The sequence below is a fragment of the Arctopsyche grandis genome, chromosome 2 (assembly GCF_051622035.1).
Source record: "Arctopsyche grandis isolate Sample6627 chromosome 2, ASM5162203v2, whole genome shotgun sequence".
NCBI classification, from domain to species: domain Eukaryota; kingdom Metazoa; phylum Arthropoda; class Insecta; order Trichoptera; family Hydropsychidae; genus Arctopsyche; species Arctopsyche grandis.
Window position 1 is genome coordinate 14,911,686 of NC_135356.1, and position 72,089 is coordinate 14,983,774.

General features: G+C 34.3%; 1 protein-coding gene across 1 annotated transcript; it reads right to left on the bottom strand.

Annotated features, from left to right (window-relative positions):
- Positions 1-15,723: 15,723 nt before the first annotated feature.
- On the bottom strand, positions 15,724-36,208 carry LOC143921553 (uncharacterized). The gene is made up of 60 exons (XM_077444901.1): positions 36,131-36,208; positions 29,937-30,067; positions 29,770-29,859; positions 29,575-29,688; positions 29,332-29,508; positions 29,183-29,251; positions 28,957-29,073; positions 28,764-28,883; positions 28,570-28,689; positions 28,354-28,473; positions 28,183-28,278; positions 27,984-28,109; positions 27,798-27,908; positions 27,451-27,555; positions 27,184-27,372; positions 26,991-27,110; positions 26,797-26,916; positions 26,581-26,700; positions 26,409-26,504; positions 26,210-26,335; positions 26,024-26,134; positions 25,677-25,781; positions 25,410-25,598; positions 25,211-25,336; positions 25,025-25,135; positions 24,791-24,871; positions 24,616-24,699; positions 24,441-24,524; positions 24,266-24,349; positions 24,091-24,174; positions 23,916-23,999; positions 23,720-23,824; positions 23,576-23,641; positions 23,367-23,498; positions 23,161-23,289; positions 22,977-23,072; positions 22,775-22,903; positions 22,591-22,686; positions 22,389-22,517; positions 22,205-22,300; positions 22,003-22,131; positions 21,819-21,914; positions 21,617-21,745; positions 21,433-21,528; positions 21,240-21,359; positions 21,058-21,165; positions 20,858-20,980; positions 20,678-20,791; positions 20,479-20,604; positions 20,293-20,403; positions 20,131-20,190; positions 19,974-20,048; positions 19,683-19,854; positions 19,426-19,602; positions 18,414-18,627; positions 18,113-18,332; positions 17,482-17,605; positions 17,206-17,393; positions 17,053-17,136; positions 15,724-16,363 (listed from the first exon to the last, which is right to left on the bottom strand). Exons 2-59 carry the CDS (start codon positions 30,041-30,043, stop codon positions 17,058-17,060), a joined length of 6,825 nt encoding a protein of 2,274 aa, XP_077301027.1. The 5' UTR covers positions 30,044-30,067; positions 36,131-36,208; the 3' UTR covers positions 15,724-16,363; positions 17,053-17,057.
- Between the last annotated feature and the right edge of the window lie 35,881 nt (positions 36,209-72,089).

Genomic DNA, 72,089 nt, shown 5'->3' on the forward strand with positions numbered 1-72,089 from the left:
AAAGATCGAAAATCGAATGATCTTAAGTCGAAAGATCAAAAAAAAAATGGTGCATGGTAAACGGTACATACTCACTTAATTTGCGCGAGCAGGATACAACAGGAACAAGAGGAACGTGCTTTTCCTCCCGTATTCTGCGCGCGCACATTAATACGGGAGGAAAAGCCTGTTCCTCTTGTTCCTGTAGTATCCTGCTCGCGCAAATTAAGTGAGTATGCACCCTTTTTTGATCTTTCGGCTTAAGATCTTTCGATTTTCGATCTTTGCCTTCCGATATTTGCGTTTTCGGTCATTTCACATTCCGGCCCGTCACGGAAACCGACATAGATACATATATATAAAAGAATACTATATATAAAAACCGACTATCGATAAATATATTTGTATATCTATTGTATATACTAGCTGAACCCGGCATGCGTTGCAATGCCACAATAAGGCATGCAATTCCCGTTCCCGTTCCCGTTCCCGTTCCCATTCCTGTTCCAAAACGCAGACAGCGAACATTTTTGAAATTATTCAATTATTTATTTATTTTACCCTAAAAACATTTGAAATCATTGCGTTGCAATGCCACTCATTCCCGTTTTTCCTGTTTCCGTTTTTTTTCAAAGTAAGCTTCCCGGACATGCATACAATAAATCCTGAAAGTTCCATCGTCCAATAACGCATGCAATTCCCGTCCCCGTTTCCGTTTCTCGATGCGTTTCGATAAGTGAATGTTTCAGTTTCAAACTTTATGCTACTACGCCTCCCTAAAAAAAATTTTTTTTTCCGCGCCTCCCTACCTTTTATTTTCTAATAGATATAATAATATAGACACGTTTTAAATAATAAACCTTTATTTAAAAAAAAATACTGACCACTACAATAGACAGAATAATAAAAAGATTTTGCTATAACATATATTTATTTTTATATTAAATTACTAATTAAACTACATCTAGCACATCAAAATTTAATGCGAAGGATGCTGTTGTTTATCAAATCTTGGGTGGCAATATGGAGAGTGCCACTCGTAACTCCTTTTCGACTATTAACCTGGCTCGATATTTGGTTTTCATTGCAGCTAGTGCCGAAAAGCCCGTTTCGCATAAATAAGACGTTACAAACGGTATAAGCACTTACATTGCTTTGCAATATAAATATTCATACTCTCCACTAAGATTCATCCAAAATTTAATTATGGTTTCATTTTGAAACTTTTGTTTTAGTGAGCTATCGCATGAAAATTCTATAAATTTTTCTTTTTCGATGGTTGTCAGCTCGAATTCGTCTTGTTCATTGTAGTTAAATGGATCCTGTATCCACAAAAACTTTGAGAAATCAAGGTCTGAAATAATTGGAAAGATGCAGCACTAAACCATCCAAGTGGTCGATAAAAAGATTTTTACTTGCTTCAATATTGGCTGTGGCTCAGAAATCTTTGGAAAGTGAAAACATATCCAACTCATTCTTTTGTAAATTTGATTTCCATAACTTCAACTTTTTAATGAAAGCTTTAAATTTGTCTTTTTGAACAAGTGGATGTATTTGTGATCCCTGCATTGATTTATTTAAACCGCTCAATTTTCCAAAAATTTCAACCAAATAAGCAAGTTATCGTTACAATAAAATTATCGTTCGTCCACAAATGTGCCTCTTCATGTTGGTTTTCTTCGAGAAAGGCTGCTATTTCTTCTTTGAGTTCAAACACCCTTTGAATCATTTTTGCACGAGATAGCCAGCGAACTTCACAATAATACAAAAGTGAGGTATAATTAGCTTCCATATCAGCACACAGCTTTGCAAACAGCCTTGCTTTCAAAGGACTGTTCTTAATGTAGTTTATAATTTTTATAACTTTTGTAATTTTTTGTTCAATTGCATTTATGGGAGTATTTTTGCGTGAAACTCTCCCGATGTTTCACGCAAAAATACTCCCATATTGGCGTACTAATTTTGAGAGATTGGCTACATTCTTTAAATTTTCGGTTCGCATCCATAAATTCCTAAGATTAAATAAAACACATCCGAAAATGTAATTAAATAAAGTAAAAAAAATCGCGTTGATTCATTGCTTCGTTTTTTACAAATAGTTTGTACCGTCTAGTAATTATTCATCGAAACTCCAATTACATTTCTTCTTCTTGTTTAATGCCTTGTCCGCATCCGGACGTTGGCGACCACCTCGTCAATTATTTGAAGATATCCGCATCGGTCTTCAGCGGCTCGGAACAGTTCTTCGGCGCTCATATCGATCCACATGCGCATGTTTCGAAGCCAAGATAACTTTTTCCTGCCAATCCATTTTTTTCCTTCTATTTTCCCCATGGTTATCAAACGGAGAAATTCGTATTTTGGACCCCGTATCATGTGTCCGAGGTACTCCATCTTTCTCCGCTTGATGACAGAAACAAGTTCCCTGCCTCTCCCCATCATGCCGAGGACAGCTTCGTTTGCTATCTTTTTGGTCCACGGAATCTTCAGCATACGCCTATAGACCCACATCTCAAAAGCTTCGATGCGGCTGATCATCTTGGTTTTCAGAGTCCACGTCTCACATCCGTGTAGTAATACTGTCCAGACGTAGCTTGTACAGACTCCAGGGGTCCTCAACTCGAGGGACACCGGAAGTCGGTTTGTGAGAAGCTCGTGGTAAGCGTGGGCGGGGCTGGTTTCCTCAAGGTGCCTTCCTTCGTCGTCGGTGGTCTGGTCTCTGCTGATGTCGGCTGCTCGTGATGATTGCACTTGATATTAAGAATGCATTCAACTCAGCAAAATGGAACCTGATCCTTGAAGCGCTCCAAAGAATTGAGACACCAGCATACTTGGAGCGGATAATCAAAAGTTATCTTTCGGACAGACAGCTGGGATACAACTGTAATGGCATTCAACGACAGCGAACGATCACGGCAGGCGTTCCACAGGGCTCGGTACTTGGACCTGCACTGTGGAATGTCATGTATGATGGTCTTATACGTGTTCCATTTCACCCAGAGGCGAAGATAGTCGCCTTCACCGATGATGTAGCATTGCTAGTTGCGGCGAAATCCGTAGAACTCTTGCGAGCTATTTGTGAAGACTCGATTGGAAAGATAAGGAGATGGCTGTCGGACGCTGGATTGGAATTAGCAGTTCAAAAGACTGAGGCCGTGTTCTTCACCAGACGAAGGAAGTTAATACCGCCGCAACTCTTCATCGACGGGCACGAGGTGAAATATAATAGATCGATCCGATACCTGGGAGTATGGATCGATGACAAACTTCGCTTCACTGTACATACAGAAAAGGCGGCGGCAAAAGCAGCAGGAGTTGCCGAAGACTTGGCCAGGTTGATGCCCAACATAGGAGGACCCAAAAAAAAACAGAAGAAAACTTTATAATGAAGTAGTCCACTCGGTTCTGTTGTACGGCGCTCCGATATGGGCGGATGCAATGATAACGGAAAAGGCGAGACTCAACATAGCAAGAGTTCAGCGAAGAAGTGTGCTAGGAGTTGCTGCTGCATATCACACGGTATCCGAAGCAGCCATCCTTGCAATAACAGCCATACCACCCATCGATCTGCTCGCAGAAGAGCGGAAAGCGGTCTACAGAGGGGAGCAAAGAAATAACTCAAAAGAAAGAACTATGTCTTTGTGGCAGACTCGATGGGATGCGTCAACTAAGGGTCGGTAGACGCATCGACTCATCAGAGACCTGAGGGTTTGGAGCCGGAGAAAACATGGTGAACTGTGCTTTCACCTAACTCAAATTTTAACAGGACATGGCTGCTTCGGAAGCTATCTGCACAAGATAGGAAAAAGAGCAACACCAGGATGTCATCACTGCAGTGCAGAAAACGACGATGCTGAACACACTGCATTCGATTGTCCAGCATGGAACGCACATAGAACCAATCTCAAAAATGAACTCGGTGTTAACTCATTAACGACGACTAACATGATTCCTGCTATGCTTGAGAGTGCAGAGGCGTGGACAGCGTGCACTACGTTTGCAGTATGCATCATGCAGGAGAAAGAAGAGGCAGAACGTGATCGAGAGAAAAAAAGTCGGACTTTGTAAAATGACGAGAGCCGAGATGGCTATCCTGGCTGCCACCCTTGAGCAATACTTAATTAGTAGCCGGGTGGTAGCTGAAGAGGAGGGGGGTTTTAGTGGGTAAAAATCCCACTCTACCACCGGAATTAAACACGTCGGTGGTGTCTTCTAGAAGATTTCCCACCGCCGGAAAAAAAAAGGTTAGGTTAGGTTAGGTTAGGTTAGGTTAGGTTAGGTTAGTAGTGTATGAGCAGCCGTGGTGAGCGGACGGGATAGCGGCGGTCTTTGCTGCTATCGCTGAAGCTGACTGCAACTGCTCTCCAACGTCGCATTGCGGTGTCCAGAGGACTTCATTGACTCCAAAGTAATGTATTAGCATTGCAATAGCATCTGCATCAGCTCCAGACGAGGTAAGGAACCGAGGTAAGTTTTCATTAAAAATCCGTTACGTTGCATAGATACGCTAACCTTGTTTACAGCTGGCTACGCTTGCGGTGGATCGTAATACCACTAACTACGAACAAGTGGAGCATTGCACATGCGCGTGTTAAAAAAAAATAAAAACCAACGGCTACGAAGAACTTTGCGTCGAAAAAATTGCAATCTGCGATCACATTGAATACATAGAAGACGTTGCATGGAAGCAATCAAGTTTATTTCATCATCGTCGCGGTGAATTGTGGGACTGTCAACTGGTGCTAAAAGGCATAGTTGGCGTTCACATCTCAATCACAACACAAACGTCCAACGAAAAGGCATCGATAACAATTGTGTTGCTAACAGCTTTTTTTTAACAGTGCAATCGAGTGCCGATTGAAAAATCAACGACCACGGTGAACGTTGTATCGGAAAGATTGGATTCGTTTTACATATTGCACAGAAGCACTTCAACTGTTGTAATTTATAACTGGAATTGGAGGCAAGAGACAGATTTGGGTTTCATGTCCTCAGCACAATACAGGTGGCTAAGGAAAACTCATCGATACCAACAACAACTACGTTGCTAACGGCTTTATGCGCTTGCAGCAAAACGAAATAACATTAAATATGACCAATGCGCATGTGCGTGCTGAATAAATAATAAAAAAAAATAAAAAAAATGGATTCGGCAAACTAATTAGACACATTGCATTGAAAAACTCGAATTACTATCATTTACACACACCCACGGTGAATCGTAACACTGTTGACTGGAGACAAGAGACAAAGTTAGTGCTAAAGTGTCCATCACAACATAAACGTCTAACAACAGCTCATCAATAACAATAACAACTACGTTGCTAACGACTTGTTGCGATTACGGCAGATCAAAATACCACTAACAACGACCAAAATAAATAGTGTGCGAGCGCGTACCGATTGAAAAATTAACGATCACGGTGAACTTTTTAGTCGGAGAAATTGGAATAATGACAACAATGGCTAGCATATCTTTGGAAATGTGTGAGATTACTGCTAAAGAAGCTCTCGAGCAGAAGGTATTCTACAAATTAGAATTAATTCTAATTGATCTCAATAGCAAAATACGTAAAAATACCTACGTTCCAATCAAGGATGGAATTGAAGAGGCAATGATAGCCTTTAATACATATAAAGACATAAAACTAGACCTGTTAAAGCATAGATTACAAACTAAAACACTAATAGAACTCAATCCCACCTCGAGCGATGTTTTAAAGAATCCTCCAAATGCTTTAATACCGGAAAATCCCGCAATCATGGACTCGGCATCCTCACTAGATCAACCATAAGAGGATTCCTGGAAAGAAGTAAGGTCAAAAAGAAGGCGGAATAAAAAGAATAAAAGAACAAATAATACAAAGAACACCAACAACAAAAACGATCGGCGTCAGCCAAACATTGAAAATAACTTTCAAGATCGATATGCGCGATTTCCACCAGGCCCCAGAAATGAGGCTATAACAATAAAGTCAGACGGCACGGTGACATATGCAGACACCTTAAAGAAAATCAGAAAAGAAATTCCAATGGAGAATGTAGATGTTGCCGCTATTCGTCAAACAAAGGGTGGAGAAGTTCTTATAAAAATGCAAAAAGGAACAACAAAAACGGAAGAGCTGATGGGTGCGATCTCAAGATCTGCAATCTACACACCAACTGCCCACCTGCGAATCACGAATGCTGTTTCAATTGGCGTCCAAGGCTGGACGTGGGTGGAGATGAGGGGAGTGAGGTTCTATAGCTGCTATTTTTCTCCTAATGCAACAATAGAGGAGTTCAAGAGAGATCTCGTCTGCCTTGAAGATTACGTGAGAACATCGACCTTACCTGTTGTCGTTGCCGGAGATTTTAACTCAAAAGCTCCAGAGTGGGGCTCTCAAACAACGGATCGCAGAGGTATTTTACTCTCTGAAATGGCATCGCATTTACATCTGCATGCGGCCAACGTAGGAAGTGCTTACACGTTCGTTCGGGGCAGCACCGGATCGGTCATCGATGTCACATTTGCAGGTGAAACAATAATTGGCAGGATCCGAAAATGGCAAGTGCTTGACAGCTACTCTCACAGCGACCATCGCTACATTGGCTTCGAGTTGGAAGATCGCCTCGCTGGGCCACAAATGTTACCTTCTAGTTCTGGCTGGGGAGCTCGTAAGCTGGACATCGTAGCTTTGGACGAAGCCGTTGCAGAACTAAGAACAAAAGTGACTGACGTCGCAAACAGCGGGGTTGGAGCCGAAGACATTGCCAACTCATTAAATGACCTATTGAGTGAGAGCTGCGACGCATCGATGCCGAGACGCGGAGGTAAAAAGAGGCGCCCGGTCTTCTGGTGGACCGAAAACATCGCCATACTTCGCCGCGAGTGCTTAACCTGCAGACGCCGAGCACAACGACGGTCAAGCAATGAACAGCACAGATTGAAATATCAAGAAGCCAGGATAGCTTTACGAAAAGCTATAAAGGAAAGTAAAGAGAGATGCTGGAAAGAGCTCTGCAAATCGATTGATGTGGATCCGTGGGGGAGCCCATATAAGATTATGGAGGATGAACGAATGAGACGACTGGCATGTTAATGCACGTGTTTATTATATGACAGCTGAAGACAGAGTGAGTAGCAGCTGTCCGAACCCAGCCGGGTTGGTCCCCACTCGCAGGAAGGCAACCAAACTCGACCATGTCGTATAAGCGAGCCGCCACATCACTCCCCCCCCAGCATCAGCGATACCAAAATTACAAAGAAACAAATTTTACAACAGAAAAAAAGTTATTGTTACACAAAAAGAAAAAATTATTACGTGGGGAGAAAAAAAAATGTTGACGTGGGTCATCCGCTGTGTACATAGGTGTACCGCCCTGAATGGTCGGTAGATTCGAGGGCGGTGACGTCGCGAGCAGGACGGTGGGTGGTCCGATGGTCGCGCCGATCAATGCGATGCTGCGGCGGCGGCGCTCTTCCGAGGCTGATGTCGGTTGGTGGGGCGGCGGGGGCGGCAGGGGCATCGATGTGGTTGATGATACTCCGAGCTGGACTGTGAGTCGTTGTGGCTCGTGGAGGTGTTGTAGCGCTACCGCCCGTCTCGGCGTGACGACGCTCGTGGGGACGGACGGGGCCTTGATGATGATGATGATGATGATGGTGCTGAGGTGGTGTATGTCTTGTGGTGCTGGATGACCGTTCTATGTGTAGTGGATCGCGCATGACTCCACATCCAGCTGTCACGATCGTCGTCTCATTCGCTCCCCCATTTTTTAAAAGCACCTGTCGTCGACGTTGTGGCTGGACGTCGGTAGGTAGGTAGGTAGGTAGGTAGCCGTGTCTGCTCGTTTATTGTCACCCGCGGGCCGCGACGCGTGTTGATGGCGATGTAGGCGCGGCGGGTAGCTTCTCCCGCCTGACTCGGCGAGGCAGGGATGAGCGGCATGGGATGAGCGGCATGTTGAAATTGATCGAGGCTGCGTGGCTCGATGTCGGGGGTCACCAGTATGGAGGATGAACGAATGAGACGACTGGCATGTTAATGCACGTGTTTATTATATGACAGCTGAAGACAGAGTGAGTAGCAGCTGTCCGAACCCAGCCGGGTTGGTCCCCACTCGCAGGAAGGCAACCAAACTCGACCATGTCGTATAAGCGAGCCGCCACAAGATCATAAGGAAAAAGCTCCGAATTGGAACTGTCGATCCATATCTTGAAAACAAGGCAAGTCTTGAATTGGTCATAGATGGCCTCTTTCCGCAACACCCAGTGATGGAAAGACGATCGGTGAGCAGTACTGGTGATGAGATGCCGATTTTCACGGAGGAAGAAGTCGTAGCAGCCGCCAAACGAATAAATATCGAAAAGGCACCGGGACCGGACTGCATTCCAAACGCAGTTATTAAAAGAATTGCCTTGAGCGATCCTGCGTTGCTGTTGACGACTTTCAACACTTGTCTGTCGGAAGGAACCTTTCCAAAACCATGGAAAAGACAAAAACTCGTGCTGATTTCAAAAGGAAAGGGAGGCCCACCAGGACCCTCATCATACAGACCACTCTGCCTACTAGACGGGGTAGGAAAGCTACTAGAGAGACTTATCCTACAGCGACTACAACAACAGCTGGAAAACAGCGACACAGGACTGTCATCGCAGCAATTTGGATTTCGATCCGGTCGCTCAACTATTGACGCGATCAGTGAAGTCGTAAACACCGTAAGACTTGCATGGCGTGGGAGCGTCAAGGCGAGCAAACATGTTGTGATGATCGCACTCGACATAAAAAATGCATTCAACACTGCCAAATGGGGAAGGACTCTCGATGCATTAGTCACTATCAATGCTCCGGAAAAACTTATCAAGATGATCGAGAGCTATTTTTCGGACAGAATCCTTCTGTATGAATGCATGGGCAAACAATACGAGCGATCAGTCACTGCGGGCGTACCACAGGGATCGGTCCTGGGCCCGGCGCTTTGGAATGTAATGTACGACGGCTTGTTGAAGATCCCAATGCCAGATGAAACGAGCCTGGTCGCCTTTGCTGACGATGTCGCGTTGCTTGTCACCGCAAAGAACACAACATATTTACGCCTAGCCAGCGAAGAAGCCATAAGAAGGGTTAAAAAATGGCTTGTGGATGCGGGCTTGGAGCTCGCCGTCCAGAAAACTGAAGCTGTATTCTTCACAAGACGTAGAAAGCTGCTGCCTCCTCAAATAAACGGTTTTAAGGTGACGGTTTTGAGGTGACGTTTAGCAGATCACTGCGGTATTTGGGAGTGCAGATGGATGACAAACTACGCTTTGCAAAACATGCGGAAAAAGCGGGAGCTAGGGCGCCCCAAATAGCAGAAGACCTCGCCAGACTGATGCCCAACATCGGTGGACCGAAACAGAGGAGAAGAAAACTACTACTAGTGTAAAAAAAAAAAGTAAAATAAAATTTACTAGTGTAATTTACTAGTGTAAAATAAAATTTAATTTAAAATAAAATTTAATTTAATTTACTAGTGTAAAATAAAACTACTACTCGCTAGAGTTCAAAGAAGAGCTGCACTAAGAGTCGCAGCGGCATACCGAACAGTATCAGAAGATGCCATCCTGGTGTTGTGCGCCATTCCACCGATCGACTTACTCGCTCTAGAACGACAAGCGATCTACAGAGGTGAAAAGAAGAGTACAGCCAGAGAGACAACAATGATCAAATGGCAAGACAGATGGAACAGCTCTGAAAAAGGTCGATGGACACACCATCCCATCGGAGACCTAAAAGCGTGGTGCCAAAGAAAGCACGGTGAACTGAATCACCACACGACCCAAATACTCACAGGTCACGGGTGCTTCGGGACCTACCTACACAAAATAGGGAAGGAAACAACTCCGAAGTGCCACCACTGTGAAAACGAGAAGGACGACGCGGCCCACACAACCTTTGATTGTCCAGCATGGGAAGACGACAGAAGAACATTCAGAACTGTAATCGGCGTAGAACACCTGACGCCGAGAAACATGATCTTCGACATACTGGATAGCGCAACTGCCTGGTCAGCGTGGGAAGCATTTGCTTCCACGATAATGAAAAGTAAAGAAGAAGCAGAAAGAACCCGAGAACTCGAAGGAAGAGCCATAAATGGCTAAGACAAAACTGCTTTCCCGAAGCAAAACATGAAAATGTGTCCGGGGAGCGGAGGTGTCAAGGGGGTGGGGTTTAGTCGGTAAAAATCCGACACTATCCTCCAGTTCGGGCTGGAGGATGTCTTTGGAAGATTCCCCACCTCCGACGATAAAAAAAAAGGTGAGGTTAGGTTAGGTTAGATTTACAAATTTGCCAATAAAATGTTTATGTGGAGTTAATTGATATGTATTTGTTGAATTGTTTAAAATTATGCAAATATGACCATATATTTATTTATTTCATTTTATTCTAAACAGACCATTGCGGCATAACAGGAATTCCTAAAGCGCCACAATGATCAAAAAATATAACACAAAAAAAAAACAAAATAACAATTAAACATAAATTAATACATAACGAAAATAATATACTCATCAATTATACACAAAAAAAATACATTTGAACATAAACATAAATACATCCATACGTAAACATAAAAAATAGCATTTAATAATAACAGATAAAGTAAAAATATCAAATAAAAAATATAGCATTAGGAATGCCTTGCACCTACAGTCAGTTTCAATAAATATGTAAGAAACAACTACAAATACAAAACATCCCTGTAAGGCCCAAATGGAAGAGAGTTAATCAAAATTTCACTCATAAATCACAATCAATCATGAAAACAATGATGAGCGCAGACTACCAGATAAATGGGTTAGATTAATTTCCGATAATTTACGCTCACTAAGGTGGAAAATATCACATTCAGTCTCGGCAGCAACGATTTCATTAAGAAGTCGAATAGCTCTTGGAATAGGAGCCATTCGAAAAAGAACTGTGCGGGCAGAAGGTACAGCCAGCAAATGATGATGTCTACCACGCACATAGTGATTAGGGACATAAAGTCCCAACTGCTCCAGCAACAACGGGCATGACGTATTACCACGTAAGAGCAGGAGAACGAAACGAATTAATGAGAAGTTTCTCCGAAGTTCAAGGGAAGTATACCCAAGCATGCCCAAAAGGAAAGGAGTGGGGTAGAGATATGGGTAATACCCATATTCTTTCCTATATAAGAAACGAAGAAATGCTTTTTGCACTTTCTCAATCATTAGAGAGTAATTTGCTTCATGCGGATTCCACACAATCGCATTATACTCTAGCTTACTTCTCACAAGCGAATTGAAAAGCAAGCGAGAAGACAAAGGATTGTAGAATAATCTTGCATATCTCAAAACAAATCCAAGTCGACGAAAGGAAACGTCAGCGACTTTCTTGATATGCTTGTGAAAGGTGAGTTGAGGATCAAAAGTGATACCCAAATCGACCATATATTCCACACGCTTCAACAAGACGGATCTAATGGAATATCCGTGACAATAGAGCGAATGTGCACGTCCATAGCTCATAATTGCACATTTATTAAAATTAAGTTCAAGGCCTAAACTAGAACTGAACTCCAAGACAGCGTTAATATCAGCTTGAAGTAGAGAGGCTTGCCTCTCATCCTTGACAGCAAAAAATAATTTAACGTCGTCAGCAAACAAGAGACATGATGCATTACATAAAACTCTAGGGAGGTTATTAATAAGAATTGTAAATAGTAGTGGACCCCTGAGTAACACCAGATCGAGTAAAAAATGAAGGAGATTCATAAAGACCATATCTAACAAATTGCTTCCTATCACTAAGATAAGAAACAAAGAGTTTAAGAAGACGCGTTGAAAAACCCACTTCAGCTAACCTGATCAAAAGAGCGCCATTATTGACTTGATCAAAGGCTTTACGAAAGTCAAAGTAGGCTACATCAACTTGCTGACCAACGTCAACTTTAGACATGATCAAATGTGTGAAGCAGGCGAGATTAGTGGTAGTGGAACGACATGGTGTAAAACCATGCTGCTCATCACACAATAATCTTTTAAACTGCGTAAGAATCAAACGGTGAAGTATGATGTCAAAAATTTTGGGAATATATGTCTCTTTGGGAATATATGTCTCTGTGGATATTAATTGATATGTATCGATGTACTTAGTATAATATTAATAATATTTGTATCAAATTTACAATGTTTCTGGCCAGGAAGACGCATTGGGGTTATCAGTTAGGCCTTCCTGGTATAAATTAAAGATAAAAAGTTTTTTTTTTTCAAAAAATGTACTAGTTAGATTATTTACAATTACGAAAGGATATTTATAAAACAACTTGAAAATATGTTTAAAATTTATATTACATATAATTATTTACATCATAATTATCAATACTGATAAATATTTTGGGGGGGGGGGGGATATCATAAATTGGCATTTGAAAATATTTTATATAAGATTGCGCTGCAAACAAAACAAAAAATATTTTGAAACTTGCAGAGCCTTTAGAATATTTGATGCATTTGTAGTTTTCAGATTCTGATATCCATTTTATCCAATGTATTGGGAATACCTTAATTTGTACTCATTAGAAATAGTTTTGTTTTATCATATATGCAGTTCATGAATAGTGTAGGTCCTCTTTTTTTACGAGATTGGTCTGAAATTCAAGACAATTGTGCTTTTAAGAAAACGCTCTTTATTCCTGGGGGAATTTGTAGTTTTTCTTTGATTTGAGAATATAATGGTAATTATAGTAAAAATGAAATATTGTTTTTGAATACATTTACCTTTAACTATTATCCTCATGTAGCTGGCGAATGTATGCTCTTATAATGTATTTATTGACAAACTTTGTTAATGTTTTCACAACACTTGAAGTTCCAGAAGAGAATTGACGAAAGTAGCATCAATTTTGTATAATTTCTTTGAAATTTATTAATTCTCAATAACTAAACAAAATGTTGGGTGTAATATTATTGCTCTGTACAAAAGGAAATAGACACTCTCGGCCCGCCGACTCATATAAAATATCGAATATATATATATATATATATATATATATATATATATATATATATATATATATATATATATATATATATATATATATATATATATATATATATATATATATATATATATATATATTCATATATTTCTATATATATAGAATATATAGATTTCTATACATATATTTATATATATTTATATATATATATATATATATATATATATATATATATATATTTATATATATATATTCATATATTCATATATATATATATATATATATATATATATATATATATATATATATTCATTCATAATTCATTAAAATTAGTTGTAAAGGGACTTTTGCCACAACTTGAACATGCTAGAGCAGGCCTGGGCAAACTGCGGCCCGCCGCGCAATTCCCGCGGTTGATTAAAAAATTATCTTCACAACAAAATGTGTTCACCGTACACACCAGGGAACAAGAAGCAAGCTTTGATGTGTCTAATATAATCGCGAAAATTAGCAAACCGTTCTCAGATGGAGAATACATTAAAAACTGTATGAGTGAAGTAAGTGCAATTATATGTCCGGATATTAAACACAAATTTGAGAACTTGAGTTTATCTCGGCGAACTGTACTTAGAAGGATTGAATGTATCGCTACCAATTTAAAAGAGCAATAATTATCAGTATCAAAATCATTCAACTGGTACTCGATAGCAATCGACGAAAGCAACGATCAAAAGGATACTGCACAGTTATTAATTTTTATACGTGGATGTACTTCTGAATTTGAAACTATTGAAGAGGTTCTTTCAATGGAATCGTTAAAAGATCAAACATCGCGAGATGATATATTTAAAAAAATTGAAGATTGCATAGCTGCATATAATTTGCAATGGAACAAATTGGTCAGCGTTACGACTGATGGTGCACGAAATTTGACTGGAAAAAATGTTGGTGCAGTAAAGAAAATCCAGGATAGAATTCGTGAAATCGATCCTGATTATAATTTAATTGCACTTCATTGTATTATACATCAGCAAGTCTTGTGCAAAAACGAATTAAAAGTTGAGCTCGTAACATCACGTGTTATTAAGCTTGTCAATTTAATCCGGTCAAGTGGACTGAAACACAGACAATTTATCAACTTTCTTGAAGATCTTGATGCAGAGATGCAAATTTTCGCGATTATATTAGACACATCAAAGCTTGCTTCTTGTTCCCTGGTGTGTCCGGTGAACACATTTTGTTGTGAAGATAATTTTTTAATCAACCGCGGGAATTGCGCGGCGGGCCACAGTTTGCCCAGGCCTGCTCTAGCATGTTCAAGTTGTGGCAAAAGTCCCTTTACAAGTAATTTTAATGAATTATGAATGAAATGTTATAAATAAATAAAAACGAATTGACTAAAATTAAATATGTACATAAGATCATGTGCGAAAAATTATCTCAGTAAAATATAAGTCATTATGTTGTATGTGTGTATATGTAGGTACATATGTATGTATGCAAAGGTGCATTATTTTTATTGGGTTTTCCAATACCTTAGTGCAGCATTCGAGATCTTCCTGTACAGTTCTTATCTAACTAATCCTTATTATTCAAACTTGTTCACCAGTGTATGGATTGTTGGTGATGATGATCACAAAATCTCCAATATCTTACAGTTTGGTGATAGATCAGTTATTTTGTAGAAATAAGGTTGAGAGTTTGATGCGTTCTGCAATCGTGTACGGCCATGATTACACTAAACCCCAAGTCGATAAAATAAAAATAAAACTTGGAAATAATTCAAAAGCAAAAATAATTATAATTTATTAGGCAATGAAGTGTGGTTCGCCGCGCTTTATATAAAAATATATACAGGGCTTTTTTTTTTTTAAAAAAAAGGTGCCAGAACTTGATTCTTGTCAATTATTTTCAAATTGTATTATATGAATATTCGTTTGAGGCATACAAAGCCGAGAAAAAAGGTGCCGGAACGCTGTTCTACCGCGTTACATGAGAAAAAAAAGCCCTGCATATATACATATATGTATACATATATACATATATGTATATATATATATATATATATATATATATATATATATATATATATATATATATATATATAAATATATATAATAAACATACAGGTATACACACATTTGTTTATAATTGCATAAATTATCACATATATAATATCGCTATTCTATCTGTCTGTGTAAGATAGCGCTCGCCGTACTATAATAATCATTTCGATTCGACATACATATGTATATACATCACAGCTAAACCACTGCCAACAAAACGTATTCGAATATAATAAAAAAACAAAAAAAAACTTCTATATATAGTGTTTGCTACCAATGTTTCCTCTAGGGAAATAGACGGCACTATGTCTCTGAGCGTTTACCGCCATCTATTGAAAATTTATTTAATTAATTAATTTTTTTATTGGTGTTTTATATTGTTTATATATTGGTAGGTAGGTAGTTTTTTCCATTTTTTTTTCATATTAAATAATTAAATATATTTAAAAGGTGTTTGAAAAAAATTCCACCGTGTGCAGATCGAACACAGGACCGACACATTAATTTTATTTTTTTTATTTAATAACTTAATATGCCAACACCCATGTGATGATATTTTATTGGGTACAACACTAGTTATATGTATATTTGTAAATGAATACACGTATTATATGTATTAAAAGCTGTGTAATATATTATATATTACAGAAGTGTTAGTATTACTTTACTGTTAATTACTTAAAAAGCTTTTAAAACATAGCTGTCCACATTCAAAAAGCAAGTAAATTTATTTCAAATACAGAGACATGTTATGTACAAAAACACAATAATAATAATGCAAACAATACAGCAGAATAATGAATACAATTACAATATCGCAATTAAAAATAGTGCAATATTTCACAGTATAATAAGGTTTGGGTTCATAATATTTAACAAGCATATTATGACTAAATTGTAGGATATGAACCACTTATTGATTGTTATTTCAAATAATACGCACACAAATAATTACAAGACATTTATTTATTAAACAAAGCAGATTGTTAATACAAATAAATCTTGTAAAAATATAAATAAAGTTAAAATATATAGTATATTACGCAGTGCAATATGAAATCATAATTTTCGATCTTACTAATATGAAACAAATAATTGAGCAGTCATAATTTATAAACATGACTAGAAATAAATAAATTATATACATTGTATTTTTTTAAATGAACATACCATAGTATCGCTCATTAAAAACATTTTTACTGATTTCAACAAGTAACACAATTTTTATTATGTAGATAACGAAAAACAAATCTTGCATTTTTAAGTCATCTTTGTAATAGAGCGAATAATCTCGGCGAAAAAGTTAATAGATTTAAAAACGTCAAGCATGTCTGAAATATGAAAAATATGAAATTAAACTATATTTATATATATAATTATACAATTGTTGTAATTGCAATTACAGTACATTGTCGATTATCCGGGCGCGGATTATCCAATTTGCGGATTATCCGTGCTTGAAAAATATCTGCTTAACTATGAGCGTATTTCTTAATAAATAATGAGTATTAAAATTATGAAACAAAAATTTGTGATACTATATTCAAAACCAAGTCAAAATTTGATGAATCGGATTATCCATGTTTTTCAATTATCCGTTCCCCTCCTACCCAGCATTAGCCCGGATAATCGAGAGTGTGCTGTATAATATAGTAAAACGTACCAATAATTTCACATATATTTTTTTAATCAAACGATAACAATGTTATTTTGTTACAAATATATTGAAGATAAATTGTATAATATGAATGTAAATGTAAAATTTAAATTGGTTTTCATATATGTAACTGAAAAATATATATGTAATCACGTTCCAATAAGTTATTTTCTTTAGAAGTCGTAAAATAAATATAAATACATTTATAATTATATTTCTACCAAAAATTGTTACAATTATTTGTATTTTTATAAAACATAATTAAAATAATGATTGGATTACGTTTCCCGCATAGTCAGCAATGTATGTATGTATCAAGATATAAATTTATAGATAGTGATGGAATTCTCAGACACTACATACCATGTTTATGTGGAACCTGTGGAATGTTCTTGTATGAATGGCAGTTGTTTCAAAACATCTTCAGAAAACATATCTGGGATTTTTCTAAAAATATAAAATAGAAATGTTAATTTAAAAAAAATATTTTAAAGAGGAGGCTAAAAAAAACCATACTTATGAATTAAAATGATTAGTGAAATCGATTTCGAGGATACATCCGAGTCATCACTTTTCGTCAAAGATATGATGCGATCTTTGGTTCGCTTAGAATATGTGATTACAATCTTTTTTATGTCAATGCTTAGGTTTGCTAATAGCAGTGATTGCAGAATATTGAGGGATTTTAATTTAAATATTTTAAGCTGAAAATAATTTTCATATATTAATTATATATACATATGTATAAGTATATGTCGTTCAACATATTTTATAAAGTTTTGTTTTTTAAACCTCATGTTCAAATCCCATATCAACGATTTTAAGGCTAAAGAGGTTAACGTAAAGTGTTGGTAACTTTTCGAAATTTATGGCCATTGCATCAAGTATCAATAATTTGATATCCATAGACGAATCCCTTAAAAAAATACACATGCAGTTTTAATTTCATTAATTTACACTATCAAATAACGTTTTTTTCTTTTGAGAATAAGAATAAATTTTGAACTAAAAGAAATTCCTTTAGTTTCATATTGGAAAAAATCAATATATGAGCCGATATATTTTAAAGTGGCGAAAGTTCAATTTTCGGGTTTAAAAACACTATTTCTATATGATTTAATTCACAAATTGTTATCACTTATTTTAATTCGATATGTGCAGAATCTTGGAAAAGCAGAATAAACGTATTACAGGCCACCAGTACTTTTAAATATTGTTAAATGCAAAACATTATATTAAATGTTTTGCGAAATATTTCTCGAAATGCAAAAAGTGGACTTTGCCACTTTCAAATGTAACGGCTTATATGTTAATTGTAATAATAAAGTAGAACTGTTTTAGTTTTGATTTCGTGTGTTTAAAAATGCCTTTCTGTGCTAAAAGTATTTACAGCATAAGTAAGTATTTATATAACATAGCTAACTCTTTTCTGGGAAATGTTACATCCTTAAATATAAAACAGATCAATTCTTCCAGATAGTCCATGTGTTTTTTGCATGAATTTTCTTCTTCTGCTATGATATCCAAGGCACTAACATCAACTATGTCTTTTTGTAATTCACTTTCTTTTCTTTCCTTTAGAATATTTAAATCTTTAATTATATTTACACAAGCATCAGCCAACGCATTTTCAAATTTTACCGCTGAAAAGATATTACAAATTTAGAGTAGGTGATAAATTATCAGTAGCAATGGTGTTGATAGATATCAAAATCCCAAGATACCTATTAAAGAAGCCGTGTGTCGTAAAGTCAACACTGGAGAAGTAGAAATCTTGAATAACACTTTGAATATATTCTTCGTGAAAAAATCATCCAAAATAATGGAATTATGATGTTGGACGACAAAGTCACCAATAAGACGTAACGTATTACTAAAGAAACGTTTCCAATTTTCCCTGCTACTTATGAGTGGATATTTGGAATCATCATTATATTCCTGGAATAATAAAAAATCGTTTTATGTAAGTGTGAGCAAGTATGTACATACATATGTATGTATATCGTTTTATTTAAACTCGACCTAAGCCATGCCAACTTAATCATCAACTTCAGTAACTTTATTGAAGATTATTGTTGAAATGTAAAAATTGATTTGTAGTGAAATGTGTAACGATTAATTTGATATAATTGTAATTGTTATGTAAATTGTAAAATGATTGATGTATAAGTGTATTGAAATGAAGTTGTGATGATGATTGTAATAGTGATGATGATTGTAATTGTGATGTAAATTGTAATTGTGACAATTGAAAGCATGTTTAGAAGAATATAAGATGATTTTATGGAATGGAAGATTAAACATTGTTGAGGATGAAAGAGAAAATGTTTTAAAATAATGTAAGATGATACATTGTATAGAGTGGAAGATGAAATTTAAAAGAATATGAGATGAAATTCTGTAAAAAAAAAAAAAAAAAATATATATATATATATATATATATATATATATATATATATATATGTGTGTGTGTGTATATATTATTGGGGATCCTGTTCCATGACCCAAAGGGTTTTAAATGAATCAATAAAAAATAAAAAATTGCTCACTATAAGTTTTCAGATCAGTTTTCGTGTTTAGATTTTTGAATAATAATTTATACATGTTTTATGCATCGAAAATGTCTTTCAAATGTACTGGTGTTGCAAATCACTTGATTTTCATAAAAAGGGGTCGCCATTCAAAAAGCTTTTGCTCTACTGTCTATGTATGTAAAAATTACAAGTAAGCACTAACCTTAAAATGCATAGTCACTTGTTTAACGATGTCTCCAACATTGAATGTAGTCGGGTCAAAGATCAAAGAGTATCGTTGACCGCAACAGATAAAGAAGAATTGCACTAATTTCTGCAGTGCAACAATTTTATTTAAATTATAATTATTTGACCATGTCCTTATATAATCTGATATATCCTGGAAAGTGAAAATTTATTGAATAAAAACGCGCGAATGATAAGGATGAGAAATGAAACTTGTTTAATATTGAAACTAACTTCCTCAGAAATTTTGCAATTTAGCATAGCATTAAAAATGTCTAATGTTCCATCAAAGATTATTTTAGGATCTGGCAAGGCTGTCAAGTCAGTGTTATTGACAGTATCTTTGGGGACACTTTCAGTGTAGTGCATAGCTTCATTAGGGAATGGAAGATCGTATGAAGTAGTACTAAAAAATATCAAAAATATTTACATGGTTAATATATTGAAAACAAATATTCATAATATAAATCTTATGCAGCATGTGAATCAGCTCTTTGATTCACAAACTCATCGTTGGAAACTAACTGTCGGTAAGTATCAATAATGTGTTCTTCAACGTTTATGGATTGTATATGCATCCGGTGTCTGTATGAAGACATGCTAAAATATACATAATTGAACATTTAGATATCGTCAAAATATCGTAAAAAAATTTCTAGTTAAAACATACTGATCGTCAAACCTGATATTTCTTGGAGTATTGTTGCTGTGTTCTTCCAAAGCCATGGATTGCACATTTTGCCTTCGTGTGTATGAGGGGGGCATGCAAAAATATTTATCAATAAACAATTTGACATTGTAAATATATTGTGAACAAAAATCCATGCTAAAAATATAATATTACTTTTCACGAGATCTGCTTCTAGCAAACTCATTGTTGGGATTATTCTGTCGCTGGGAAGGAACAAAGTCATCTTCCAAATTCGTTTGTTGCGACTGATGGGTATATGAAGGACTGAAAACATTTATTTTTAATTAATTTCCAAAAATCACTATATTTACACCAAAAATTTTATAATAACAATCTTACGGGTCGCGAGATGAGCCTGCTCGATTTACATGCTCATTGTCATCCAAATTCCTTGGAGTATTGAATATGGGTTCTTCTGAACCCATGGAATGCATATTTTGCCTTTGTGTGTATGGGGGGGGCATGCTAAAACATTAATCAATAAACATTTTGAAATTGTTTATATATTGTGAACATAAATCCATTATAAAAATATTACTTTTCACGAGATCTGCTTCTCTCATAACCTATATGTTCGTCAGGGTCATTCTGTTGCTGAGAAGGTACAAAGTCTTCTTCCAAATGCGTTTGATACGATTGCGTAAATGAAGGCCTAAAAACAATTTATTTTAAAACGATTGACAATTCAAATATATTGAGGATATAATAAAACTTTTACACGTAGCGAGATCTGCCCTCATTAACGTAGTCATCACCGTACCCAAAATTGATTGGATTATTGATGACGTGTTCATCTGAGCGCATGGATTGCATATGCCTTCGTGTGTATGAAGAGGGCATGCTAAAAAAGTCATCATTGAACATTTTAACACTGTTTATATACATATGAAGGGTAAAAATTCATAATAAAAATATTACTTCACACGATCTCCACTTTCATTAAGAAAATCATCGAAGGGGTCATTCTCTTGCTGAGATGGAATAAATTCTTCTTGTAATTGATTCGTTTGATGGGTATATGAAGAGCTAAAAACATTTTTTTTTAATAAATTGACAATACCAATATATTTAAAACAAAAGCCTAATAAAAAAAATCTTACGAGATGCGAGATCGGCCTATTTCTCTAATGTATTGATTGCCGACGCCAAAATATCTTGGATTATTGGTGCTGTGTTCTTCCGAACCCATATTTTGCCTTCGTGTGTATGATGAGGGCATGCTTAAATATTAAGAATTAAACATGTTGACATTGTCAATATATTGTGAACATAAATCCATAATAAAAATTTTACTTGTCACGAGATCCCCTTCTATTTCGAACAAACTCATCGTTAGGGTTATTTTGTCGTTGGGAAGGAACAAATTCATCTTCAAAATGCATTTGATGGCTATATGAAGAAGTGAAAACATTTGATTTTAAATAATTTCACAAAATCAATGCATTTAAGTCGGAAAAAGTCATAATATAAATCTTACGCGACACGAGCTCTGGCATTTTGGTTTAAATACTCATCGGCGCACTCGACATTTCTTGGAGTATTGAAGATAGGAACTTCCGAACCCGTGGAATGCATATTTTGCCTTCGTGTGTATGATGAGGGCATGCTTAAATATTAAGAATTAAACATGTTGACATTGTCAATATATTGTGAACATAAATCCATAATAAAAATTTTACTTGTCACGAGATCCCCTTCTATTTCGAACAAACTCATCGTTAGGGTTATTTTGTCGTTGGGAAGGAACAAATTCATCTTCAAAATGCAGTTGATGGCTATATGAAGAAGTGAAAACATTTGATTTTAAATAATTTCACAAAATCAATGCATTTAATTCGGAAAAAGTCATAATATAAATCTTACGCGACACGAGCTCTGGCATTTTGGTTTAAATACTCATCGGCGCACTCGACATTTCTTGGAGTATTGAAGATAGGAACTTCCGAACCCGTGGAATGCATATTTTGCCTTCGTGTGTATGATGAGGGCATGCTTAAATATTAAGAATTAAACATGTTGACATTGTCAATATATTGTGAACATAAATCCATAATAAAAATTTTACTTGTCACGAGATCCCCTTCTATTTCGAACAAACTCATCGTTAGGGTTATTTTGTCGTTGGGAAGGAACAAATTCATCTTCAAAATGCAGTTGATGGCTATATGAAGAAGTGAAAACATTTGATTTTAAATAATTTCACAAAATCAATGCATTTAATTCGGAAAAAGTCATAATATAAATCTTACGCGACACGAGCTCTGGCATTTTGGTTTAAATACTCATCGGCGCACTCGACATTTCTTGGAGTATTGAAGATAGGAACTTCCGAACCCGTGGAATGCATATTTTGCCTTCGTGTGTATGATGAGGGCATGCTTAAATATTAAGAATTAAACATGTTGACATTGTCAATATATTGTGAACATAAATCCATAATAAAAATTTTACTTGTCACGAGATCCCCTTCTATTTCGAACAAACTCATCGTTAGGGTTATTTTGTCGTTGGGAAGGAACAAATTCATCTTCAAAATGCAGTTGATGGCTATATGAAGAAGTGAAAACATTTGATTTTAAATAATTTCACAAAATCAATGCATTTAATTCGGAAAAAGTCATAATATAAATCTTACGCGACACGAGCTCTGGCATTTTGGTTTAAATACTCATCGGCGCACTCGACATTTCTTGGAGTATTGAAGATAGGAACTTCCGAACCCGTGGAATGCATATTTTGCCTTCGTGTGTATGATGAGGGCATGCTTAAATATTAAGAATTAAACATGTTGACATTGTCAATATATTGTGAACATAAATCCATAATAAAAATTTTACTTGTCACGAGATCCCCTTCTATTTCGAACAAACTCATCGTTAGGGTTATTTTGTCGTTGGGAAGGAACAAATTCATCTTCAAAATGCAGTTGATGGCTATATGAAGAAGTGAAAACATTTGATTTTAAATAATTTCACAAAATCAATGCATTTAAGTCGAAAAAAGTCATAATATAAATCTTACGCGACACGAGCTCTGGCATTTTGGTTTAAATACTCATCGGCGCACTCGGCATTTCTTGGAGTATTGAAGATAGGAACTTCCGAACCCGTGGAATGCATATTTTGCCATCGTGTGTATGAGGGGGGCATGCTAAAATATTTATCAATATACATTTTGACATTGTCAATATATTGTGAACAAAAATTCATAACAATAAAAATAATTACTATATTTGCTGAGCTCTGGCATTTTGGTTTAAATACTCATCGGCGCACTCGACATTTCTTGGAGTATTGAAGATAGGAACTTCCGAACCCATGGAATGCATATTTTGCCTTCGTGTGTATGAGGGGGGCATGCTAAAATATTTATCAATATACATTTTGACATTGTCAATATATTGTGAACAAAAATTCATAACAATAAAAATAATTACTATATTTGCTGAAAAGGGACGAACTCATATTCAAAATGCATTTGATGCGCCCGATGGGTAAAAGAACTAAAAACATTTAATTTTAAAAAATTGAAAAGATCGATATGTATAAAGAAACCAAAATACTCATGACATTAATCTTACGCGGCACGAGGTCTGCCTGTCCTAGGTAGGTACAAATTAAGTACCTCAGTAGGTACAAATTCTTCTTCCAAATGCATTTGATGCGGTTGATGGGTATGAGAAGAACTAAAAACATTTTATTTTTAAAAAATTGTAAAAAGAAACCAAAATATTAAAATAATACTTGACACGAGATCCGCTCATCTCATTAACATACTCATCATCAGAGTCATTTTGTCCCTCAGTAGGTACAAATTCTTCTTCCAAATGCATTCGATGCGGTTGATGGGTATGAGAAGAACTAAAAACATTTTATTTTTAAAAAATTGTAAAAAGAAACCAAAATATTAAAATAATACTTGACACGAGATCCGCTCATCTCATTAACATACTCATCATCAGAGTCATTTTGTCCCTCAGTAGGTACAAATTCTTCTTCCAAATGCATTCGATGCGGTTGATGGGTATGAGAAGAACTAAAAACATTTTATTTTTAAAAAATTGTAAAAAGAAACCAAAATATTAAAATAATATTTGACACGAGATCCGCTCATCTCATTAACATACTCATCATCAGAGTCATTTTGTCCCTCAGTAGGTACAAATTCTTCTTCCAAATGCATTCGATGCGGTTGATGGGTATGAGAAGAACTAAAAACATTTTATTTTTAAAAAATTGTAAAAAGAAACCAAAATATTAAAATAATACTTGACACGAGATCCGCTCATCTCATTAACATACTCATCATCAGAGTCATTTTGTCCCTCAGTAGGTACAAATTCTTCTTCCAAATGCATTCGATGCGGTTGATGGGTATGAGAAGAACTAAAAACATTTTATTTTTAAAAAATTGTAAAAAGAAACCAAAATATTAAAATAATATTTGACACGAGATCCGCTCATCTCATTAACATACTCATCATCAGAGTCATTTTGTCCCTCAGTAGGTACAAATTCTTCTTCCAAATGCATTCGATGCGGTTGATGGGTATGAGAAGAACTAAAAACATTTTATTTTTAAAAAATTGTAAAAAGAAACTAAAATATTAAAATAATACTTGACACGAGATCCGCTCATCTCATTAACATACTCATCATCAGAGTCATTTTGTCCCTCAGTAAGTACAAATTCTTCTTCCAAATGCATTTGATGAGTTTGATGGGTATGAGAACTAAAAATAAAATTGTTTTTAAAAATTGAAAAGATCAATATATATAGAAACCACAATACTCATGACAATAATCTTTGAATTAGTCATTAAATATTCATTAAATATTTTGACATTGTCAATATATTGTTAGCAAAAAATTAGTAAATATATTACTTGACAGGAGATTCGCTTCTCTGAACAAACTCAACGTCATTGTCATTCTGTTGCTCAAAAGCGGCGTCGACTTCTTCCAAATACATTTGAAGCATTTGGGGGTTATATGAACTAAAAAAACATTTTATTTTTAAAAAATTGGACATCAATACATTTAAACCAAAAAGTTCATAAAAAAATTCTTACGCGAAGCGAGATCTGCTTGTCTGATTATAAGTATTCTCACCGCCAGACAAATTTCTTGGAGTATTGATGATATGTCCTTCCGAACCATTGGACTGCTTTCGACTTCGATTTTTTGAAGAGGGCATGCTAAAATATTCAACATGAAACCATTTGATATCATCAATACATTGGGAACAAGAATTCATAATAAAATTATTACTTGACTGGAGATCTGCTTCTGTCAGAGTCATTGTCGACGTCAGACTCATTGTTTTGCTGAGAAGTCACGATGTCTTCTTCCAAATGAATTTGTTGCGTTTGGTGGGGATGAGAACAGTCTTGGTGGGGATGAGCACCATTAGAAGAGTCTTCCGAATGCATTCGATAAGTTTGATGGGTAGGACAAGAACTATAAACATTTAATTTTAAAAAATTGAAAATATCGATATGTATAAAGAAACCAAAATACTCATAACATTAATCTTACGCGGCACGAGGTCTGCCTGTCCTAGGTAGGTACAAATCAGGTACCTCAGTAGGTACAAATTCTTCTTCCAAATGCATTCGATGCGGTTGATGGGTATGAGAAGAACTAAAAACATTTTATTTTTAAAAAATTGTAAAAAGAAACCAAAATATTAAAATAATACTTGACACGAGATCCGCTCATCTCATTAACATACTCATCTTAATACTCATTTAAAAATTGAAAAGATCAATATATATAGAAACCAAAATACTCATAACAATAATCTTTGAATTAGTCATTAAATATTCATTAAATATTTTGACATTGTCAATATATTGTTAACAAAAAATTAGTAAACATATTACTTGACAGGAGATTCGCTTCTCTGAACAAACTCAACGTCATTGTCATTCTGTTGCTCAAAAGCGGCGGCGACTTCTTCCAATTGCATTTGAAGCATTTGGGGGTCATATGAACTAAAAAAACATTTTATTTTAAAAAAATTGGACATCAATATATTTAAACCAAAAAGTTCATAAAAAAATTCTTACGCGAAGCGAGATCGGCTTGTCTGATTATAAGTATTCTCACCGCCAGACAAATTTCTTGGAGTATTGATGATATGTCCTTCCGAACCATTGGACTGCTTTCGACTTCGATTGTTTGAAGAGGGCATGCTAAAATATTCATGATGAAACATTTTGATATCATCAATACATTGGGAACGAGAATTCATAATAAAATTATTACTTGACTGGAGATTTGCTTCTGTCACAATCATTGTCTTGCTGAGAAGTCACGATGTCTTCTTCCAATTGAATTTGTTGCGTTTGGTGGGGATGAGAACTAAAAAAAAAAATTGTTTTTAGCAAATTTACAAGATTAATATATTTAAATCAAATACTTCACAAAACAATCTTACGCGACTTGTGGTCTGTTTGCCTGAGCAACATTCTCATCGCTGGACTCTGAATTTCTTGGAGTATTGTTGACGTTTCCTTCCGAACTAGTGGATTGCTTTCGTTTTTTTGAAGAGGGCATGCTAAAATATTCAACATGAAACCATTTGATATCATCAATACATTGGGAACAAATTATTGTTATATTTTATTATTAATTATAATAATAAAATTATTACTTGACTGGAGATCTGCTTCTGTCAGAGTCATTGTCGACGTCAGACTCATTGTTTTGCTGAGAAGTCACGATGTCTTCTTCCAAATGAATTTGTTGCGTTTGGTGGGGATGAGAAGAAGAACTAAAAAAAAATTGTTTTTAGCAAATTTACAAGATTAATATATTTAAATCAAATACTTCACAAAACAATCTTACGTGACTTGTGGTCTGTTTGCCTGAGCAACATTCTCATCGCTGGACTCTGAATTTCTTGGAGTATTGTTGACGTTTCCTTCCGAACTAGTGGATTGCTTTCGTTTTTTTGAAGAGGGCATGCTAAAATATTCAACATAAAACCATTTGATATCATCAATACATTGGGAACAAGAATTCATAATAAAATTATTACTTGACTGGAGATCTGCTTCTGTCAGAGTCATTGTCGACGTCATAGTCATTGTTTTGCTGAGAAGTCACGATGTCTTCTTCCAAATGAATTTGTTGCGTTTGGTGGGGATGAGAACAGTCTTGGTGGGGATGAGCACCATTAGAAGAGTCTTCCGAATGCATTCGATAAGTTTGATGGGTAGGACAAGAACTATAAACATTTAATTTTAAAAAATTGAAAATATCGATATGTATAAAGAAACCAAAATACTCATAACATTAATCTTACGCGGCACGAGGTCTGCCTGTCCTAGGTAGGTACAAATCAGGTACCTCAGTAGGTACAAATTCTTCTTCCAAATGCATTCGATGCGGTTGATGGGTATGAGAAGAACTAAAAACATTTTATTTTTAAAAAATTGTAAAAAGAAACCAAAATATTAAAATAATACTTGACACGAGATCCGCTCATCTCATTAACATACTCATCTTAATACTCATTTAAAAATTGAAAAGATCAATATATATAGAAACCAAAATACTCATAACAATAATCTTTGAATTAGTCATTAAATATTCATTAAATATTTTGACATTGTCAATATATTGTTAACAAAAAATTAGTAAACATATTACTTGACAGGAGATTCGCTTCTCTGAACAAACTCAACGTCATTGTCATTCTGTTGCTCAAAAGCGGCGGCGACTTCTTCCAATTGCATTTGAAGCATTTGGGGGTCATATGAACTAAAAAAACATTTTATTTTAAAAAAATTGGACATCAATATATTTAAACCAAAAAGTTCATAAAAAAATTCTTACGCGAAGCGAGATCGGCTTGTCTGATTATAAGTATTCTCACCGCCAGACAAATTTCTTGGAGTATTGATGATATGTCCTTCCGAACCATTGGACTGCTTTCGACTTCGATTGTTTGAAGAGGGCATGCTAAAATATTCATGATGAAACATTTTGATATCATCAATACATTGGGAACGAGAATTCATAATAAAATTATTACTTGACTGGAGATTTGCTTCTGTCACAGTCATTGTCTTGCTGAGAAGTCACGATGTCTTCTTCCAATTGAATTTGTTGCGTTTGGTGGGGATGAGAACTAAAAAAAAAATTGTTTTTAGCAAATTTACAAGATTAATATATTTAAATCAAATACTTCACAAAACAATCTTACGCGACTTGTGGTCTGTTTGCCTGAGCAACATTCTCATCGCTGGACTCTGAATTTCTTGGAGTATTGTTGACGTTTCCTTCCGAACTAGTGGATTGCTTTCGTTTTTTTGAAGAGGGCATGCTAAAATATTCAACATGAAACCATTTGATATCATCAATACATTGGGAACAAATTATTGTTATATTTTATTATTAATTATAATAATAAAATTATTACTTGACTGGAGATCTGCTTCTGTCAGAGTCATTGTCGACGTCAGACTCATTGTTTTGCTGAGAAGTCACGATGTCTTCTTCCAAATGAATTTGTTGCGTTTGGTAGGGATGAGAAGAAGAACTAAAAAAAAATTGTTTTTAGCAAATTTACAAGATTAATATATTTAAATCAAATACTTCACAAAACAATCTTACGTGACTTGTGGTCTGTTTGCCTGAGCAACATTCTCATCGCTGGACTCTGAATTTCTTGGAGTATTGTTGACGTTTCCTTCCGAACTAGTGGATTGCTTTCGTTTTTTTGAAGAGGGCATGCTAAAATATTCAACATGAAACCATTTGATATCATAAATACATTGGGAACAAGAATTCATAATAAAATTATTACTTGACTGGAGATCTGCTTCTGTCAGAGTCATTGTCGACGTCATAGTCATTGTTTTTCTGAGAAGTCACGATGTCTTCTTCTAAATTCATTTGTTGCGTTTGGTGGGTATGTGGAGAACTAAAAACATGTTGTTATTTAAAAAATCGTAAATGAAGAAAGAAGAGGCTAGTAAAAAATTGACAAGATCGATACATTTTAACCAAAAAGTTAGTAAAAAAAATCTTACGCGTCTTGAGAACTGATTGTCTCGTTCACATCGCAGTCTTCGTCTGATTCGATATCTCTTGATGGTGTGCTAAAATATTTATTGTTAAATAGGTTTAAATATGAATATGGAAAGTTTAAAACGAAAAGTGTACATAATAAAAATATTACTTGGAATTAGATCCGTCTTTTTTATCAGCCTCATCATCAGTTTCTGACTCTACCCGTTTTTCCTCTGTTGTGGAAGAATTTGATGAATCAGTTGTTGTGGAAGAAATTGATGAATCAGTTGTTGTGGAAGAAATTGATGAATCAGTTGTATTCCTCGATGGAGACAGCGGAGGTGTTCTGAAAATATTCATTATTAAACATTTCGATATTGTCACTATTTAAAACTGTTAAATAAAATATTACGTGATTTGATTTCCATCCGAAGAACTTGTGGACTCAATGTCAGATTCGGTCCCTGCATTTTTGGACATTTCAGATTCTATTTGCTCCATGTGATGTGGAAACATGTCAGACTCACTAAAAATATTCATCGATAAATATTATCACATTGCTAATATTTAAATTAAGAATACTTTTGTGTATAATAAAAAAAATTACTTGAGCAGGTTATCAGGCTGAATTTCACTGGGATTATCGATATTGTCTCCTTCCTTGTTTGTGGGTTCAGATGGATTGGTATTTGATGTACTAAAAATACACCATTTTTATATATACTTTTAAATTTTCGTTGTTAAGAAAAGAAATTAGAATTTTGATAATCTTACGAGGGTTCTGATATTATCATATTTTGTTGAATTCTTTCCGACGTTGACATTGTGTCTACTAACTTAAGTTGTTTTACCCATATTCGTTTTTCTGGTGGTGGCTCCATTTTTATGATTGAAATTATTTAAAACTGAAACATAAAATATACATATAGGATCTACGTTTATAAATACATGTATTGGGTATTATTGTTGTAAGTATTTAATCGTAACGGAGAGTCTCGGTCCGAGACCTTTTAGTTGTATGAAATTTTGACTATACATAATAGTAGTATTGATACCGAATATGCTACAAAGCATTTTGTGTTTTAAAGTACATATATGTGATTATGCAATAGATATCCATATCTATCTTTATCCATTTTACACTATGAATGCCTAAACTTAAAACAATCAAACTTCTTATGCTTTGGTGGTACTTCTATAACGGTTGAAATTCATCGACGAGTCGAACATATGTACATACATAGGTGTATAGGATAAATAAATTTGAAAGTCGGGACTATATTCAGAAAAGTCAAATGCTGCAAATAAATCCCCTTTCTCAAAGGTAAAGCAACACTATAAAGTGACTGAGTTTCTTTGGAATTATAGTTAAATATATGTATACATAGATACATACTAATTACAATTACAATTACAATTACGTATAATTCCAATTACGAACGGTCGAAGCGTGATTGAAACTTTTAAATTCGGAAAAAATTTCCCTTTGTTGGCTTTACTTGTAATAAAAATGAGTGGATTGCACTCAAAAGCTGGTGTCAAATGGACTAATTTCACTCCCATATAAAAACTGCTCACACTTGTACATTCAAATATATATGTTAATATATACAGAATATGATGTACATATGTATGTATATGCAATATTATATGCATATATAGAGCACACTCGGCACAGAATTCCGATGTTATAATTAAGGAATGTTCAACCTAAATTAGTCCGATCCAGAATAACAAAAAAAAAATAGCACATGTAATCCATAAAATCAACCGACTCAAACTCCTTTTTATTATTATTTTCTTTTATCAAATAGCCTTCAATTTTATTGAAGTAAATCCAATGATAAATTGAAATTCAAAAATTTCTTTCTAAAAATCATGAATTTAAATTCCATTATCAATAAATTGCACATATTTTGATGTGTTGTGGCCAAAATCGATTGTTCTCTCCGTCTCATACGTTTTTATTTAAATTTTTACTGTCATTTTTATTATTGAATTGATTTGTATGAGATTCACGTCACGGGTTTTGACAGCCCTGCTGTAATTTAACACATGCATATGTACACACTAATATGGGTAATTTAATACTATTGCTATGCCGTATTTGGTTTATCGTACATATGTATAATAACATTGTGCGAAAAGTTCATAAATGAATCAGCTCAAAGAAATCCGACTCATCGTAATTCAGACTGGTTTTGGACAAAACTATCCCTTTTCGTATTTTAAAATCAGGGTGGATTATATTTCAAAAAGTTAAACAAATCGGTATAGTTGCGAATACATAGATACATACATACTTTTCAAATATCAATAATTAAAGTATGTTTTTGTAATAGCAGTTATTCACATGACAATAGGACTAATACTAATGACTAATAAGGGAGTTAGTTTCATTATAATCAATCGCGATCCGATTCCAGCGCTTGTCAAAATCAACTGACGAAAAATCTGAACGAACACGCTGATTTTGTGAGTTAAGTTGTAAAATTGACATATTTCACCTTCTATGATTTATATTAATGGAAAGACGTTGAACTTATATTGAAAAAAGATCGACTTGAATACCATTATAAAACCGACATGCTTTTGACTTTTATGACGGTCTATAATGAAATAATTTCATTCAGAGATTTCAATGTTATTCGCGAAAATAATACTTACGAAAAAAATAATCTTCATATTCAGTTGAAAGGTTTTCAGGCCTCATATAATTTTGATTTATTGTTTTAACACTAAGAAGTATATATGTATATTGTCAGCTTATATGTACATAAAATAAATCGAGATGCAAATATGTAGGTTGAAAAATAAGAGGTTTTTAAAAAAAATTGTTACAAAGAAATTTACAGAACAAATTAAAAAAATCAGTGAAAAAGGCGCCCCCCAAGTCTTGGCGCCGCCTCCGCATTGTGGGGTCTGTGGGTGCAGTCGTTACGCCACTGGTTATTTTATTTTACAAGGCTATGTTTCATTTAATTTATTATGTTTCACTTCGCTAATGATTCAGCCGAAAGTCCTAAATTCCTCCGATCGTTTTTAAACTTTTCCATTTTGCGCAGTTTGGTCAACGATAGATATTTAACCCTTTGAGTGCTGACGTCTTTTTTGTTGAAAGCCCGCCACGCTGAAAGTTTCGCCAACATTTCCAACTTGAATTATTTAGAAAACCGATAGAAAGCAGGTATAAAAAGTGTAGCTAATCCAAACAAACCCTAGATAACTACCGCCGAGGATTTCGAGTTTTGTAAAGGTGTGTTTAGACTCTCGTATTTATATCTTGCAACAATATAAAATAAACAAATGAAGTCTATTAATGGATATATTTTTCCAAAACTAGTTCCATCTTCTTCATTGTTTTTAAAATATAATGCTCACAATCCTAAATTCCAAGTCACAATCTAAAATACTCAGCAGTTAGGGATTACCATCGGGTAATTCTGCTACGGTTATAAATTTAGAAATTCCGATGTAAGCGAATCTTTATAAACGTCGACAAATGGATGACACGGATAACACGACCCATGTTCAACGCATTTTCAATGCTACCTTTAAAGGTTGAACAGGTATTCTTGTTTACTAGTCAGCAAAACGCCGGTCGGCGTTGGTCAGCATTCAAAGGGTTAAATCAATTCTGCCAATATGATGGTGAAAAATAATCATAATAGACACGTTTAAAAATGCAAAAATTTTGGACATCTTGACGTTTAGTGGTCAGTAGGCTTTTATGTTTGAGCTTCCACCACCCACTCGTTTTGTCAGATTTTAATTTAAAAACAAAGGGCATTTCAATAGACAATGGTTTTACAGGTGGAGTGATGAGGTTGATTGATTGCACAAAGAAATGACGAGAATTTCAAGATTTTATGTACGTAAGTATGTGTATGTATGTATAGTAATATAGTAATTTTAGACCAGTCATATTTTATGAAAAACAGATATTGAAATAAAATAAATAAAGCAATCGATTTTTATTTATTTATTTAAGAGATTTGCAATATATAGGTACATATACACATTTATAGCTTAAAACTTAAATAAAAGTCGGAGAATGGTCAAAGGGAAGCGAATGTCATATGCTTATAGCACGCGTAAACATTTTAGATTTATGTACGATTTCAGTATACAATGTAGGTATGTATGTAGCTTGCGTTCTACTTTATTTATTGATACTTCGTATATATTACACATATGTATGTATATAGATGAAGTAAAAATTGTCCTCATGAATGTTTTTGGTGATATCCCATTTAACAATGTAATGAAAAAATGAGATTAACATGTCATTATTTGATTATAATTGAACAAAGGATGAAACGGGAAAAATTATTTTACATGGAACATGGAATATGTATGTACGGTATTGAAACCCTTTGTCTATAGAACGTCCCTAACTTTTCCCTATAACTTTTTTAACTGTTGCTGGTGTGTCGTAAGTGTCCCCATTTCAAATACCTACTAAGACTGAATTGTTTATACAAGACTTCCACTTCAAAGCTTATTTATTATTATCGATACTTGGACGAACCTCGAAGTCGGAGACTTACAAATAAACGATTCAGTCATCGAAACTTTTTAAGTGTATCGAATAATATTCAGTATATTTTTCGGCAACGGCTAATGTTTCTCCATGAAAATTTTGTGCCATTTAAAATATAAAAAAACGTTGCCATAAAAAATCCATAAAACGTTACCATAGTTATCCAAATTTTCTGTAATGATGTGAAATTCAAACGAATTCGTTAGATGCGTATGAATTTATTGAAATTATTGTTATATAAAAAAGTCGTCATATTTAGTTACGAAGCTTTGAAGAAATTTTTAGAAAAGAGAATAAAAACGACGACATACTCAATTCGTTAAAAACATCAACATACTCAATTCATAATATATAAAAGCCCCACTAAAAATCTGAAGATACCTACACCGAAAGCGTTCCCTGACAACAAAGAACTTTATATTACTTCGATATATATTTATATTTACTTCGATATATTAAAATTAATGAGGTGTTTTTAAGTAGGGAATTTCCGATCATATTCACATTCAATAGCTATTCATATTTCAATATTCCAAACTTCGATACCCATATTGTTATACTATACATATGTATATATAACATTCACATATGTACAAACGAATACTGGAGATAAAAGGGAACCGGAGATAAAAAGGAAAAGGTTTGTTGCAGAAATACGTTCTACATATATGTACATATGCCAGTGCAATGTTTTAAATATGGTTAATCGTTTTCTAATAGTGTATATCAGGGTTTCCTGGAACTATTATGTTCCATGGAACCTGAATAGGTGTTCCGCGAAAATTTAGAATGCTTTTATACGCTGCAACACATTTAAACATGTTCTATTTTGTATTTAAAGGATATTGGTGGTCAATCTCGACTAATGTTTATGACGAAATGTATCTTTGAACAGGAGGGGATTTTTAATAGAAATTGTAACAGAGCTACAAGGGCCATCAGCAGTAATTGTATTTTGCATAGGCAAGCACTGGTACAATGTACAAAATATTATGTATGAAACAATGAAAGTGACTAGACCAAAAATAATCCGGATTATTTAAAATTTTGTGCGATTAAATGGGAAGTGGACATAAAACAGTTTAATTATATGCTGAAGTGAGATGGCTATCCAGAGGAAAAGCACTATTAAGACTTCATGAATTTCGAAGTGAATTATTTATTGGTCTTCTTGAAAGCATAAAATAATTCAGGACAAAATTTTTATTAAAGCATTAATTAACAAATCCTTCACGGTTGATAAATCTTGCATATCTGGCAGATATTCTTACAATAAAGTTAACGTATCATTTACATGGAAAAAGCTACTGTTGATACAGGTTTTTCATTTCAAATCAAATTCAAAATTGAAATGAAAAAGCGTCAATTTGAAATGAATTTGCGAAGTGAAACATAGAAAAGTCTTGTAACAAGATGGTCAAATTTGTAGCATATTTTGAACGTGTCTATTACGATTATTTTCCACCGTCGAACAATCAGAAACGATTTAAATTTCCATCGTTAACGAAAGCGCATAAAATGACGAAGTATCAAAACGATCGGGAAGACTGTAGGAAAATATAATGAAACGATAACGAAGTGAAACATAGGATAGGCTTGTAATAAAAAGGGTCAATTTGGAATGAAAAACCTACATATATAGTGTATGTCAACAGCAAGTTTGTATTTGCTGTACAATTGTATTGTATTGACGAAAACCGACGTATCTAAAAATTTGAAAGATGACACTAAGCTCCTTTTTATTCCCGGAATTCATAAGTATGTAAACAGATTACTCGCCATTTGGCAGTGGAAAAAGAAATATCGGAATTACCTGAAGGAGATTTGAATTCCTGTTTTCATTATATATGAATAGCAATTCCTTTTGATGTTTTCCCTATCCTCGGTTTGCCACCCTTATTTTTCTACACCTACGACACGTCCTTGATCCGATACACGGTACGTATTTTATGTATCCGATATACACATATACATATATGTAAGTGGGTGAAAATGTCGGATCGTATTTGAGAAAGAAATATTATTGACGACTTTTGATACGGGGAAGTTTTCTTAGAAAAGCGGGTCGCGATTCTGGAACAACGGCGAACATGGATTATGCCTGGTTGATTTTGGTAAACAACACGACATATCAGATCGTATATACATATACATATATATATATATATATATATATATATATATATATATATATATATATATATATACGCACAAATATATTGTTTGCTATTAATAAAGCTTACAGAGGGACGATGGATTGCTACGCCATTGCAAAATGAGACGGAGGATAAAGAATCACAAGGCTGATATTACACATTGTGCAAGTGCTTAAAATCAAGTAATTTGGTGCGATTGATGTTAGTTGACACGATTAATTATTAGTACAGGTTGAATGGAAAGAGAGAAAGAGTGAACAAAACATTACCTCCATCGAGCGTGAACACGACCTGACTGGCCGATAGCGCGCACAAACATAAACCCCGCGCTTACTCCGCTTGTAAGGAACGTTCGTGCCTAAACATCGTCTTTTTCGGCCATATGCGCACGCCACTTTAAATTGTGAAATAGGATATAGTCAGAAGGGTCGTATGTTTGTAAATTAATGTACCTTCGATATATATATATATTTAATTCGCGGTGTTATTTGATCAACTGCAAGTTCACGGAATCAGTCTTGTTAATACGTGATCATATGTATGTACGTATGTATTGTATGTACATAGGTAAATAAAAATGTGTGAGTATTCTATTATGATTCAGAAGCATTTTAATTTTTGAGTATGGCAATGTAATAATACGTCAAAATTATTACATTGTTTCGAAGTACATAGAAGGCGTCTATTTTATATTTTCTTTTGTTTAATTTTACGAAAATCTATTTCGAGACAAAACTTTTGAATATTTCTCGCTTCAAATAATATCTGTCGACAGCAAAATGTCACCTGATATTCAATTATATTTTTGCACTATCAATATTTTTTATAGCATATAAAAAATTAAGGATATATCTTAAAGAATCGTATTATAATTTAAAAAAATGTTTTATAGGTTTATATGTACATATGTGTGTAAATAAGTTTTGGTTCATAGAAATCCGTGACGTTAAAAAACAAATGAATATTCAAATAAATTTAATAAAATGTTTACTATTAGATTGGCCATGTTTAAGCGGTTTATATTAGTATTATAAATGCCGGGCGAAGCCGGGTAAAACCACTATTTTTTTATAATTTGAAAATCGCTATTATTTTTATTACTAATAATTTTATACGTTAGTAAGAAATGTCTATTTTACTAAAATCGTTCAAGTTGCGGTCGGAGTTTGGAGTTATAATCGAAGTCGGAGTAGGAGTTGGAGTCGGAGTCGAATCATAAGATATAGTCGGAGTTAATGAATAATTCAAATAATTTAGTCATTATTAACGACATTTAAAATAATTCGAATGAAAAATAAATTTAGTTATTGAAAGCGCAGACATGATCAAATAATAACTACTGTTTTATCACTGTCGAATGACCCTGGAAAATGGACACAAAAAGCAAAACAGTCCGCATATTGTTCACAGATGAAAATAATCGTTAAAGGGGGGCGGGGGGGAAGGGGCATTCGATCCACAGAGACGTAAGGAATAATCAACGATTTTTAAAATGTGTTTTCAAGGAACTTTTTTATCTGTGAAATATTCAAAAATTTCAACCCATCTATGTACATACATATGTTGGCAGGGCTTGTCAGCTTTTTGCCAATTCTTCAATCTTTTCATTTGTGACATAATTTAAAGTCAAGTGACTAAAAATACACAAATACATAAATAGCTTTCCTCGATCTTCGTCCACAGAGGGATTTCTCGTAATACGAACCATTAAAATATTTCTATAATATTTCCAGAAAACATTTGTCCGAGCTATTTAAATAATCAATACAGGTATGATAAAATTTATGAATTGCATTTTTAAATATTTCAGCGATAATATGTTTAGCTACAGTCGATTTTACAGAATAAAGGACTAATGGCCAATTTTATAAAATAAATAAATCTGCAGTGAAATAAAGAACTGTCCCCTTAAATGTACATATGGGATGTATGCATATATGTATGGTCAGCGTGTTTATATATAAAGTTTTCAAATTCGATCCAGAGACTTCGACTGATTTGAAATCTGAATGTTTTTAAAAAATGAGTCTGTTTTGGGTGTGTGTCTGCGGCGAGAGTGAATCATTAATATTGATTGTTACAGATTGCTTTTTCTTTTTCTCGTGTCTAGGTCAAATCGAAAAGTATCTATATATGTACATATAACTACATATTGTATCCTAAATGTATCAGTTTATCGTTATTCTCGCATAGGTTAAAAAAAAGGAGATTAAGTTGTGAATGGATCCTTTACAGCCCCACAGATATTAGATAACACTGTTCGACAAATGACGACTTTTTTTTTGGTTCAGAGACGAGATATGACTTTTCTTATAGATCTATGCCCAGTGAACACGAATCTGGCAATAAAAAAATTTGATTGGCTCGAGATTCGGAGATATATGTATGTGTTTTTTAAATCGCGCGATTTTTCTATATCTTGGTGTTGTTAGGTCGATGTCTAAAAATTTGTCAATTTCCTGTTCAACGTAAAATATAAAAAATAGTATTAACAGTGGGAAAAATCCGAAGTGAAAATACGTACTTTTGACTTTTGATTTGAATTTGGACGACTACTTAGAGAGATTTGAAAGCTGAAAAGCACTACAAATGAAATATAAAATACCCGACTATAGATTCCAATATTTATTTTGAACAGCAACTTGACAGATTTTGAGACATCGACCGAACAACACCAAGATATAGAAAAATCGCGCGATTTAAAAAACACATACATATATCTCCGAATCTCGAGCCAATCAACATTTTTTATTGCCAAATTCGTGTTCACTGGGCATAGATCTATACGAAAAGTCATATCCGTCTCTGAACCATTTTTCGTGTCGAGCAGTGTAATTTACGACAGTTGACGGCCTTTCAAGTATCTTAAGTCTTTATGTTTGTCGAGTTAACTAAAATATGCTAATAATATTAAAAATGGGGAACGTTTATCTAATCGGCGTCTGCCGCGATTCTTTGCTAGAAAACCAAACGCTCGAAAAAAGTATGTGCATTTGTTCAGCTTCCACTTCAATCAGCTTTGCAACGTGACGACCCTGCAGAGGTGGAGTGGTTTTAATTAATTTTCATTAAACGAACAAACAACGCCATGTAAACAAAAATTAAAAAAGTTATGTCAAAGCAAAGAAATCACTGCCCAGACGTACATATGTATGTACATTACAATAGCACATTTTACGTTACATATTAACTACATAAATAGAACGATTTTAAAGGTGGATTTTTTCATTTTTATTTTTTTCGAGAAACCTATAAAAATAAGAGCTCAATAATCAATAGCGTGTCTGGGTGTGTGTGTGTGTGTGTGTGTTATGTGTCACATCTTCTCCCCAACTCCTTTCTTATTTCTTTGAAAACATACGTATTCATTAGTGTGGGAAAATGTATCTCGTATTACAAGTATGTATATGTTGCATTAGCAAATTCTTCACAATTAACATCGTTTGGTTTCAATATGTACACCGAAATCGCAATCTCATCTCAGTGAAATAATCGATCTATCATCACCACACGTGTGAACTTTTTAGATTGTACGTCGTTAAAACTTTAAATATTTACTTTGTATAGTATGTATGGATTAGTTGGTGATTGGTACAGCATACTTTGTATGTGTGTATATGTTACAGTTGAAGTGTATTTTCCATTGCAATATACATATGTGTGTTGATTAGTTGGAATACATTCCATCTAACCTGGTACCAACTACCGTTATATGTAGTTGAAGTGTATTTTCAGTTGTAATATATTTTGACCAGTTGGAATATATTCCGTCTATCCCACGTGTTGATTCATATGGCGAATTAAATTCCTTCCGGTTTAAATATATTACAATTATAAATACAGTTTAACTATAAGTTGGTACTAAGTTAGATGAAGATGTTAGGTTTTCGTGAAAACTTCACTCGACTAGTAAATTTAATTGGAAAGTTACATTTTTTGTTTTGAGCACATTCTTAGAGTTATCGCAATACGATACTCATTACCTTTATTCGCAATCCATAGCAAATCTTAACGCATTATTGAATTCTACAACATTCGTAAAAATATCGGAGATATCAAAATTCAACTGTTATAATACGACTGAGGCACGTTGTTGAAAGTGTATTTGCGCTTGTAGAATGAACTAAAACGCCATTTGAAATATATTACAACTGAAAATACACTTCGACTGTAAAATATACAATTTCGAAGAAGGCGATTAATCGAAATTATCCCATGTTGTATAAACATTCAATGGGCGACGATATAGGGCAGCAGCTTTTAACATATTATAACTAGCATACCATTTTTCGATATATATTTTATAAAGAATAAAATTGTAATATATGTAAAGTTCTCATATTAAAATATGTTCGCAATGTTTAATCTCAGCGTTTCTTCCTGTGGGGGCTTCCTATTGGAAAAATCGCTTGAGCGGAAATTACATTGCGAAACTGTATTAAGCTTTCCGCGACCAATTTTTCACTACAAACATTCATGGAGTATGACGCCCAGATCGATATGGAACAGAAATATCAAACCACTAAATGTCTATACTGAAAAAATAATTCAAGAACGCGGGAAGATTTATGCGACGCAGCCGTCGATCCCCACATAAAAAAACGAGGCTAATACTTTGTCATAAGTACCTTGAAGAGGAAAAAATAAACACCCAAGCAGTCGAGATTCTCAAGTGACAGATATTATCAAGCGATGAAATAAATGCTCTTAATTCTTCATCACATGTAACTTTCCACTTATGCATGTTAATATGTAGTTTTGTGTGCTTCGCGTACCTATTTCTAAATCGTATGTGTATTGTATAGGAGGAAGTATCACAGATAAGAATCATTCAATCGAATAATCTCAAAAACAAACTTCGATTTTAGAAATTTAAAATGTTCAAACGTGTAAGTAAGGTGTGGGTTTATATGTGCATATGTAGTTGGTGAGGAAAGAGAGAGGGGGGGGGGGTTGAAATATCGAGACGTTCTTAAACTGGATTCTGCGAAGATTTTCTAATTGCAACGAGCCGTTTTCTAGAAAGGGTCGTCTATTTTAGAAAATCTATTCATAAAAATCGACACATGTTAGGTCATGCTCAGGTCAGTTTCCGCTCCTGTGTATGTAAGTGTAATAGATGTACATAGATGTGGTTAATATTACCCTTCATAATTTGCGCTCTGTTCTTTGTGTAGCGGGGGAGTGCATACATGCACATGTATGTAGGAATGTATGTATGTATGTACCTATGGACACGGTTTGTTTTCGATGATTTGAATCCGCGAGCGGATTTAGTGCGCACTAGACAAAAAATTGCAAATAAGCACGTAGGCGGTAAAACTCTCGGGAAATTACGTGCACTATCGATTGAAATTCATTTCAATAGTTAAACATCAATACAATAACTGGACATGCGCTCTGGGTGCATGTATATAATCATGCCCGGGGATGCAACCCAGATTTAATTACAATCGAAGTGCACATACGGGGTCAATACATATACATACATAAATACATACATAGGATGCGAGGTATTGGGAACAAAGGATTGAATAGGTTGATTAATTTTTAACAGGTGGGGAACATTCAATAATAGATAGCCGGTGTTTGATTTTATTTAGATTCAACATGCATTACATTTTCAATACACATATAAATATTAATACAGGTTGGAACATTTATTTGGTTACGGTTTATTTTCACAAATATTCTAATGCATTTTTTTAATGTATTATAATATCTATAGGTAGGATGGAATGAAAAGCATATACATAATGTAATGCACATTTTTACCTGTTATATAATATAATTATTATGTACATCAGAATATGCATTAGAATATTTATTTTTCACAAAGGAAATAGTGAGAGTGTTGTTGATTTGTTATTGTCATTTAAAAGCGTTGAATTTCAATTCATTTCAATTTAAACAAAAGGAATTTAAAAGATTCCAATTCTGAAAAGTTTCAATTTGAAATTGAAACAATCGAGTTTTTCGCTCATTTTCCAAAATAGCAAAACAACAACGGAAAAGATAGAATTTTGTTTTCAGATGGCCTGAAAACAAAAGACAATGAAGATTCAAACAAGGAAAACCAAGATAATTGAATGTTATATCAAATGTACGTACACATATGTATATTTATCGTTATCATCTTAGTGTTATATTATATGTAGGCAAAAATGCAAGTACATTAAGATGTCGCGACACACATACATACGTATGTCTGTACGTGTACGTACAAATGCAGTATTAAATAGCACATCAAGTAGAATCTCCCCTATTTCATCACATGCAGATATATTGATCGGATTAGTCACATTGCACACGAGTTATCGCGTCGGACACTCAAAATTTTAATTTTAAATGAAAATAGTCTGCGATGTGTGTACACACATATATACCTTTGTATATATATATGTATGTACATATTTCGCCTTAACAAAGGAAGTGTGAAAGGGTTAGCATACAAAGTTGCACATCAATTACAAAAAGAATGCATGGAAATCACAAACATTAACACATTTTCAAAACATATAGTGGCAACTTACTGATATCGCCGTCCATCAAAAGTTACCATAAGCGCTCTATACAAAGAAAACTTTGGCGAAGTCTCTGCTTGTTGAAAATTTCCCCAACGGCTGAATGCAGAAGCTAATGTCGAACTCAATTTTGATATCACGAGTTTGCAATAGCTTAGTATGTTTATTATTTAATGTGTTTATTTATTTAGTATGTTTATTAGTTAAGTATTTTTTTTATTTGAATATTCAGGTGGCTGAAGCGTCGAAAGGTGTTGAAACTGCGAGGCTGGAACGCACACTGATCAAGGCTTCACGATTTCGCAGCGCCGTCCCATTTCAGCGGTTGCCAGGTTACCCTGAAACGTAACTTGGCAACCAATACAGACATAAATTCAACGTGTCTGTCCTTGTTCCGGTAGGGTTTTGCATACCCAACTGTACTCACCAATCACAAACATGTACATATTTATGTACAATATTAGCCTGCATGAGCGACGACCTTAAAATGTCGATACTGTGAAAATCCGGGATTTTCTGCGATGCACCTAGTTCAGTACTAATCAAACTTTTTCAGTTAGTGGCCCACCAAATATCTTTCAGCAATTCTTACGGACCAGCATCATATACATGTATATATATATATACATATACTATATGTATATATATAAATAAATGTCTGTGTGTCTCGAATAGGCTGCTAAACGACTGAACCGATTACGATGAAACTTTCAGGATTTGTTATGTGCATGTCTGGGGAGATTACTGTGAAAAAAAATGGGTAAAAACGGAAATGAGTGTCATTGCAACGCAATAATTTTAAATGTGTTCGCTACCTGCTTTTTTCCGACAAATGGGAACGGGAACGGGAACGGGAATTGCATGCGTTATTATGGCATTTGTGACGCATGCCGGGGTTCAACTAGTCTATATATATATACATATATATATATATATATATATACATATATATATATATATATATGAATGTCTGTGTGTGTGTGTCTCGAATAGGCACCCAAACCACTGAACCGATTACGATGGAACTTTCAGGATTAGATGTATGCATGTCCGGGAAGATTACTGTGAAAAAAAATCGCCCAAAAACGGGAGTGGAAACGGGAAAAACGGGAATGAGTGTCATTGTAACCCAATAATTTCAAATGTGTTCGCTGCCTGCGTTTTTCCGACAAATGGGAACGGGAACGAGAACGGAGATGGGAACGGGAATGGGAATGGGAACGAGAACGGAGATGTGAACGGGAATGGGAATGGGAACGAAAACGGGAACGGGAACGGGAAAGGGAATTGCATGCGTTATTGTGGCATTGCAATGCATGCCGGGTTCAGCTAGTGTATTGTATATAAAAATCAATGTCTGTCAGTCTGTCTCGAATAGGCTCCTAAATCAAAGAACTGATTACGATGAAATTTTCAGGATTTGTTGTATGCATGTCTAGAAAGATTACTGTGAAAAAAAAAATGGAAAGAATCTCTCAATAATAATAATATTCGTAATTACATTTTATCGACGCGAAAGTATGAAGCGCCTTATTTTGAAAATTAATTTGAAACTGAATCATTCACTTGTCGAAACCTATCGAGAAACCGGGACACGGTTTTGAAAAGACGTTGTTTATTCTCCAGCCATTACTTGAAACGCGATATACAAGTCCGCCCACTTCAACCATTATTTGAAACGCTACGTCTGCCAACTGAAAAAATCAAATTCGTATTCGCGTAAGTCGCGGATAAAATAGACGATCAACGAAAACCAACGAACAATTAAATTTACAAAAACAAAGGAATATTAACAATACCAATTCAAACATTCAATTAATTATGCCACCCAAACGAAAAGCGATTGGTCAATCTACACCTCAAGCTCGAAAGAAACAAACGAGCAACGGGATGCAAGACTGGAAACTCTTTTACTGCAAAGGAGTTTATGAAAATAACCGGAGTATGTGGTCTGCTCACGCATCGGAAAACCATCTTCTTTATTCGTGTAAAAACAGGAACGGAAACGGGAAAAACTGGAATGAATGGCATTGCAACGCAATAATTTCAAATGTTTTTTAGGGTAAAATAAACAAATAATTGAATAATTTCAAATGTGTTCGCTGCCTGCGTTTTTCCGACACAGGGGAACGGGAACTGGGAACGGGAGCGGGAATTGCATGCGTTATTGTGGCATTGCAACGCATGCCGGTTTCAGCTAGTACTACATATATATAAAAACGGGTATCATGACATGCATCCCCGGACGCATACCCCTGTACATTAACCCCCCGTGCAAAAGCGCCCGCCATGGATAACATGTTTTTTATAAAAATTGACAGTAACTATCAGAGAAATGTTATAATAATAGAAGCACCCTTTCGAATACATTTCTTGTTTCAATAACACGCGTACGGTTTCAAAAAATATGCAATATTGTACGCGTATGTATATGCTATTGTTAAATGCTAGCTGTCACGATGACGCTTTCATATACGATGTTAATTTAATAATATGTTACTAAAATGTTTATTGTATGTTTTTGAATGCATCGTGCAATTTTTAACGACGCACTTGCCCATTTACCTTGCCGAGAGAAGTTTTTATCGGACATACGTCGACCACCAAGCATCAAATACGACTATTTTCGTTTCAACCTATGTATCTGTATTGTCTGCTATTGTAAAACAAGACAATAGCAGACAATACAGATATATCCATCCATGAATGGAAGACTGTCATTCAAAATCAAAAAAAAATAACGTCAAATAAGCTAGCTTGGCTATCCAGTTTGTGTTTTGAAATAGTTCTGATATAGGTTGTTAGTTTTGTTGTAGAAATATAGTGATCTCATCCCTGAGCTGAAATATTATCTTCAGCACTTTACCCCTTGACAACCAACGTATCTCAGCATGCGATAATAGTCGTTTATAATCAGCGCCCATATCTTGGCATTGTATCCCAAATATATGGAGTTTGCAGGGGGCTTGTGTTTATATAATTTATATAATGGATGAGATGATGCAACGTTGTCATAACTCATAAAACAAAAATTCTCAAATATTATTCCTCGATTGTGTGGCCTGCCTAAGCAGTAAAAAAACTAACAAAATAGAAAAAAATAATTTCTGAATTTTATTTAAAACTTAAAAATTACAATAGAGTTTCTTATAAATAAAGTCATAATCAATAAAAATACACATCAGTTATTTATCAACGAGATTTTTGCTGCTGTACATTCGATGACAAATTCTTAATATCTCGTTCATATTTCGTCACTTTTAGTAATAATACACACGACCAACTGAATTCATCAGTCATTCTATTTCTTTAACTACATTTTATAAAATTCATTTCTGAAAATAATGAATCACATGCATATGTACAAGAGAAAATTGATAATATTGCCCTCGCTAGTTTTTTTTAAATCGCTAAAGATTTCTGGAACGGCGTTCCTAGTTCTCATTACTTCTTCTGCATTTTTATTAATTATGTTCGTTAATCGATCACTTTCAATTATTTACAAATCATTTCTCAAATCAACAAATTTTTGTTTCCATATTAAACTCGGTTGGAATTCGATAAATTGCATTTCAATGTCTTCCAGATTTAACCACTCGAAAATCTCCAAATTGAGGGCATCTGGTGATGGTGTGTCTGGATATAAAATAAATTTTGATGTTTTTTTCAAATCTCCTGAATTGCTCGTTGATTATAATCAGCTCGTTGATTATAATGAGCTCGTTGCTTACAATCAACGAGCTATCTTCTTTATTGATTATAACCAACGAGCTTTTTTTTTGTTGCTCAGTGTTATTATCGATTGAATTGTTACAGAAAATTCTCGTGTTAATTTGATTTGATCTGGCTTTTCTTCTGCAAAAACATTTGATAATTAATAAAACGGAATAAATTAATAGTTCACGGAATATTAAATCAAAATTATAATTTTTAAAACTTGAAAATTTAAAAAAAACTTTTGAACTTGGAAATCGTTTGCGTGCCATCCAAATTCTCATACGTGCCACCACGCACGCGTGCTCTAGGCTCGGCATGCCTGTCATAAGGTATTGTTTTAATTTTTTAGTACTTGGCCGCGGACCAGCGTTTAAGTAGCACTGGTGAGGTCCTCGCTCGTCCCGGATAAAATTAAAATTACATACATATATTATAGTACGCGTTTATTGACTGCATATGAACATGCACTCACACTGCGTGTATTCTGCGCGCGCACATTAATACGTGAGGAAAAGCCTGTTCCTATTGTTCCTGTTGTATCCTGCTCGCGCAAATTAAGTGAGTATGTACCGTTTACTATGCACCCTTATTTTATCTTTCGACTTAAGATCTTTCGATTTTCGATCTTTGCCTTCCGATATTTGCGTTTAGGGGCGTTTCACATTCAGGCTCGTGACGGAGACCGGTTTATCATACATTGAAAATAAGCGTGCGCTTAGGCCTCCAATTCTTTAGGGTCCCCGAAATGGGCCTTTGGAAGAATTAAATAGACGTATTAAATTAGGATGGAGTGCATTTGGACGAATGAATGTTGTTTTTAAATAAAAAATGTCACTCTGCCTGAAGAAAAAGATTTTCGATCAATGCCAGTGATGACGTATGGATGTGAAACTTGGACATTGAACGCCAAGATGCTACACAAAGTCCAATCCACTCAAAGAAGTATGGCGTACAGTACGAGCATACAGTATGGAACACTGTATGCTCGACATAACGAGAAAAGACAGGAAGCGGAATACGTGGGTGAGAAGTATGACAGGGGTAGTGGACATGGTAGATTGATTTAAGACATTGAAATGGCAATGGGCGGACCACGTAGCTAGAAGAATGCGTGAAAGGTGGACAAAAAAAGTGTTAGAATGGTACCCGAGAGAATGCAAAAGGGTAATAGGAAGACCGCAGGGAAGATGAGTAGACGAGATTATGAGGGTGAGATGGATGAGAGCTGCGCAAAACAGAGACGAGTGGAACCTTTTTGGAGTGGATGACTTCATCCTGCAGTGGATGGTGAGCAGCTGTAGATATTGATGATGATGAATTAACTTATTATTATTAGTTGACGAAAACCCGTAATACTATTATTAAAGAAAATAATAAAAAAGAGTCAGTTGATTTTTAACGACTCCGACTCCAGAGCCCCGAATTAAACATTAAAAAATAGTTTTGGCATTACTTTCTCTAGCTCTTCTTTTGTAAGCTTTTGTCGATAGATAAATCTAGGAGTCTTTGACTTTTTTTTATACCTGAAGTAGAGGTTATAAATAAGTAAAAAAAATGGAAAAAGCTCATTAAATATTCATCAAATTTAATTTAAAAAAATAACATTTTTTTTTATTCCCCAATCGCTTGAGACTTTTTATTTTTATTTATTCTGTCCGTTAAGCTCCACATATTTTCGGTTATATTGAAATCCGGACTGTTTTCTGGCCACTTCATGGAATTGATTCCCAGTCTGCTTTTGTTTTGTTCAATTTGTTATGAATTAAATTTAATTTTGGCCCATCGAGACGAGTTTCTCCGATTTTCCTCGAGAGAAGAGGGTATTATTTTGAAGGGCGCCGCGATAATAAGCCTAGCCCATTAAATCAACTTACATACATGGGCTGTTTTAAGACACAGCTTTTCTTGACTCTTCAATATATTTATGACGCAGTTTTAAACCGATTTCGGAACGAGATTCGTATCAAAATTCGCTGATCTCGAAAAGTCCCATTTTTCCTCGTCTGGCAGGTGCTAGGTCCTTTGTTATTTTAAAGTTATTAATAAATCTACTTTTTGTAGAATGGTTACATCCCGTTCGTCAGGATATTTCTCTGAAGGAATGGTTTTCCTACCACAGAGCTACGGTTTTGCCTTTTCGGTAATTGACAAAAACTTCATATTTTTACTAATTAACTCATACACTCGAATAAGATATGCACTGTTTGAAATCCAGAGAGAAGCCAACTTCAAAAAGTTTTTGGCAATCAAAGGTTGGATTATGGTGAAAATAATTACAATGTATGTGGAATGTATGTATGTATGTACATATATATGTTCATTGTACGAAGTATAGACATATAAAGTATTCTTTACACATTTTGACTTTGAGAAAGAAATTTTTAAAATATTAGAACAAGTATACATGTACAGTCCCAGGACAGAATATTATGCCACCCGATTGAATCGCGTTCGCGCCCATTTGTAACGGTTATAAATAATTCACAATAAGATCTTTTGGGCTAGTTTTTTTTGTAAGCTCATCCTTATTTGCTACTCTATTCACCAACAATAAATAATACAACATTATTCTTCAAAAATAAATCGGGTGGCATAATATTCTGTATACTATTATATTATGTATACTAGGTCGGAGCCAAAAAGGTAAACTTTGGATTTTCCACTATGGACCTAGTGGAAAACTTGCATCGTATCAAGGGAACATTAAATAAAAAATGTCATCGATTTTAAGCTCCGTCTCCTACCAATCGAAAAAAACTCCCTACTGATCGGCAAAACAACGACTTTGAACATTCGTCCATTAGTAAAAACTTATCATAATCGGCTTAATGTACATACATACATAATATAATCATCTTTAGATATGTAGGCGTATTGAGCGAAACTCAAGTCAAGATTTATACGAAGAACAAATTGAACAATGTATACTATTAATAGTGCGTCTGTATGTTCCATCTAATTTATAATTTCGAAAGAGGCTTTGTATGTTACTATTGTTGGTGGTTCGTAGAAAACAATTGAATATTCAAATAAATTTAAATAAAATAAAGCTATTCAAATAAATTTAATAAAATGTTTAGTATTAGATTGGCCATGTTTAAGCGGTTTATATTACAAATACCGAGCGAAGCCGGGTAAAAACACTAGTTAACTACATATATGTATATAGGACATTTTTTATAATCAGTGAAATGTATTATATAACGTTCAATTGATTAGAGGCCAGTTGTACACTATGTATGTATGTATGTATATTCCGTTCGCTGTAGGATGACATTTATGTAACGTACGTGCTCATGATCATGACTAGTGTGTAAATATCATTTCGCTACAGTGTCACATTGCATTTTTTTTAAAGGATTTTTAAACAGTACAGCACTGTACGTGCGACGATAGAATTTAACGTTAGTTTGACTTCTTGTGTTCAATACTTGCATATTTCCGATAGTGTCTTCACTTAAGATAAGAAAAGTTTTTAATGATTTAATAACACTGAGCAACAAAAAATCACGTTTTTGAGTTACCAGAGCGGAGACTAACCAATCTTTACTAAGTTTGACCCACCGAATTCGTATATAATATTGATTTTTGTTGGTGGGTGATCGTTTACGAGATATGAGCGTTTAAAAAAATGCGCGATTTTTACAGTTTTTTGGCTTTTGCGGTCTTTAACTCAAAATTTAGGATTGTTACGCTCAAAGTGAGTATTGGAATCAATAGTCAGATATTTTTCCTATTAATTGTTATATTTCATTGCTTTAAAATACTTGATTTTGTACTAATTTTATTTTGTTACTTAACATTACTATGAATATTATAAAAATAAAATATCAAAAAGATAGAAATATTTTTACAGATCAAAATAAAATAATGAAATATTGTTTTAAAAAATATTACCGGCTTACGAATTCTGACCTTTAAAACCTTATCAACTCTAAGTTAGTACATAAAGAATACAAACATAAATTTTCAGCTTGATATGTTCAGGGGTGTGGAAAAAATCGTGTAGTCACAAAATTTTTTACTTCTCTAAGAGGAAAAAATCCCACGTCCAGTTAATAAAATTTAATTTTTTTTTTATTTTCATCACATAAATGCAAGGATTATACCCAGTGCCGGCTTTACACCCTACGGCGCCCTGTGGCATTTTTTTCTAAGCGCCCCTAGAAAATGTAAGTTTCAATTACAAATAATCAATTTAAGTTTCGTCTTTGGCACTCTAATCTAAAATTTTTTAGGGCCTTTAGCGCCCTGATTTTAAATTTTAAATCGCCTTCAGTGCATGGAGTGGCGCCCCAACATACTCGGCGCCTGAGGGCTCCGCCTGGCCCAGCCCCCTCATAAAACCGGCACTGATTATACCTATAATTTAATATGAACTTGACCATTCGTACTGATTTTACCAGCAAGTCTGTCCTGGTAAGCCGCGTGATAAAACCGGTACACTTTTTATGATACCTCCTATGGAGATGGAAAATGATATCTCCTAGAAAAATATTGGCAAATTAGTCGAATGTTGCCTTCGTATACCAGGAACAAATCCACTTGCCGAAGGGCTGTTTTCTTTGATGAACAATGTGTGGCCCAGTGATAAAACGCAATTGAATGTTGAAGCTTTTAAAGTGTTTGCTTTACACTGAGTATAATTTTTAACTAGTCTTGTGTAGGATTGAAATAAGAGCATTCAAGAAAGTGAATTTATTTTTTCATAAATGTGCGTCCACAATTCTTTAATGTTCGTTTTAAATAATAAGTATTAAGAAATATGTTTTTGGAAAAAAATGTACTAGTTTTGAATTTGGAATAAATAATCACCTTACTTTGGAGTATTAAGTTTATTTAAGTAATTTGCTTTTAATTCATAAATATGAATGTATATATTTTATATCAGCATTTGCACTAGTACATTACAGTTATTTTCTTCTTTCAAAAAACGTCTCCAAAAGTCTAAGAAAGTAGGTACATGTGAATGTTTGTGTGCGATGCGTGGGTATGTGAATGTTTGTGTGCGATGCGATGTAGTAATTAGTTACTTTTATTGATTGTACAGTAGAACCGTAATTATTCAAACTAATTGGGGATGAAGTATAATTATAGATAGAATGAAAAGAAGGGCAATGCGAAATTCGGATAATCGAAAAAAAAATGTTCAATTCATTTTAGTAAGGAATTCAATTATTGATTTTTTATTAAATGTGTACTTTTCGAAGCTACTAAATCACTAATACTTTTAATAAATACGTATGTATGTATACGTTGTCTTCTTGGCTCTTTAACCACTTAATGGCGACATCTAACGTTGACATGCTTCAGAATGTGAAGGACCAATATCCTCCCCCTCGAGAATCTCCTCTTCGCTTCGAAAAGGAGATTTTTACTTTTACACTTTTACGTCGACACTGACACTTTTACGTCGACGGGATATTTATTTACTCATTTATTTTATTTTATTAATTGTTTTTTAAAAATGTTCTACCCACGCTACCCAAGCTACCCACGCGAAATATTGTACTAACGAGAACTCGATTGCCAGATATTCCGTATTTGCGATTTTTGTGGCGACGATTGTCATGCGATCGCAATGTATGAAATAGTCGGTTAGTGAATAGTTTTAATTTTTTTACTATTAAAAGCAAATAAACATTCAATATTCAAATATTGAAGTTTATTTGGGTCGATTATGATAATTTTTGATTGATTAACGAGAATTCCAAGTCGTCGTTTCGCTCGCGAGTCTGGGTGTTTGAATGGGGGAAGCGTTTTTTTCTCACTAAATCGTCATTTTTTTCACGTTCCCGTGATTATTTTGAAAATAAACGTTGTTGAAAGCTACTTTGGGTATATAGCTTTAATTTGAATAGAAAAAATACCCAAAAAATTTATAAATTTCATACATTACCAAATCTATATAAGGAGACGACTATACAGGCAAAATGATCTGTTTTACGTCATAACAGGTCATTTTGCCTTCTAACATTTCTTAAAATTCGTGATGTTTTTCGGATTTTACTGTGTTCAGACTTATGGTATATACTCAAGGAAGCTCTCCACAACTTATATTTTCAAAGTATATATAGGAACACGAAAATATGACGATTTTATGAAAATTCATTTAACGTTCCCTTGATACGGCGAAAGTTTTCCATTTTCGCTCCGGCGGAATGTGTGTACATATAATACTAGTGTTTTTACCCGGCTTCGCTCGGTATTTGTAATATAAACTGCTTAAACATGGCCAATCTAATAGTAAACATTTACTTAAATTTATTTGAATAGTTATATTTTATTTAAATTTATTTGAATATTGTTCGATGACGTCACGGATTTACGAACCAACAATACTTCATACTTACAAAATCTCTTTCGAAATTATATGTTAGAAGATGAGCCGTAGATACATATATTAGAAAATAGCATATGTCTACTTTTCTTTATTTCGTGTAAAACATTGAATAATATTTTGCGTTTAACAATGTTAAAAAATATTGTAATACATTCGATGTGTCTAGACATTCTAGACACATCGAATCAAAATCTTGTAATAATAACAATTTGTGACGTTAGTCGATTTATATAACGGCTCGTACATATGTATGTGTAATACATATGTGTATACCCACATGTTCATATTCCACCTTCTACGTAGTCTATACAACCCTGTAGTCCCTAAAAAGAAAAATTCAACAATATTTTCGAGCCAGACGTACAACGGCATTGTATAATTTATGAAACCCTCTAAGCTTCGTGGAACCTACATACATATGTACATATGTATATACATTCGTCGATTTACGCAACATATTTTCGTTCGTTTGATAAGAGCGAAAAAAATGAATTTAAGAACCGACTCCTTGAAAAATTGTTTGACATTTTAGGGATTTCGCTGCTTTGGGTATTTTGACATTTTAGGGATTTCGCGGAATTTGGGGTGAAACACGACGCACCGAAATATTATATAAAACAAACGTCACATAAATTGTGCATACGTACTTATATGTATATTAAATATAAAAATGAGATCATCGTTTACTCAATAATCACGTATGTACATAAATATGTTGTTGTCAGCACGAGATAAATTCACATAATTTCGAATCATGTCTACCTAGCATAATTTTGGTCATGTTATGTAAAATTATTCAATTATAGCTATTGAAGCGGATATACGTTTTTTATACATATTGAATGTATGTAACATATGTATGTACACACATATAATATACATGTATATATGTATGTACATTCAAGTTGATAAAATTGAAAATGGAAATTGGTGTGAATCTCATTTGTAGTCATTTTTATTGACCATCACCTGAAAAGGGGAAGATACAAAAGAAAATTCCGTATTGATTCTTATTATTTTTAAAATCTTTGAATCAGTTCTAGATTTAGTTTAAAACTTGAAATAATAGATGTTGAAGACTTTCTATTATTTTAAGTTTTTTTTAATTTAGAGTTTAGTGTTTTTTAATCTTATCGAGGAAATCTCTTAATGAAGATAAAATAGAAAAATTGCCATATTTGATTTTTAATAAAAGTCTTTTATATGATCACTTTGAAGCTTTATGGTTTATGCGAAAACAGATACAAAACATACTCAAATCACAAAGATGTTGTTATAAATGAGCTATAAGTTAAATATGTTTTTCGTTGTTGATTTCATACATATATGTATATTCATTAACAAATTGTGAAATATCACTCCTCTAGAAAGCACATGAGAAGCACTTCTCTAGACGCCGAGTACTACAATTAGTAATTGGTAATGACTAATGACTAATGAGTCGGTTAATAATCTTCGGTGGTTTATGGATTCATTTTACACAAAAATGCTTCACTGTTGTTAATTTCTTAGAAAAATCATGCTTTTATGCTCTCTTGCTTTGAATACTAATAGAGAGGTCTATTGTGATTTGGAAAAACATCCGCGACTTGCCGCCCTTTACTTATAACTAGAGGTAGGACCGGAAGCGTGCTTTTTCCAGGAAACAGGGCAAACTACAAAGCTAGAGAGCATAAAAAAAGGTTCATCATACAAATGAACAAAGCACGGCGAACAATGGATAATGAACAGCGCAAAGTTGGTCCGCTCTTTACGTTATAAGTAAAGCCCGGATAACCAAGGTGCCGTTCATTGTTCAAATGTTGTAAATGCATTGCCAAATCCTTAAAATATGATCATATTACGTGGACAGCCCAAGAAGAGTTGATCGATATCAGATCAAATAATTTGCTTGAAGTGGAATTAAATAAAAAAAGTATTTCAAAAAAGAAAAGAAGCCCTGGTAACTCTTATTCCTTTCGCGACTACGTACCTATGCGAAGCAGCATTGTCGTCATTACTTATATTAAAAATAGGCAAAGGTCATACCTTTCCACGGAGACTGGAAGATTCTGACATTGAACTCGATATCGATTTGCTATGTAAAAACATACGACCTCATCTATCGCATTAAATCGTTTCATGTCTGTATAGTTTTTATTTAAAAAAAATATGTTTTTAAGCTAGTTCCTATAATGTTGTGCTGAATATAAATATGTGTATTATAATTGTAATAATTACTGCCAAATAAACCTTTTAACTAGAAAAAAAATTTTTAGGGGCCGGGAATTAATTCTTTCAGATTTAGGGGATCGTGACATGAAAGTAATGGGAAGCACTGTCCTAATTGATCAAATTGTTCTGCGATATGAAATAATTAAAATTTTAGAAAATACAATTTAGATACAAGGATTATACCTATACTTGAATTTGAACTTCACCATTCGTACTGATTTTACCAGCAAGAGGCAAAAATCCCACTTCCCAATCCGGTTTATTAAATTTAATGATTATTTTATATTTTCATCACATTAATACAGGATCAAAAAAATGTATTACTTAAAATTACTATAAATATTATAAACCTAAAATATCGTCCAGATCAAAACAATTAAAGGCCTGTTCATACCATTATTGAATTCTAAAGCATTCGTCAAAACACCAGAGCTGTCAAAACTCAGCTGTTATATTACAACTGGCGCACATTATTGAAAGTGTTTTTGTGCTAGTATGTAGATATATAATTTACTAATTGAATTGTATTCGAATATGAATGACCTGGAACGCCAGTTGGAATATATTAAAACTAAAAATACACTTCGACTGCAATACATACTTCGGTGCTACTTTAGTATGCGGTCTACCTTCACATATCTTCTTAAGTATGCGATCTACCTTCACGTTTTTACTTTAATATGCGGTATCCCTGTCTTAGTTCTCGCGTGTGACTCTGAAACTGAATAATACCGACACTAACAACCTAATCTTATATGAATAGGACCAACCTTAACTTAACCTAACCTATCCTGACCCTTAAACAAACAGGTGTTGGCTGCTAAGATATGTTTTTTTTTAAAGATTTATTTCATCAATATTTTCACAAAAAAAAAATATCTTAGCAGCTAACACCTATTTATTTAAGGGTCAGGATAGGTAAGGTAAAGTTAAGGTTGACCTTATTTATTTAAGATTTGGTTAAGAGATATGTATCTGCTGACGATGTTTTGATAGTTTGATTTAATGCTTCGACAATACGATATGGGGCGGCAGGAAAAAACAAAAATTATAATAAACATTTCGTTGCTACGTACATACAAATAAAAAAAAATAGTCGACTGCAATTCAAAGGTAGACAGCATACTAAAATAGCACCCATAATTCAGTGTGACAAAGAAAGAAAAAAAAAAGGAACCGTCTGACCTTATCTACAATATTTACATGTCTATTGATTTATTTTATAACAATACATATGTACATATTACTGTATGTTTTTTCAAATACATAATGTATAATGGATTTAAAACAGGCTAATAATATATGTAATTATTAAAATTACAAATTTCATTTATTATTACTACGCACATAAATAAGGAAAAATAAACTACGCCCAGAATCACTCATCCTGGCGTACACCATTGTGTATGATATCATCCATGGGGAGGGTAATATCTAGGTCACCGAGTTCAACATACTAGCGATATCTTAAGTATTATATATAAGTCTATCTTAAGGGTAATTAAATCTAACAAAACATCCGCAGTATCGTTATGATGTTCCTTTACAAATTATTTATGAAAAAGCATATGAATGAAATTGCACGAAACAAAAGGAATTTGAAATAAGAGTTTAACAATATTTAAAAGCCTGTAATACGTTTATTCTGCTTTTGCAAGATTCTGGACATATCGAATTAAAATAACTGGTAACAATTTGTGAATTAAGTCAAACAGAAATGGTGTTTTTGGAACTGGAAATTGGACTTCCGTCTCTTTCATATACATACTCCCATATAACGGCTCGTATGTGAGTTATTGTGTTGAACACGAAAATACGATTTTTCATAGAATTTTCCGTTACCTTTGATGTGTTTCGTATGATGCCATTCGAGTTCTTCTTGTACGATTCCGATCTCCGACTGATCTTTGCTTTTTAGACTTTTTAGACATTGTAACCTAATTTGTTTGTGCTGATGGGAAAGTTTTTAAATAAAATTTCCCAAATCAATCAAAATTATGATTTGATACATCTTAGCTAGAGGTTGTGATTTCTCGATTTTATTCGATTCGAGAAATCTCGAGACGATATTTCTCGATCACAACTTCTAATCTTAGCCCGCCCGCACACCAATGACGCATGCATAATGCACGTTGGATATGCTTCAGGAAGCATTTATTGCATGCATGACGGGATGCAGCATGCATGACGGGACGTATTTTATAGATTAAGGAAAAATATTAAAAATATAATGTCGTTTATCTCGGTTTTCGGGGCCATTTTCAGGGTCATCCGATAGAGATAAGACGGTATTTATGGTATGATCAATTCTGCGCTTTCAATAACATAATTTATTTTTTCATTCGAATTATTTTAAATGTCGTAAGTAATGACTATGTAAATTATATATTTGAATTATTCGGGCTGTGGAGTCGGTTCAAAATTTAACCAACTCCGATTTTATCTTAGGATTCGACTCCGACTCCAATTTCGACTCTGACTCCAAACTCCGACCCCAACTTGAACGATTTTAGTAAGATTGACATTTCTTGCTAACGTATAAAATTGTTAGTAATCAAAATAATAGAGATTTTCAAATTGTAAAAAAACTAGTGGTTTTACCCGGCTTCGCCTGGTATTTATAATATTAATATAAACCGCTTTAGCATGACTAATCTAATAGTATACATTTTATGAAATTTATTTGAATAGTTTTATTTTATTTAAATTTATTTGTATATTCATTTGTTTTTTATTAAATTTAACGTCACGGATTCTATGAACCAAAACTGACATACATACATACAAAGTCTCTTTTGAAATTATATATTTGATTTCATAAACTTATAAAGCATTTTTAATATATCTCCTTTATGTTCTATATGATATAAAAAATATGTCATGTCATATTGATAGTGCAAAAATATAATTGAATATCAGGTGACATTTGGCTGTCGACAGATATTATTTGAAGCAAGAAATATTCAAAACAAAAAACAATACTTTTCAAATAAGTTTTGGCTCAAAATAGATTTTCGTAAAAATTAAACAAAGGAAAAAATAAGATTTTCAAATTAATAAAAATTAAAAGAATTAAAATAAAACACTAAATATCAACATGTAACACAATTTATTTAATTATTGGTAATGTAATAGCCATAAATAAAAAGTAAGTCCATAGTGTATGTTAGTATGTGAATTTTATACACAAACAAATCACCTCCCACTGTCGGATTTTGTTAAAAATTTTTTTATTACTAAACATCACTATAAATATAAAATATCAAGAAGAATAATTTAAAAGATCAAAATAAAACAATGAAATATTATTTAAAAAAATATAACTTTCATCACATTGATACAAGGATTCTATTTTCTCGCGAAGAGCACGCATATTTAAAGGGTCGAAAATATAATGGAAGAAAAATCGAAAAAGAGAAAACTGACACTTCCGGTTGACAGATGTTCACTAAATTTTATATATAACTTCTTATTGAGTTTATTATATTAGTGTATAAAATTTATAATATCTGTTACATGTACATAATAGAAGGAATACAAAAAGAAGGAATTTAGGTTCCGCAGACATTGTCCGATCGCAACAAACATTAACGAGTGGACATGTGCAAACTATTGAAAGAAATTTTTTTTCCCCATTTCTCCACGATTTAATAACTACAGATGAGAAATGGGTTCTGTATTCGAATATAAAACGAAAAAAAACAGTGGTTTTCTCCGAAACAAAAAGCTGTTTCGAACCCTGAAGCCGGATTGCACATTTTGAATGTGGTGGGATTCATTACGTGATTAATTACGATGTTTTAAAGCAAGGGAAAACGGTAAACGCGCATGTTTATTGTGAACAATTAAATCGGTTGAGTGAAGTATTACGTCAAAAAAAAGACCGTCAACATGTTGATTTGCTTCAAAATTTGTTTTTAAATCAAAAATGCCACTCTGTCTGAAGAAAAAGATCTTTGATCAAAGCGTTTTACCAGTGACGACGTATGGATGCTATACTTGAACATTGAATGCCAAGATGCTACACAAAGTCCAATGCGCTCAAAGAAGTATGGAACGCTGTATGCTTGGCATAACAAAGAAATACAGGAACCGGAATACATGGGTGAGAAGTATGACAAATACAGTGGACATAGTAGATAGAGTTAAGAGATTAAAATGGCAATGAGCGGGCCACGTGGATAGAAGAATGGACGAAAGATGGACAAAAGAAGTACTAGAATAGTACCCGAGAGAATGCAAAAGGGTAAAAGGAAGACCTCGGGGATGATGGATAAACGAAATTAGGAAAATGAGAGTTGTGCAAAACAGAGAGGAGTGGAAACGTGTTGGAGAGGCTTTCATCCAGCAGCAGATGGTGAGCGGTTGTAGATGATGATGATGATGATGTCGAAAACAGATTTACTTACACAGTTTATACATAAGAAATTAGAAAAATAAACAAATTATTAAAAAAAAACTATTTTTGTAGCTTGTAGTATACTAATTAAATATACAAAAGAAAGAACAAGACATCGTTTTTGTTAAGCTATTTAAAAATAGTAAATTTACGTAAGTCCATTTTATATTGTTTTGTTTTTCAGGAAGACATATTGCAATATCTCGGATGGAGCTGTGTGTATAAAGAATTGCGCAACATAAGATGGGTGAAAGAAAGCAAAAGAAACGAATTCAAGGATTTTCTAAAAAACCTAAATAAAGGATAAATTTAACTTGCGCGAATTTCCAGATAGTATAAATTAAAAAAAAAAGTAAAATTAATTAACTGATTCTCCGTCATGGTGATTAAAAGATGATAAAAAATTGTGAGAAGCATTTCGTTAATAATAATTCAGAGTGGCCACAAGAAAGACTTATTTATGTATATCTAGAAGTCTTTTTCAGAGAGTGGAAAGATTTAAAATATAAAAATTAGTCGAATCACGCGACTCTGAAGTCTTCGAGCTTCGGGAAATTAAAAAATAAAAAATCCAAAGATTGAATTTCATTTTTGTATAAATAAATTTGTTATTGTACTTTCATTATAGGCCTCAAATGAAGATTGGTACAAAAATAAAATATTTGATAAAAACTCACTAAAACAACGTCAATAATTAAAAAATATTTTGAAAAGTGATAAATAAAAATGTACAACGAAAGCGTTGAATGGATGCTGAAAGTCCATGAAAGGTTTTAAAACAAAACTGAAATATTTTTTCTCATTCTAATTATTATTATATTTTTTTCTTATTCTATTTATTCTAATTATTATATCTTGAAAGTTTAAAATGTTCGATAGTCGTTAATTTGCTTAAACTTGATGCCCGATTTTGACCACTGGTCGATCTTAATCCTTTGGCTGCTACGAGGTTTTTCAAAATCCAAGCGAAAAATGCTAACATTTGTAATTATTTTGAAAAAAAAATATATATATATATATACTTCGCCGAACGCGCGTAATTTTTGTAATACTTTACATACATTTTTAAGAAGCAGTTGTGGACTCGCGCTCTCTCTTTCTGTCTTGCTTTTACATGCGCTCATGCGAAAGAGATACCTACATAATATATACACTCAATAAGTTTTGACTATTGTTTTCGGACGTATTATTTTTTTCAATAATCTATTTTTAGACATCGATGTATCTTTACAACATGCGATACATTTGAAACAGGTAGCGGTCTTTATCTCTTTCTTTCTTGGTTTTAATTATGTGCGTGTGAATGAGACACACAAGGATGCGAAGTTTCAAGTAATCAAATAATTTTTCAACATGTATCATAAACATTTGGTATGCATTTCAGTTGAATTTGATTGATTGCACGAGTTCGTGACCTATATAATTGAAAGCGGATATCTATTGTTTTTTGTTACTATTCTATTTATTTTAACTCTGCAAAATGATAACGGACAGTGAAAGTGACGAAAGCGAAATAATAGCTACAAATCAGCAGCTCTACTGATTCTGAAAATGAATTTATCGACAATAATCAATTCCCAAGTAATAACTCTTTATATGACTTTGACAACGAACCTGAAATTGACATTGGTAATGAACCCGAAATTGACTTTGATTTACCGAAGTATTTTTGGATCAAGATTTATCCGATAATCCTCAACTACCACCATTTGTAGAAATCCCGGGCCCGAAATATCCACCACCAACTGATGCGTTGCCAATTTCGTACTTTAATTTATTTTTTACCGAAGATATGGCAGATTATTGTTATGGAAAGTAATCGATATGCCCAACAATATATCGATTCTAACACTTTGTCTCTTCATTCAAGAGTGAAAAAATGGCATCCGACAACAGTGGGAGAAATGAAAGCTTTTTTTGCTATAATCATGGAAATGGGTCTTACTGTATTTTTGATTTTTAAATGCTTTTTATTATTACGAAATTATGTTCACAATACATCTTATATCTATTTTAATAGCTACTGATCTACTGATCATTTTCTATTTTACAATTTAATTTAATTTGGTTATTAATCACAGTATTATATTATTCTAATGTTAATCTAAAGCATAATAGGAAAAAGAGCTCAAAAACCTATTTACAATACTTATAAATGTTCATAATACATTTAATACATAATATTAATTAAAGACTCTCTAAAGTCGATGACCTAAAGCAGATTGTGTTTAGGTAATCTGTGTTTATACCTGAAGGGTAAGGTCTTACTGTATGACCAAATCTATTATCATACTGGTCCACAAATTCTAGATGCATTCCGTGGTTCGGAAAAATGATGGCAAGGGACAGATTTATACTTTGGCTAAAATTTTTACATTTTACGAATAATACAAATTTGTATCCTTCAAATAATCAAGAATATGACCCATGTAGCAAATTTCAGCCTCTAGTCGATCATGCGAATACTTTATTTCAGCATCATTACGTACCCCATCAATATATTTCTATCGATGAACCTCGCATCCGGCGCCCTTAGCAATCGCCCTGTTATCAATGCATTGCTACGGAACTGCACATAACACAGAACAATAAAATTACTTCAGTTTAATATGATATCTAGCATCTTATTTCCATTAATCAATTTTTTTTTTCATATTTGTTTTAACGTTTCAATCAGATTATTATGGGCTTTCCCGAAACCAGCACTTTGGGCTTTTAAGTTTTATTCATGTTGCCGTTCCAGATGGTCATAAGGTTTAACAAAAGAGATCAATAATTTCGAAAATGTGCGAATTTGGAAATCCTGCTATGGGGGGGGGGGGGGTTATTAACCTCAATCCCCCCCCCCTCGTTTGATCCATCGTTGATTATATCTTGGTACAGGTATTTCATTTGACGACGTCTCATTGTGCAAAAAACATTCTGCTACCAATATTTTTATATACGTATTTTTAATAAATGCGGCTATTTTTTGTCGTGGCGATTGTGTATACCGGCAGAAACATAAATTTTAAATGGTTCGGTGACTATTTCGATACTAATAATAAACCTTGCTGATGATTCGGGTACCGACGTGGATTCAGAGAATATCCTGAGAAATATGGAGATTTGTTATGATTTGATTTAAATTTATATTTTATTTCTTAAATACTATTTTTTTGTAATACTTTTTATATAATAATATAAATTAATTAATTAATTAATTGTGGTTTTCTTTAATTTTATGCCTACATGTGTACCATGAAAGATAACTGGACAGTATTTACTGTTGGCCAGATGATGTTTCTATATATAGAAATATATCGATAGCGGAGCTAATGTTGCTCGGTGCGGACGTACATATGTGTGTGAGTGTGTTGTTCCTGATAAGTAATTTTGTGTCATTTTGGAGCTAAAGGGGTTTACCTGTATGAATATATATATATATATATATATATATATATATATATATATATATATATATATATATATATATATATATATATATATATATATATATATATATATATATATCAATTCCCCGCTCTGGAATCGACACACGGCCAAAGGGTTCCTGCAGTATTGCCTAGCGAAGTAGAGGCCGCGCTAAAAACTGCAAAGAACGGTAAAACCCCAGGGGAAGATAATATTCCCATTGACTTACTAAAATGTGGCGGCCCCCCCCTAATTAATATCTTAGCTAGGCTTTTCAGCAAATGCATCCAGAACCAAGCTATACCAGAAGGATGGAATAACGCAACTATCATTTTAATACACAAAAAAGGCGACAAAAGCGATATCAAGAACTACCGACCCATTAGTCTACTTTCAGCGGTCTACAAGCTCTTCACGAAGGTTATTACAGAAAGGCTGAAGAATATCCTCGACGAGAACCAACCTATAGAGCAGGCAGGGTTTAGGGCAAATTTCAGCACAATGGACCACCTCCAAGTAGTTGGCGAACTAATCGAGCGCGCCAACGAATCTCAACGGCCATTGTGCCTAGGTTTCGTCGATTATGAGAAAGCCTTCGATACAGTTAGTCATAATGCAGTACTTAACGCTCTAAAAACACAGGGAGTGCCGGAACCCTATGTGGGACTGTTAGCTGCAATATATAAGAATGCCACAGCTTCGGTTAAAATTTTTTCAGGTACAGATAGATTTAGCATAGGAAAAGGAGTAAGACAAGGAGATACAATCTCGCCCAAGTTATTCAATGCGGTGCTTGAGGGAGTTTTCAGGAAATTGGATTGGGATACAGCCGGAGTAAGCATCAATGGTCGCTTTTTGAGTCACCTTCGGTTCGCAGACGATATAGTTTTAGTAGCTCGTGATTCAGCTGACCTACTTATCAGACTAACACAGCTGGACAGGGAAAGTAGAAAAGTAGGATTAAAAATTAACGTAGATAAGACTAAACTAATGTTCAATAGTTATTGCATGCCTGATAGCATCCCCTTAGATGATAAACCAGTAGAAGTAGTAAATAATTATTTATATTTAGGTCAAATAATTGACATGTCTGGTAGTAAAAATGAAGAGATAAAAAGACGTATGAAATTAGGGTGGAGTGCATTTGGACGGATGAATGCTGTTTTTAAATCAAAAATGCCACTCTGCCTGAAGAAAAGGATCTTTGATCAATGCGTTTTGCCAGTGATGACGTATGGATGTGAAATTTGGACACTGAACGCCAAGATGCAAAATAAAATCCAATGCACTCAAAGAAGTATGGAACGCTGTATGCTTGGCATAACGAGGAAAGACAGGAAGCGGAACACGTGGGTGAGAAATATGACAAGGGTAGTGGACATAGTGGATAGAGTGAAGAGATTGAAATGGCAATGGGCGGGTCACGTAGCTAGGAGGATGGACGAAAGGTGGACAAAAGAAGTGCTTGAATGGTACCCGAGAGAAGGCAAAAGAGTAAAAGGAAGACCGCAAGGAAGATGGGTGAACGAAATTAGGAAAATGTGCGGAATGAGATGGATGAGTGTTGCGCAAAACAGAGACGAGTGGAAGCGTGTTGGAGAGGCCTTCATCCAACAGTGGATGGCGAATGGCTGTAAATGATGATGATGATGATGATGATGATATATATATATATATATATATATATATATATATATATATATATATATATATATATATATATATATATATATATATATATATATATATATATTATGTAGCTCTCAAGGCGCCTCGCAAGTTAGTATATATTCCGACTCATTAACTATGCTTGTTTTCCTGATTTAAAAAAATGGAATTCACATGTATAATATAATATATATTTTATTACTGATAGTATTGATAATATTTCTTTTTATACTTGTACGAATTATTAACATATTATTATGCGTTCATGCTAAAATTATCTTTGTTATCAATATATAATGTAAATTCAAAGATTTAGAGTAACCAATATTAGTATAAATGACACTAACGTAATATGCTCGAGTACATAATACGGAAAACCGAGTAATTCGAGTACAGAGTTAATATTTAATAAATTCATATTTAATGTTGGATACTTGTTGTCAACGTTTATGTTTGGTACTAGTTTTACAAATATTATGATTGCGAATAATCTGTAAATATTGTAAACATATAAACAGAAACACGCGGTCGTCCGCACGGAATGATAGTTTGGGCCGGGCCGCACTGTGCAAATTTGTCGGCCGACTAGTTGCGCGACACGAAAAAATGTATGGAAATGTGTGCGACAAACAAGTTGACGGGTGTAGCATGTCCCATCTACCTGCATGCATTGGTCTGGTCGCCCTCAACCAAGTCACTCGCAAGTCGCACGGTGCGGCCCGGCCCTTAAGCTCAGAGCAGAGCTCCATGCAACTGCTCAGGTCCCCAGGTTGCGAATAGGGGAACGACTCTTGTAGTCAACTGCCATGGTGACATGATGTTCCTGGACAAGGAGCGCTGGGACAAGAGTGGTGATGAATGAATCTGTGGTAGGTTTCATTCTATAAAATGTCACACAATACTATGATGGTCTCAGGCAGTGGCGTAGCCAGGATTTTGTCAAGGGGGGGGGGGGTTTGACAGGAAAAAAGGCGAGATAATTTATATAATTTATATTTAATTAATATAAAATCACAACATATAAAAATAAAGTAGATACGTAATAAAAATATGGTATGAACAAAATTCAAATAAAATAAAAATAATGAAAACTTTAAAAAAGTAAGAAATTCACAGATACAATCTTCGCGTCTTTATTGTAAACATATCTAATATTTTTTCTGCACTAACATTTATATCCTTTGCGTTTTTTGGTCGATTTTCACTAGTACTTATATATTGCCACCACATTTCCAACTCTCCAGTTAGAATGCAAGGCCCACAAAATATATCTTGGTTGTAAATTTCCCCCAAAGTCTTTATCTTATTTTTTAAAACACTTGATGGTTGAGAGCTTTTTCCATCAGGAAGCAAACATTGGAAATTTTCAAGTATATGTTTATGTCCTAAAAATCTGTCATGGATTTGTGATAAAAAACTATCCAAAAATGGTAAAAAAAATTTTAAACGAAAATAGTGCGATGGATTAGATTCCAGATTTGAAACAAAACTAGATTCTTCTACATTGAACTTTTTCGATATTTCTTTAAGAGGGCTGGACATCAGCGCCTTCTCCATACAAACGTATTACACTTCTCCCTTCCTCAATTATGGCACTAGAGAAATTATTTTTTAATATGATATGGATATCCACCATTGGCATACATCTGTACTTTTATTTTTTTGATTAGTTATTTTTTATAGGAGCTAGGAGCCGCCAAACATCTACGAAATCGCCTCTTTTTTACACCCAAGAAAAGAGTCCAGCGTGCTTACTTAACGGTCGATTTAAAAAAAAATACGCGCACAGTTGCATAGAAAATATCTTTCTCATACCGATGATGAAATTTTTTAAAAATTGGTTTTAAAAAAGTTTCGGAGGAGAAAATTGGAGAATACGAAACCTCGATTTTGTCGATTTAAAATACGTATTATCTGGTCGAAGCGCAACTGTCGCATTCACTCAATATATGTATATATATTGATATATATTGTCGCATTCACTCAATATATATATATCGAAGAAAGGAACTTAAGAAAGAAAATTATGGTTTCGGGTGTACAGCCCTCTTAACGTCACGGAATATAATTGAAAATTCACATTCATTATTTCGTTTAAGGTTTTTTATTATATATTCGACGTTTATGGCCACATCCATTGCAGTGCATAAATCTATATTTTCCGTTTGCAAAATTCTACTCAGTGGCAGACTTATAGAAAAACTTTGACTAAGACATGAAGTGCTACAATGAATTCCATTTGTTTCATGGCACATATTAAATGATTCGCATTAATTGATGAATCTCGATCGTCCCATGATGAAATTTTTGTTAATGCTTTCATTACCAATTCTATCATTTCCAAAAAAACTAAAATGGCATGAGTGGGATATTTTGCAGCCGACTGCGCATGACTAAGTACCGCCGCTTACCAAAAGCACAGCCCGGTTTTCAAAGGTAACGTATTACCTTTAAAAGAAACTCACTAGGCATAATTCGGAAAATATACGACTGGATAAACTTTACGAAACAAATCCAAAATAGGTACTTGGAACGTTAGAAGACTACTAAATCCTCGGAAAACACTAGTTGTTGAGAATGAAATGCAAAGCCTTGGGACCAGGCCGCACCGCTCAACTCGCGAACAACTTGGTTGAGGGCGACCAGACCAATGCATGCAGGTAGATGGGACATGCCACACTCGTCAACTTGTTTGTCGCATACATTTCGATACATTTTTTCGTGTCGCGCAACAAGTCGGCCGACAAAGTTGCACGGTGCGGCCCGGCCCTTGGGCTAGATATACTCGGAATCTCGGAAATCCACTCGGAAAACCAAGAGCAACGGCCATTATAAAACTTCAAATAGAAATATGATATATTTTTCCGGTAACCAAGATTCGTCACGAAAAGAGTCCAGCATGCTTATTTAACGGTCGATTTAAACAAAATACGCGCATAGTTGCACAGAAAATATCTTTCTCATACCGATGATGAAAATTTTTTTTAAAATTGGTCTCGTTTTGGAGGAGAATACGATACCTTCATTTTATCGATTTAAAATACGTAGAATCGGCTAGACGCGCGTCTGTCCCTTTTACTCAATACACGTGCGGGGGTTGGGGGGGTCAGGGGTCGTGTACAAGTACACTACACACACACACTCACACGCTTGTACGCTTGTACGACTCCACTGTTCATATCAGTACATGACAAGTTCATACATAATATATATGTACATACATACCTACATATTGCGAGTCATACGTATTGAATACGCTCGAATCGTGACTACAGTATGTACGTATTACATATATCGATACATAAGTACATACTATATTCGCGCACACCAAATTGTCGTATCGCAACTTCTGGCTTGTCGATTCCTTTTTATTTCTCCAGTTTGGTGTGTCTATGTATGTACGTGGCACTTTTATACGAACTTCTAAAATAAAACAATGTCTTATGTAAAATAATTATTGAATTTATTCAAAATATTTTTTCATTTTGTTTGCGGAGAAAATGAAAATAAAATACTAAAAAACTATTTTCTACATATATGTATATTAGTGAAATATTCACATTTTTAAAAAAACAGGAAAAGATTATAGTATTGAAACGGACAGACAAATTCACACATAGAGTAACCCTGGGGCATATGGACAGGCTTATGCTATTTTTTGAATAACTTCATATATATGGGTTATAAATAAGGGAGTGAGTACTTAAAACAAAGTAAAAAGCCTTCCGAATAATATCAAACGTTTTTTATTAAAATAAATTTTAAAATAAGTATATAAAACAATAAAATAAAAAAAAATCCAAAATGTCCATTTGCCCCCTCCCAAGGGGTAAATGAACACTCAACGAACATCACATTTCAATCGTTATTATCGCACCGAAAACACTTGAAATGTGGATCCTCTCCATTTAAATCACATTCCTCGTGATACCACGTGGAACATGTGGTACATTGAACCCACTCTTCACCTTCAATGTAGCACTGGTGGCAGGATCCACAAATTTCACTTGTTGTTTGTGAACTTTTTTTTTTTTCTTTATCTTCCCGTAGCCTTTTTTTGGTTTTTGTCTCTAGAATAAAGCTTGTCGACGTCAATATTCTGAATTCGGTCTTTTTTCGCCCTTTTCTAGTAGCTCCAGAGGTACTAGGTGGACGACGTAATGGATTCTGGTGCCAAGGGCAGTAATGCAGTGGGCAGAGATACGCTGGGTAGTGGTGTAATGGGCAGCAGTGCAGTGGATATTGGCTCTGATGCAGTGGGTATTGGAACACTGGGTGTTGGTGTAGTCATAGGCGAGTTAGATGGTTCAGTCAGGTGTACAGTTGATGGTAAGAATACTTTATCACTTAGATGATAGCGGTCGAAGGGGTAAATTCCGCAACTCTTGAAGGCATTTGTAGCATTTCCTACAGTAGCCGCCCGATCCCAGGCTTCTGTAAGAATCGGCCCCAAAATAGATTTATTTATTCCAGTTGATGGATAACGGCTTAAATGCGTGCGACAGCATTTATTATAATGTTTCTTTAATGGAGCAAAGAATCCAACGTCCAGTGGCTGAAGCTTTGAAGTACTATGTATGTGGAGGCAAACACAGCAGGTGGATATCGTGATCTAGAGCCTTTTCTAGTGAATCAGGATCAGAACAGTGTGACCCATGTCCACCCAGGATCAAAATTGTAGCTCCCGGTGGCTTGTGACCAAAAAAATGGTCTAAGAAAATAGAAAAGGTCTCTGCTTTCATATATCCGCTGTCAGATAAAATGATTTTCATGCCACCGGGCATCCCAACTTCATAATTCGGATTCTGCCTTTTTCCCTTCATGATTATGAAAGGAGGCATGTACATATTGCCTTGCGGCAGAAATGTGTACAAGCCATGAGAGATACTGTCTCTCCTCTTTCGGCATTTGTTTGACAAAAGACATCTCGTTTACCACGCTCGGAGATGACTTTTTTTGGTTTATAAATTAATTGTAAACCACTTTCTTCACAGTTAAAGATGTGCGTGGGCTTATTGGATAGTTCATAGCTTGTAATTATATCTGACAGATTGTCATAGAAAATATTTACAGCAGAACGGGTCAACCCTTTTGCCCGTGCATGTGACAAGCCTGCAGCAACACGAATACTCAATCGAGGGTGGCGCTTCATAAAACTTCTGCACCAGTCTTCTCCAGCCGTTTGATTCTCATTATTAAAATTGTGCCTGATCGGAATGGAATCCAGGCTGAGAGCGCCCCATATTTATACCCGTTAGGCACAACACACATACATACATACACATGTAAACTATTGGTCGATGAGTGGGGCGATCCCATTGGCCGTTCCATACGGTTCAATCATACGGTGAGGTCATTTTGGCGCGAACGAGAGATCAGGTGATTAGCGCTCGTAAGCCATCGGTTCACGAGCGCCACCCACCTAATCTCTACGTTACACTATTATATATAAAATTGAATGTCTATCTGTCTGTCTGTTTGTCTCGTATGGGCTCCTAAACTAACTACTCAACCGATTACGATGAAACTTACAGGATTCGTTTTGTGCATGTCCGGAAAGATTACTGTGAAAAAAAATTTCTAGATATGAAATTTCAGTTCAATAAACCAAAAGGTTTCTGAGAAAAAGATAAACCTCGATTCTTTAGAGTAAAAGTACTACTTCCGGTTCAGGTAAAAATATTCAAAAAAATAAGTAATAAAAATTATAATTTCTATTACATGTAAAAAAATTTCATGATTCAGTTAGCGGTTTGGGAGATAATTAGATTCAACAACTTAAAAAAAGGACACCTATAGGCATAGGTACCAATTCCAATCAACTTAAAAATTTACGTTGTGTCGATATGAATTTCAGTAACCAATACGAAGTTTCAGTTTGATAGGACCAATGATGTTTGAAAAATCCCCAAAATTCACAGACACAAACATTTTTTCTAGATCATGAAAACGTGATCAATGATCGATTCCGAGTTCGAATCAGTCAAAATCTTGAGTTCGAATTTTCGCATGATCAAAAAACTTCATCTATTGTTACTACGTACATAGATAAAATAATAAAATAAAGTTGTGGTTTCAAAGCACTTTTTCAATTCTTGATCTGTAGTCAGACCAATAACTTTATCTTCCAAACTAACTGATCATTCTAGGGCCACAATGGATTTCGTACCCATCCTTTTCCCTTTCGTGGATCGTCATTTGGTGGAATCGAATCGCTGTGATAAATTATCAAATGACATCTGATTACATCGCGCAACATGTTGTGAAACATGTTGTAACACGAATATTGCATGCTTTTAGTTTCCGTTTCAACCCATCTACTTTGTCTGCTATTGTATGTAAAACAAGATGACACTCTTCCTTGCATGGATAAGTTAAGGTGATTCAAAACGCAAAGAATATCTGTCAAATAAGTTAGCTTGGCTATCCAGTTTATGTTTTGAAATATTTCTGACAATAGTTGTTTTTTTTGTAGTAGAAATATAACGATCTCATCCCTGAGCTGAAATACTCCTTTCAGCACTTTACCCCTTGACAATCAACGTATGGGATAATATCATAAATATATAATTTATATACAGACAAGCCCTGCGTGGGACGCCTCTCTCGGGGCGCCCCACGCAGGAAAGTCTAGCAATGTGTGCAATTACTACTCCTTGTACAAAGTACAAAGATTTTAATGAATGTGCCGGAAACCGTACCAGCTCAGCATGGCATCGTGGATCTCAACAAGATGCTGAACACTTCGCGTCAACCAACAAATAAGGATATTATTTGTCAGATGGATAATTATGTAAAACGAACTATTGAAGAAAAAAGAAAGAACCAAAGAACTCCCAAGGCATGGCATCCCTCGCCTCCGTTCCTACCTTTACTCATCACTGAGCAGGGCCGATTTTACTGGGGGTCTGGGTCGAGCGTCGCCCGGGGGCGACAAATAGGTTGGGGCGTCGCCATAGATATAGCCCAGCCCCCTCGCAAAACCGGCACAGCTCAGTGATGAGGCATACGACTATATAAACGACGATTCAATTGACAAGCATTTGTTTCCAATACATACACAAATTAATAGATAAGACTTAGTCTACTCAAAAACATTAAGCTTAAACTTTAACATTTGAAATTTCAGTTCAATACACCAATGCTTCCCCAATTGGGGGTCGCAACCACCTGGGGGGCCGTAGGATTTCTCGCGGGGGCCGCGAAAATGTTCAGTAGAAAATACAAATAGTCATTTATGAATATTTTTCCATATTACATATTTAGGAATGTATAAATATATAAGTCTGTTAAATATAACACATTATATGAAAACCGCCCAACAAAAGCTCTCTTTGTTGTCAAAAAAGGTCAAGGATGCACGGAGATGTTTTCGTGTTTGAATGATTTTCTCACGAATAATGAAATATCACTGTCGACTTCAGTGAAAAATGTTATACTTGATCTCATGGCCGAATCGATACTATTTTTCAAAAAATATTTCCCAAACTTGAATGAGGATGAAAGGAACATTTGTATAAGAGCACCATTTGTCAAGTCCTTAAAATATGATCATATTACGTGGACAGCCCAAGAAGAGTTGATCGATATCAGATCAGTTAATTTGCTTGAAGTGGAATTTAATGAAAAAAGTATTTCAGAATTTTGGTTAAGGCGACAGCGAGAATATCCTGCTATTGGAAAAGAAGCCCTGGTAACTCTTATTCCTTTCGCGATTACGTACCTATGCGAAACAGCATTTTCGTCATTACTTATGTACATATATTGAAAAATAAGCAAAGGTCATGCCTTTCCACGGAGACTATGGAAGATGCTTTGTGAGCATTTCTGACATTGAACCCGTTATCGATTTCGGAAACCCGATATCGAAAATACATGCCAACTCATCTATTGTTTCATGTGTGTATATGTAGTTTTTATTTAAAAAAAAATGTTTTTAAGCAAGTTCC

Excerpts from the sequence above, each read along its gene's own strand:
- LOC143921553 (XM_077444901.1), bottom strand. The coding sequence starts at position 30,043 with ATGGAGCCACCACCAGAAAAACGAATATGGGTAAAACAACTTAAGTTA. Across the intron at positions 29,252-29,331 it reads AAAGACGGATCTAATTCCAA|CACACCATCAAGAGATATCG; the intron begins GTAATATTTTTA and ends TAAATATTTTAG. Across the intron at positions 25,136-25,210 it reads ACAAGCAGATCTCGCTTCGC|TTCATATAACCCCCAAATGC; the intron begins GTAAGAATTTTT and ends ATGTTTTTTTAG.